General features: G+C 44.7%; 1 long non-coding RNA gene across 1 annotated transcript; it reads right to left on the bottom strand.

The window, feature by feature from the left end:
* Positions 1 to 2,531: 2,531 nt before the first annotated feature.
* Positions 2,532 to 56,402, bottom strand: LOC138430822 (uncharacterized). Its single transcript, XR_011253393.1, has 3 exons — positions 56,282 to 56,402; positions 6,450 to 6,547; positions 2,532 to 3,588 (listed from the first exon to the last, which is right to left on the bottom strand). It is a non-coding gene; the product is annotated as an uncharacterized lncRNA (long non-coding RNA).
* Between the last annotated feature and the right edge of the window lie 14,936 nt (positions 56,403 to 71,338).

Raw genomic sequence — 71,338 nt, forward strand, 5'->3', positions numbered from 1 at the left:
AGACATAAATCTAGACATAACCACTGAAACTCACAAATGCTTGCGCAACCTGTTTTACTCACAAACATTCCTGTAGTTCCATTTAATTAATAATCCTAACTGAGGAAAGTTCGTAAATTATAAAGTGCTTCTTACCCGAACCTTATCAAAAATGATGGTGAGAGGTAGATAAGCTACCTGTTACCATCCAGTTTTCACCGACGATAAAACTGAGCTAAAGGTTCTCCCATGGAGAAGGCGATGGCACCCCACTCCAGTACTCTTGCCTGGAAAATCCCATGGACAGAGGAGCCTGGTAGGCTGCAGTCCATGGGGTCACGAAGAGTCGGACACGACTGAGCGACTTCCCTTTCACTTTTCGCTTTCATGCATTGGAGAAAGAAATGGCAACCCACTCCAGTGTTCTTGCCTGGAGAATCCCAGGGACGGGGGAGCCTGGTGAGCTGCCGTCTATGGGGTCCCACAGAGTTGGACACGACTGAAGTGACTTAGCAGCAGCAGCAAAGGTTCTCCCAAAGACACACAGTAAATAGCAGCGTTGGACTTAAACTCGGTTCTAAGCTGGAAGCTCTTTGACTCTGCCACCCAAGCTTCCGTGACACATAACACACCCTTATCTCCCAAATCAGCAAACTGACACTTGTGAGCTACCAAAAAGGAGGCTTGGAATCAACTGATTGGTGAGAGTCAAATAGGATGGAAAAGCTGAAAGTCAAATAGAGGAGGCTCCCTCCCCCATCAAACAAGTACACACAGCCACTCAATTTATCCTTCTTACTTCCCAGCTTGTATCCGGGATATTCTTTTCTCCCAGGACACCATCCCTGGTATCTCCCTAACTAAAATCAAAGCCCAGCTCAAGTCCCATCTCGGCTGAGGAGCTCCCCTCTCCCCAGCACCCCCACCCGACACATACACGCAGGCACACACACATACACACACAATCTTTCTCCTCTCTCTCATGTCCATCGAAGAGTTGGGTTGCACCTGAGGTTCACAGTTGTTTTCTGCATTACAAGTATGAGCACAAAGTCTCTGTGCTCAGCCAGTCATGGGGTTGAGTGACTCCTGTCTCCACCTTGCTAGCTGTATGACACTGGAGAAGTTGCTTACCATCTCTGGGTCTTTCTCCTTGCTATCAAACAGGGATAATGACAAGATAAACCTCATACTTATGAGAGCTAAATGAAAACACGTGCCTGACACCCAGCCAAAGCCCAATAAATGTGACCTAGGAGCACAGTTTGATTTTTCCAGCAAACGGCAGCTCATGGAGTTTTGGACATATTCCTTTTGGGACCCACCTCAAGTGTCCAGCACAGGGCTGGGGACAACCGTGTCATCCTCTGGCTAGTAAAGAAGAGTGCCAGCTCAGCTACCAGCCATCTGTGGGCGCTCACCTGTTTAGCCTCAGTTCTCTGATCTGTGGGGCTCAGCGTCTTTCCTGACCCAGGGCACAGAGGGGGTGACAAGCTACACTCTCAACAGCACAGATGGTCCCCAACCTATGACAGTTCAACGTACAATTTTTCAACTTTACGATGGTGTGAAGGCGAGACGCATTCGGTAGGAGCCGTAATTCCAGTTTTGCATTTTGAGCTTGTCCCAGGCCTGCGATCTGGGCACGATGCTCTGGTGGTGCTGGGCAGGGCACGCAGCCACAGCTCCCCGCCAGCCCCGCAGACATAGGGGAGATAGTTGATGTGATCACCGCCGTACCCATACAACCTTTGGCTGTTCTCCATCTTCAGTACAGTGTTCCATCAATCACAGGAGAGATTCAACCCGTGATGATAAAATAAGCTTGATGTTGGATGATTTTGCCCCACCCTAGGCTAACAAATGGAGAAGGCGATGGCACCCCACTCCAGTACTCTTGCCTGGAAACTCCCATGGACGGAGGAGCCTGGTAGGCTGCAGTCCATGGGGTCGCAGAGTCAGACACAACTGAGCAACTTCACTCTCACTTTTCACTTTCATGCATTGGAGAAGGAAATGGCAACCCACTCCAGTGTTCTTGCCTGGAGAATCCCAGGGATGGGGGAGCCTAGTGGGCTGCCATCAATGGGGTCACACAGAGTCGGACACAACTGAAGCAACTTAGCAGCAGCAAGCTAACGGAAATGTTAGCCTTGAGGCAGGCTGGACTCACATAGGATGTCCAGTAGGTTTTTGCATTTTTGCCTTACAGTATTTTCAACTTATGATGAGTTTATTGGGACATGACTCTGTCATGAGCTGAAGAAGGGGAGGGGACTAGCTAAGTGCACCAGGGGTCATTTGGACCTGGGTCTGGACCCTGGCTCCACCTTGAGCAAGTGGAACTTCCTCTCTGAGCTTCATCAATAAAGTGAGGGTGACGAGACCAAGTTCCCAGCAGTGTTACCACAACTCACAGAGCTCCCAGCACATAGTGAACAAACATGCAATAAAATCACGGAGGTGGACGTTGTCGCCATTTCCATTACTATTATCACTTATTAATCCCCAGAGTGAAGGACGAAGGAGATATAGAGAATTCAAGCCACAGCTGCTGGAACAGAAATGATTTAGGAAACCATAATTCAAAAAGATACATGCACCCCAGTGTTCATTACAGCACTATTCACGATAGCCAGGACATGGAGGCAACCTGGATAAGCATCAGTGGAGGAATGGGTAAAGACGCAGTACGTACATACAATGGAATATTAGGGTGTTAGTCATTCAGTCGTGTCCGACTCTTTGTGACCCCATCGACTGTAGCCCACCAGGCTTCTCTGTCCATGGAATTCTCTAGGCAAGAATACTGGAGTGGGTAGCCATTCCCTTCTCCTAGGGACCTTCCCAACCCAGAGATCGAACCCGGATTTCCTGATTCTTTACCACCTGAGCTAAAAGCAGTCTTCAGTTCAGTTCAGTCGCTCAGTCATGTCCGACTCTTTGCAATCCCATGAACCACAGCACGCCAGGCCTCCCTGTCCATCACCAACTCCCAGAGTCCACCCAAACCCATGTCCATTAAGTCGGTGATGCCATCCAACCATCCCATCCTCTGTCTTCCCCTTTTCCTCCCTCCCCCAATCTTTCCCAGCATCAGGGTCTTTTCAAATGAGTCAGCTCTTCACATCAAGTGGCCAAAGTACTGGAGTTTCAGCTTCAACATCAGCCCCTCCAGTGAATATCCAGGACTGATCTCCTTTAGGATGGACTGGTTGGATCTCCTTGCAGTCCAAGGGACTCTCAAGAGTCTTCTCCAATACCACAGTTCAAAAGCATCAATTTTTCAGCGCTCAGCTTTCTTCACAGTCCAACTCTCACATCCATACATGACCATTGGAAAAACAATAGCCTTGACTAGACGGACCTTTGTTGGCAAAGTAATGTCTCTGCTTTTGAATATGCTATCTAGGTTGGTCATAACTTTCCTTCCAAGGAGCAAGTGTCTTTTAGTTTCACGGCTGCAGTCACCATCTGCAGTGATCTTGGAGCCCAGATATGCATCAGCAGAAGAATGGATAAAGAAGATATGGTGCATATACACAAGGCAATATTACTCAACCACAAAAAAGGAATGAAGTAATGCCATTTGCAGAGATGTGGATGAACCTAGAATAAAGTAAGTCAGAGAAAGACAAATAACACATGATATCACTTATACGTAGAAACGTAAAAGGAGTACAAATGAACTTATCTACAAAACAGAAATGGAGTTACAGATGTGGAAAACAAACCTATGTTGACCAGAAGGTGGAGAAAGTGAAAGTGAAGTCGCTCAGTCATGTCCAACTCTACGAGACTCCTCCATCCATGGAGTTTTCCAGGCAAGAGAACTGGAGTGGGTTGCCATTTCCTTCTCCAGGGGATCTTCCCAACCCAGGGATCGAACCTATGTCTCCTGCATTGCAAGCAGATGCTTTTATCACCTGAGCCACCAGGGAAGCTGAAGGTAAAGGAGGAGATAAATTGAGAGATTTGGATTGACATGTACACATTACTATATACAAAATAGATAACTAAAAGGAACTTGCTATATAGCACAGGAAACTCTACTCAGTCCTCTGTAATGACCTGTGTGGGAAAAGAATCTAAAAAAGAGTGGATATATGTATATGTATAACTGATTCACTTTGCTGGATACCTGAAACTAACCCAACAGTGAAAATCAACTGTACTTCAATAAAAGTTTTTTTAAAAAGAAATAATTTAGGAGAATTGCTTCTGACAAAGTGGGTGTAAAAATTTGAGAATTCATGAATTTCATGAACCCCAGATCACGTTTGTCTCTAATACTCAGCGTCAGTGGATCAAGCTTCATGCCTTTCCCGGACCCCCCAATCCCCAAAAGGTACCGAAAGAAGTTAAACACACACTTGTCCTCTGCTGTGTGTTAATCAGAAGACCCTTGGCACCACCCAGGCTTTACCCCAGCTTGTCCAGTCAAGGCCCCCAGGGCAGGCAAGGCACACACACCCAGGATGGCACCTGCAAAGCCTGGTCCCCGCGGGGCTGAGGTCACAGGCTCCTCGCCCCTGAGGGCACCCCCCCCATCTGCCCAAGGGCCATCACTAAAGAGTGGCACGGCCGGCAGCAGAGTGTCCTGGGCTTGTCAAGGACCGCGGTGACCCTCTGGACAGGGCCTCAGATAAGGAGGAAGGACAAGAAGAATCTCTTGGGGACCAAGAGGGGAGTCAGGCCTGAAACCCTCCTCCCAGCAACGGGCACCCCAACTCCCAGAGCAGCTCTGGTCCCCTCTAGCCTCCCCTGTGGTCGCTGTAGCCAGCTTCAGCCTGGCCACGTGCCAGCCCTCAAGCATCACCTTTACGTCGAGGACTAGACAGCTTTCAGGGTGATGACCATCCTGCCAGTTTTGCTAATAAACACCTGTCACAGGCATGAGTACCAATGACAGCTCCCAGCCAGTGGCAATAAGGGGACACTGCGTTAGTGACATGTTTCAAAGGTCAGAAGTGCGTTTTGAAGCAACCAAGGGGAAGGTGGGGTGGGAGGCACCAACCACCTTGCCATCAAAGCTGGGGGCCCCGTGACTTGCACTAACGTTCTCCCGGGACCTCCCTGGAACGAAAGGAACTCGGGGAGTTTTCTCCCTCACCCTGGAGCAGAGGAAGCATGGACAGAGGATGCTTTGTCCCAAGCAGCCCTGCTCACCTCTGCTGGGAAACTGGGCTCTCTCTGTGCTGCGGGAGGGGTTGGGGTGGGGTGTTGATGCCGAAACCGTAGCTCCTTCCCTTGACTGAGAACTGAGCCTGAATCCCTGCATGAGGCCAGATTCACCATCCTCTCTGTTCAGCCCAGGACCAGCTCACCTCTGCCCCTCTGCTGGGACAAACCTTCTGCTCTTGGGCTCTCCCTGTTCAATCTCGCTGCTCTCGCAAGCCTTTTCACCCTCGCTGCAGCGTCCTCCCCTTCCACCCACAGGGAACCTACCTGGCTCCACCTGGGGACTTTGAGACGGCTTGTCCCTTCTGGAGAACCGGAGGGATTTGAAGCGAAGACTTACCTAAAGCAGGACTCATCACCTGCAGGCAAGCCTAGGACTTCTCAGTGGGAGGAAGTGAGGGCAACGTTAGTAAGCGCCAGCTTCCACAGAAGCAGCAAGGCATGACCACTTGACTTCTAGTCATTAAACAGTCAGGAAAGATGCAGGAAGGCTCTGTTTGGTGCCAGACACTGAGCTAGGTTTGAGAGGCAAAAAAAACATAGCCCCCCAGACAGGAACTAACAGAGAGTTGGGTAGATAAGGTATGTGTACAGATCTCTGCTGGTAAGGAAAAAAGTGAAAGATGCTGAAAGAGAGGGGCAGGTAAACAGCCATGGGAACAAAACCATCGCCCACAGGGAGAATGAGGGAGGGCTTCCTGGAGGGGGTGGTATTGGAATCCTGAAGGATGAGAAGATTCGGATGGGAGGTGACGGGGGCACACATGTTCCATGGAAAGAACAGAAAATACAGGGACTCAGGAGAGGAAAAGCGTGACAGAGTGTTCCCAACGACAGCACACCCTGGATGGGCCAGGCATTGACCTAAAAGTCGGGAGGAATGTGTACAAAGATAGCTGCTCCATTTCAAGAAAATGGAACAGGTGTCCCAGAGGGAAAAAAAAACCCGACGCTGATTTTTAAGGGGTCTGTGCATGTGATACATGGTGGGTGGTGTTATTATTGTAAAAAGATGTCAGGAATAAACCGCAGGCCCCACCACAGATGCCACAGCCAGATGGGAAGACTGGCAGGATTTTGACCTCACTTATTCTCTGTGTCCCAGGTTCCCCCCAAAACCCTGCCAGGGGGCCTAGATACAAAGTGCTTCCATCAGCAAAATAAAGATGGAGGGACGATGGCAAAGCATCACCCAGAGCTTTAAGGACCACCCTTTGCCTCCCACCAAGGCAGGTTTATGACTCGACCACATTTTCTATTTCCCTTCCTCCTGCAGACCTGCAACTCACCTCAGGAGGCCACTTGGTGGGGGCACTTCCCTCATGGTCCAGTGTGATTAAGGTGGTGCAGGTGCAGTCCCTGGTTGGGGAGCTAAGACCCCACACGCCTTGCAGCCGAAAAACCAGAACATAAACAATAGAAGCAAGAGTGAAACAAATTCAATAAAGACTTCAAAAATGGTTCACATAAAAATTGTTCTTTTAAAAAAAAAAAAAAGGAGGCCAATTGGGGAAAACTGAGGCCCCAGACATAGAGCTTAGCTCAGAGCAAAAACCAGAGGTGCTTATCACAGTAACAGGTAGGATTTACCACCCTAGCCTGGCACTAGATGCACGCTACAGCTATTAAGTCCTGCAGTCCTCCTTATTATTAATATAATCTCCACTTGATAGATGGAGAAGGCGATGGCACCCCACTCCAGTACTCTTGCCTGGAAAATCCCATGGACAGAGGAGCCTGGTAGGCTGCAGTCCATGGGGTCACTAAGAGTCGGACACGACTGAGCGACTTCACTTTCCCTTTTCACTTTCATGCATTGGAGAAGGAAATGGCAACCCACTCCAGTATTCTTGCCTGGAGAATCTCAGGGATGGGGGAGCCTGGTGAGCTGCCGTCTATGGGGTCGCACAGAGTCGGACACGATTGAAGCGACTTAGCAGCAGCAGCAGCCACTTTATAGATAGAAAAACTCAGAGAAATTGAAGGAATTGCCCAAAGTCACACAGCTAGTTACAGGGCAGGGGCAACTCTCAGACTCGCCCATTTTGATCCAAAGGCAGTTTTAAACTGTTATGCACACAGGCACACTAAGTCATTTCAGTCATGTCCAACTCTTTGCGACCTTCTGGACTGTAGCCCACCAGGCTCCTCTGTCCATGGGATTCTCCAGGCAAGACTACTGGAGTGGGCTGCCACGCCTCTTCCAGGGCATCTTCCTGACCCAGGGATCGAACCCGGCGCTCCTACGTCTCCTGCATTGCAAACAGATTCTTTACTGCTGGGCCACTGTGGAACCCCTTAAACTGCTGGGCCCAGATGCAAACAGTCTTAAGGTCCAGGATCAGACTTGGGGTAGAGTGGGAGGGACAGAGCTCCTGGGGAGCCTGCAGGAGCAGTTGGAGAGCCCCCACTCTTCTGAGATCACCCCCTTTCCTTGCCCAAGAGGGAGAGACGTTCCCAAGGGCTGGCAGGGAGGAAGGCCCCAGGGTTTAACCCTGTACTGATCTGAAGACAGATTCCCACGTGGGGAGGGCAATAAGGAAGAGAAATTAGAGACATAGAACTTCCCTGCCACCTAAGGCAGGTAACGGGGAGGGAACGAGGCCGGCAGCCGTGTATCCCTCGATCCATATTTCACGGGAAAGATGATAACAATTGGACATGTCACTCCCCAAAACCAGAAACTCAAAGCAATTTTAGATGAACTTTCAGAATGATGAAAGAAATGGCCGTGTTCGTGTTATACACCAAATAAATCACACCAAAATGATAGTTGTAATTCCCAAAAGTACACAGAGAATTGATTTTACTATGACACTTATCATGATGAACGGGTTCACCCCTGCAAGGGCCCATCTGAAGTGGCTCCAGCTTAACCCTTGCCCTGCCAGATCCAGCTCATCTGCTCCCTGAGCCTGGGCTGGGGGCAAAGCTGCTTCCTGCAGCCAGGCTTCAGCCTGGCTCCACCGCAGACCCCGCCGTCGTGGGTCACCAGTAGCTTTCAAAGCCCTGAGCAAACCCGGGGACAGCAGATGTCTGAGGCTGGCCAAGCTCATGTCTGAACTAGGAAACAGTCTGTTGTGTCTGAGTCTGAATGAAGGAAGGGAAGAACTGATGTTTTTCATGGTGACCTGCTTATTCTTCACAATTACCAGTGCACTGGGGGTCAGGACTCACTCCCTTTATCAGATGAATTAATTGAGGCTCAGAGAGGCCAATTTACCCAGAGACTTGAATAAAGGTTTTAGTGACTCCCAACTGGTTAAATTAAAAGATGCTTGCTCCTTGAAAGAAAAGCTATGACCAACCTAGACAGCATATTCAAAAGCAGAGACGTTACTTTGCCAACAAAGGTCCGTCTAGTCAAGGCTATGGTTTTTCCAATAGTCATGTATGGATGTGAGAGTTGGACTTTAAAGAAAGCTGAGCACCGAAGAATTGATGCTTTTGAACTGTGGTGTTGGAGCAGACTCTTGAGAGTCCCTTGGACTGCAAGGAGATCCAACCAGTTCATCATAAAGGAAATCAGTCCTGAATATTCATTGGAGGGACTGATGGTGAAGCTGAAACTCCAATACGTTGGCCACCTGATGCGAAGAGCTGACTTATTAGAAAAGACCCTGAGGCTGGGAAAGATTGAAGGCAGGAGGAGAAGGGGACAACAGAGGATGAGATGGTTGGATGGCATCACCAACTCGATGGACATGAGTTTGAGCAAGCTCCGGGAGTTGGTGATGAACAGGGAGGCCTGGCGTGCTGCAGTCCTTGAGGTCGCAAAGAGTTGGATGTGACTAAGTGACTGAACTGAACTGGTTTCTCTTCCCAACACATCCTGCTGGCAATTGCACAAAAATGTTTCCCCAATTTCATTCATTCTTTCAGAGCTCAGCAGTATCTTTCTATTCATCATCATCACTTTTTGGTTGGCCTGGGTCCTTGTGGCTGCACGGGCTTTTTCTCTAGGTGTGGTGCTCAGGCTTCTCCCGGCGGTGGCTCCTCTTGTGGCGTGCAGGCTCTAGGGTGCTTGCGCTTCAGCAGTTGTGGTTTCCCTGGGCTCTAGAGCACAGACTCAATAGTTGTGGCACATGGGCTTAGTTGTTCCATGGAACATGGGATCTTCCCGGATCAGGGATCGAACCCATGTCTCCTGCATTGGCAGGCAGACTCTTCACCACTGAGCCACCAGGGAATCCCTCAGCAGGTATTGTTGAGCATCTATAGAGGCCAGATGCTGAGATGGGGATACAGTTGAGAATAAGCCTCTGTTTCTGCCTCACGGGCCACACGTAACACAGATGCATGAAGCTGCATGCATTACAGCAGTGGTGCAGCGCTTTAGGGGGCATGCACAGTGCTGGGGTCATTGTTCAGTCGCTGAGTCACGCCTGACCCTCTGCAACGACGTGGGCTGCAGCACGCCGGGACTCCAGCATGCATAAGGCTGTCCCACCTTAAAAGGGGGCTGCCTGGGTCAGCAGGGCCGCAGGAGGCTTCCCTGAGGAGGTGGGAGCCCAAGGATCGGATGGTGCCAACCAGGCAGAAGGATGACTGCATAAGGGGGACCAGGGTCTGGAGGCAGGTGTGGCCAGAACGGAGGAGGAGGGAAGGGAAGCAGCTCTCCGAGGAGAGCAGAGAGAAGGGACGGCTAAAGCAGCAAGTCAAGGCACATTTCTCTGTCCACAGGAAGCCATGGAAAGCCATGGCAAGGATTAAGCAGAGAGGTCAGGATTTGATCAGATTTGTGTTTCAAAAGTTCGCTTCATGAAGTATGTCAAAAAGAGAAAAGCAAATATCGTCTAGTAATGCATATGTGTAGAATCTATAAAAATGTTATAGGTTACTTTAATTGCAAAGCAGAAATAGAGACACAGACATAGAGAACAAGTATATGGATGCCAAGGGGAAAGGGGGATGGGGTGAGACGTACTGGGAGATTGGGATTGATGTATATACACTACTGTGTCTAAAATAATGAGAGCCCACTTTACAGCACAGGCAGCTCTACTCAGTGCACTGTGGTGAGCTGAATGGGAAGGAAGTCCAGAGAAGACGAGATATACGTACACATACAGCTGACTCACCTTGCTGTACAGCAGAAACACATTGTAACACAACGTGTTACAATCACTCTTCAGTGAAAATTAATTTTAAAAAAGCTTACTCCAGTGTCGATTCGAGGACGAGGCTGAGCTTAGGTGCTGTGGACGCTGAGTTTGTTTTCAGATTGGTGCCCAAGAAGGCATCAAGCATAATGTATCCTTACAGGAATATTTGCATATCAGAATTAAACTGCTCACCATCAAAGGCTGCTATCAGACTTCAAGAACAAAGACTAGACAGAACAAGTTCTATAAAATAAGCCAAAAAAAATCAACTCAGGACAAAAATCAAAGAGCGTTTCTGGAAATAAAAATAGATGACTTTTCAGAGTTAATGTCATAAACAGCAGCCTTAGCTCTGTACTGCCGTGTGTTTCTATGCTTCTAACTTCAGTGCGGAGATGTCTTCAGCCATTTTGTTTGTCAAGGGTTTTTTCTAGTTTGATTTGGTTTGAGTGGGGGGCATTTTTCGCTTGTTTTCTAAATGCAGCCAGTTCGGTCGCAGTTTTGCCTCTTACTAGCTTTGTGATCTTGAGCAAAAGCCTTGACTTTGAACTTTAACTTTCCTCTGACTCTACAATATTATGATCCTATGACATATAGAGCCTCTATAAGTGACAGACATCTATATCAGATAGTGAATGCTTATCAAAGTCAAGCTCTCAAAATTTACCATCAGATACGCTTCAGAGAACAAATAACAGGAAAGATTTCTAGCCCCCAAGCCCCTAAAAACCTGTCCTCTGGGCTCCAGAAGTTTGATCAGAGCAGAAGACATTTTAAAGTATTTAAACTGATAATCCAAGGAGCGGTGGCTCCACGGGCGCAGGAGGGCCAAGAGGAGATACTCCATGCTGAAGGTCAGGAGGGGCGGCCATGAGGAGATATCCCTCATCCAAGGTAAGGAGCAGTGGCTGCACTTTGCTGGAGCAGCCATGAAGAGATACCCCACATCCAAGGTGAGACAAACCCAAGTAAGACGGTAGATGTACAAGAGGGCATCAGAGGGCAGACACACTGAAACCATACTCACAGAAAACTAGCCAATCTGATCACATGGACCACAGCATTGTCTGACTCAGTGAAACTAAGCCATGCCATGTGGGGCCACCCAGGACGGGTGAGTCATGGTGGAGAGGTCTGACAGAATGTGGTCCATTGGAGAAGGGAATGGCAAACCACTTCACTTTTCTTGCCTTGAGAACCCCATGAACAGTATGAAAAGGCAAAATGATAGGATACTGAAAGAGGAACTCCCTGGGTCAGTACGTGCCCAATATGCTACTGGAGATCAGAGGAGAAATAACTCCAGAAAGAATGAAGGGATGGACCCAAAGCAAAAACAATACTCAGTTGTGGATGTGACTGGTGATAGAAGCAAGGTCCGATGCTGTAAAGAGCAATATTGCATAGGAACCTGGAATGTCAGGTCCATGAATCAAGGCAAATTGGAAGTGGTCAAACAAGAGATGGCAAGAGTGAACGTCGACATTCTAGGAATCAGTGAACTAAAATGGACTGGAATGGGTGAATTTAACTCAGATGACCATTATATCTACTACTGTGGGCAGGAATCCCTCAGAAGAAATGGAGTAGCCCTCATGGTCAACAAAAGAGTCCGAAATGCAGTACTTGGATGCAATCTCAAAAATGACAGAATGATCTCTGTTCATTTCCAAGGCAAACCATTCAATATCACAGTAATCCAAGCCTATGCCCAACCAGTAACGCTGAAGAAGCTGAAATTGAACAGTTCTATGAAGACCTACAAGACCTTTTAGAACTAACACCCAAAAAAGATGTCCTTTTCATTACAGGGGACTGGAATGCAAAAGTAGGAAGTCAAGAAACACCTGGAGTAACAGGCAAATTTGGCCTTGGAATGAGGAAGGAAGCAGGGCAAAGGCTAATAGAGTTTTGCCAAGAGAACGCACTGGTCATAGCAAACACCCTCTTCCAACAACACAAGAGAAGACTCTACACAGGGACATCACCAGATGGTCAACACCAAAATCAGACTGATATATTCTTTGCAGCCAAAGATGGAGAAGCTCTATACAGTCAGCAAAAACAAGACCAGGAGCTGACTGTGGCTCACATCATGAACTCCTTGTTGCCAAATTCAGACTTAAATTGAAGAAAGTGGGGAAAACCACTAGACCATTCAGGTATGACCTAAATCAAATCCCTTATGATTATACAGTGGAAGTGAGAAATAGATTTAAGGGACTAGATCTGATAGACAGAGTGCCTGATGAACTATGGACAGAGGTTCATGACATTGTATAGGAGACAGGGATCAAGACCATCCCCATGGAAAAGAAATGCAAAAAAGCAAAATGGCTGTCTGGGGAGGCCTTACAAAAAGCTGTGAAAAGAAGAGAAGTGAAAAGCAAAGGAGAAAAGGAAAGATATAAGCATCTGAATGCCGAGTTCCGAAGAATAGCAAGAAGAGATAAGAAAGCCTTCCTCAGCGATCAATGCAAAGAAATACAGAAAAACAACAGAATGGGAAAGACTAAAGATCTCTAGTCTTTAGAGACCTCTAAATTAGAGATACCAAGAGAACATTTCATGCAAAGATGGGCACAATAAAGGACAGAAATGGTATGAACCTAACAGAAGCAGAAGATATTAAGAAGAGGTGGTAACAATACACAGAAACTGTACAAAAAAGAGCTCCATGACCCAGATAATCCCGATGGTGTGATCACTCACCTAGAGCCAGACATCCTGGAATGTGAAGTCAAGTGGGTCTTAGAAAGCATCACTACGAACAAAGCTAGTGGAGGTGATGGAATTCCAGTTGAGCTATTTCAAATCCTGAAAGATGATGCTGTGAAAGTGCTACACTCAATATGCCAACAAATTTGGAAAACTCAGCAGTGGCCACAGGACTGGAAAAGGTCAGTTGTCATTTCAATCCCAAAGAAAGGCAACGCCAAAGAATGCTCAAACTACCGCACGATTGCACTCATCTCATACACTAGTAAAGTAATGCTCAAAATTCTCCAAGCCAGGCTTCAGCAATACGTGAACTGTGAACTTCCAGATGTTCAAGCTGGATTTAGATAAGGCAGAGGAACCAGAGATCAAATTGACAACATCCGTTGGATCATCAAAAAAGCAAGAGAGTTCCAGAAAAACATCTATTTCTGCTTTATTGACTATGCCAAAGCCTTTGACTGTGCGGATCATAAGAAACTGTGGAAAATTCTTCAAGAGATGGGAATACCAGACCACCTGACCTGCCTCTTGAGAAACCTATATGCAAGTCAGGAAGCAATAGTTAAAACTGGACATGGAACAACAGACTGGTTCCAAATAGGAAAAGGAGTACATCAAGGCTGTATATCGTTACCCTGCTTATTTAACTTATATGCAGAGTACATCATGAGAAACGCTGGGCTGGAAGAAGCACAAGCTGGAATCAAGATTGCCAGGAGAAATATCAATAACCTCAGATATGCAGATGACACCACCCTTATGGTATAAAATGAAGAGGAACTAAAAAGCCTCTTGATGAAAGTGAAAGAGGAGAGTGAAAAAGTTGGCTTAAAGCTCAACATTCAGAAAACGAAGATCATGGCATCTGGTCCCATCACTTCATGGGAAATAGATGGGGAAACAGTGGAAACAGTGTCAGACTTTATTTTGGGGGGCTCCAAAATCACTGCAGATGGTGATTGCAGCCATGAAATTAAAAGACACTTACTCCTTGGAAGGAAAGTTATGACCAACCTAGATAGCATATTAAAAAGCCAGAGACATTACTTTGCCAACAAAGTTCCGTCTAGTCAAGGCTATGGTTTTTCCAGTGGTCATGTAGGGATGTGAGAGTTGGACTGTGAAGAAGGCTGAGCGCTGAAGAATTGATGCTTTTGAACTGTGATGTTGGAGAAGATTTTTGAGAGTTCCTTGGACTGCAAGGAGGTCCAACTACTCCATCCTAAAGGAGATCAGTCCTGGGTGTTCATTGGAAGGACTGTTGCTAAGCTGAAACTCCAATACTTTGGCCACCTCATGCGAAGAGTTGACTCATTGGAAAAGGCTCTGATGCTGGGAGGGATTGGGGGCAGGAGGAGAAGGGGACGACAGAGGATGAGATGGCTGAATGGCATCACTGACTCGATGGACATGAGTTTGAGTGAACTCCAGGAGTTGGTGATGGACAGGGAGGCCTGGCATGCTGTGATTCATGGGGTCCCAAAGAGTCAGACACGACTGAGCGACTGAACTGAACTGAAATGGATAATCATGACAAGGTGCCCCACGGTTCCAAGATTAGGCATAATGGGGACAGTAATCAGAATCCAGTCATCCTAAAATCATTAAAAGATCAAAAAGCAGAACTCAAGTAATTTCCTTCCAGTAAGTTTCTTGTCTCTTGAGTTCTCCAAGTTACAAGGTAAACACTTAATGAATTAAACTAGAGAGATGTTTTAGTGATACCATTCCCCTGCCCAAACAACTTTGTAGGATAACAATTAACAGTGACCACGGTATAACTTAACAAAACCTGGATACAAGCTCCTACCAGATGCCTTTAAACCAGTAATTTTCAAACTTAAGTAGTCAAGGATGAGAGCACATTTAAAAGGAAGAAAAAAAAAATCTCAGCAATCCCCATGGGGTTGACTTAAGTTATTTTATAGTATATAAATGTGATACATACAAACACTAACCAAGGAATAAATTCTATGCTTCTAGCTCTCTTTTTTTTTTAATTGGAGGATAATTGTTTTACAGTGTTGTTTTGGTTTCTGCTGTACAACATGAATCAGCCATAAATGTGTGCATATATGTATATATATGCTGTGCTGTGCTTAGTCACTCAGTCGTGTCCTACTCTTTACGACTCCATGGACTGTAACTCTCCAGGCTCCTCTGTCCATGGGGATTCTCCAGGCAAGAATACTGGAGTGGACTGCCATTCCCTCCTCCAGGGAATCTTCCCAACCCAGGGATCAAACCCAGGTCTCCTGCATTGCAGGGGGATTCTTTACCATCTGAGCCACCAGGGAAGCCCAAGAACACTGGAGTGGGTAGCCTATCCCTTCTCTAGGGGGACTTCCTGACCCAGGAATCAAACAGAGGTCTCCTACATTCCACATGATTTCTTTACCAGCTGAGCTACCAGGAAAGCCTTGAGCTTCCTCCCATTCCCCCCACCTCACCCCTCTCAGTTCAGTTCAGTTCAATTCAGTCGCTCAGTCATGTCCAACTCTTTGCAACCCCATGAATCGTAGCACACCAGGCCTCCCTGTCCATCACCAACTCCCGGAGTTCACTCAGACTCACGTCCATCGAGTCCGTGATGCCATCCAGCCATCTCATCCTCTGTCGTCCCCTTCTCCTCCTGCCCCCAATCCCTCCCAGCATCAGAGTCTTTTCCAATGAGTCAACCCTTCGCATGAGGTGGCCAAAGTACTGGAGTTTCAGCTTCAGCATCATTCCCTCCAAAGAAATCCCAGGGCTGACCTCCTTCAGAATGGACTGGTTGGATGTCCTTGCAGTCCAAGGGACTCTCAAGAGTCTTCTCCAACACCACAGTTCAAAAACACCAATTCTTCAGCACTCAGCCTTCTTCACAGTCCAACTCTCACATCCCTACATGACCACTGGAAAAACCATAGCCTTGACTAGACGGACCTTTGTTGGCAAAGTAATGTCTCTGCTTTTAAATATGCTGTCTAGGTTGGTCATAACTTTCCTTCCAAGGAGTAAGCGTCTTTTAATCATCATAAATCCCCAGGCTGGCTCCCTATGTTATATTATGCTTCTAGCTATTATGTACATATAAAACAAAAACAAATTTATAGAATAAATACAATTAAAACTACCAAACCAATAAAACTCAAATTAACAACATTAACTTACTATGATGGATAATGGTGCCTTGCAGCAGCTAGGTCTTGTGCTGGGCTGGCCAGCAGAAAGCTATCATTATTTTGGCCTTCACCTCCGTGGTCAGCTTGATTCTTTGTACTTTAACATGATGGACCATCATTTAATCCAGAGGTCATCAAACATTTTCTATAAAAGGCCAGATTGTAAATACTTTCTTCTTTGCAAGCCATACGGGCTCTGTCACAAACTACTAACTCTATCACTGCAGCATGAAATCAGCCGTAGACAATGGTTAATGGATGGACCTGGCTGTGTTCCAATAAAACTTTATTTACGAAAACAGGTGCCGGGCAGGATTTGGCCTGAGGGCCAGAGTTTGCTGACTCCTGATTTCATCCATCATCTTTATTAGGTCATCATTTGGCCTTTTGCCTTTTAACAACGAATTTCACTCTTAACTATTGATTTATTGTTTTTATGGACCAGTCAATCCAATAATTCATTCCAAAATTCAACCTTGAAAAAAAAATAAACAGAACATATTTCTTGTCAATTTACAACTTAACCACTAGTAGAATTGATATGAAAAAAGGCAGGATCTGAGAAACACACTTTCTAAAGGGGGTACATTTTGGTTCTGGGTGTCTGTGGTCCCCTGGACTATGTGTCAGTTCTGCCCCTTTATTTCTTTTCTCTATTTGAGCTACAGATTGGACATCCAATAGTGCTATCCTCCTATCTTCACTGGACCTGAAAGTGAAAGTCCCTCAGTCGTGCCTGACTCTTTGTGACCCCGTGGACTATACAGTCCATGGGATTCTCCAAGCCAGAATACTGGAGTGAGTAGCCTTTCCTTTCTCCAGGGGATCTTCCCAAACCCAGGGATCGAACCCAGGTCTCCCACATTACAGGCAGATTCTTTACCAGCTGAGCCACAAGGGAAGCCCAAGAATACTGGAGTGGGTCGCCTATCCCTTCTCCAGCAGATCTTCCCAACCCAGGAATCAAACCAGGGTCTCCTGCATTGTGGGTGGATTCTCGACCAACTGAGCTACCAGGGATGCCCTGGACATGAATATATCAATAAGATTGTCAGTCTCTGCTGATTTATCTTTATTTTATCATCTGGTCTTTCAAACAAACAAAAAATCAACAATCACTGAGCAATTAAAAATGTCGGGCACCATTCTGAGCACTTGAGATCTTAAGTGGGAAAAACAGACCCAAGAACTCAGCCTTCACAGATCTTACATTCAGACTAGGGTGTGAGCAGCCTACAGCAAAAATTAGTTGAAGGCTTCCCTGGTGGCTTGAAGAATCCACCTGCCAATGCAGGAGACATGGGTTTGATCCCTGGTCTGAGAAGATCCCACATGCGATGAAGTAGCTAAGCCTGTTCGCCACGACTATGAAGCCTGTGCTCTAGAGTCGGGGAGCCACAACCACTGAGCCCACGTGCCACAACTACCGAAGTGTGCACACAGCAGAGACCGTGCTCCGCAACAAGAGAAGTCACCGCAGTGAGTGACGTGCACAGCTAGGGAGTAGCCCCCGCTCGCCGCAACCAGAGCAAGTCCACACAGCAGTGAAGACCCAGCACAGACAAAACTAAAATAAATGAGTAAAACTGTTTAATCAGCCTATTAATGTATCACCGGTGCTGTTTGAATGAAGACCTATGTTCCGTAACTAAAGAGACCAGCAGCTTCATCTCAAAAAGTGACTCCCAGTTATGAAAGCATCCCAAAGAGAAGCGTTCTGTGTTTACCCACTATGAGAATTCAGCAACGGCAGACAGAGGTTTGTTTTGTTTTGCCTCTAGGACGGGTCATCCGAACAGGACCCAGGCTGTGCTTGCCAGCCGGTCAGGAGCCCCCACGCTGCCGCAGGTGGGGCTCCTTAGGTATCACGTGGACAAAGCACACAGGCTTCAGAACTGTAACCAGGGGGCGGGCACTGCTGGGGACTCATGGGTGACCTTGCCTGTGCTGGCGTTGCTGGTTAGGTGGTCTCACCCCCTTTGCAGCCCCTCACAGATGGCCTGGAGGTGACGGAAGTGGACTGTGAAAGCCCTCAGCCAGGTCTTGGCTCCACCACCGGCGGCCATGGACAAGTCAGCCCCCGAGTTTGCATCTCAGGTTTCCTCGTCTGTCATTCTGAAATGACGAAAGTGTCTTTTCTGTCTCCCTCACAGTTCTTAAGAAAACCAAATGAGATAAACTATGAAAGAATTCTGAATATTAATCAGCTGAGAGCTAGCTGACCCCAGAAAAAAAGTTAGAGGGCCCCGGAGAGGGGAGATTTGTATTGATAAGTAACAAGGCCTCAGCCCCTCCGGCCCCCTGGGCCCTCTTATGTGCACTGGGTCCATCCTTTTGTTCGGCCCTGTGCACAGGTGATTTATAAAGGCAATGTAGCTAGGTTATTACTATTATTATTATTAGGATATCAATGTGTTGGAAGAACTACTAAAGTCTGCATTTCTAGAATGCTCACATAGTTAAATCCTCGTTACAAAGGAGGGACCCTTATCTCTACTCACCTTCATCTTAACTTCATGAACATAATTAGCTAGCAAGCGTAAAGATTTTTTTTTTCTTCTTTTGCTTTTTCTGGTGAAACCTTTTCCAGGCTGACAGTATGTATTATTCCTATTATCTTTTACTTTCATCAGTTTCAAAAAACTATCCCCCAAGCCCCATTTCTATTGCATTTTCCTCCAGACTTGGAGAAGAAAGCAAAGCAAAATAAAATTCTCTGGCCTGCAGACTGTATTTCTGCAGGGTGGTGGAGAAGAATACGAATGAATATTCGGATTTGCTGAATATGAGGGGGGTGGGGGTAGATTTCTTTCCTAAGAGCTCCAAATTGTCTGTACAAACACCCTCCCTCATCCTATCCACGCCCTACAGTGTGAAAGCACAGAATCAGAACAAAAAAGCATCATCACTTACGAAGCCCTGATTGTGTGGATCGCTCTGTCCTTCAGACATTAATATCAACCCAAGTGTTTAGTGAATTTCTACTGGAGGAAATCATTCTACAGTCTTCACCCATCTAAACACAGACTTACACGCTTCTCTTTTTCTGCATCTCTCTCTCTTCAACTGTCTCTTTCTGCCCTGTATCCTCTGACCACAGGACCAGTTGTCCTCTCTCAAAGGCTACCAAAAATCATAACCCATAAGCACCCAAGGCAATAACCTGAGATTTGCAAAGCAAAGCCTAATAATAATGTGAGTCCCATCACACACTCCCCACCTCCCAGCCAGAGGCACCCCACTCCCAGGAGGCAAACAGCACAAGCCAGACTACCCCCAAAAAAACCAGCCCCCAAGATGACAACATTTTCAATTCACAGTCTGATTTTTTTTTTTAATATGAGTGTTGTGTGCTTTTCCCTTTGTCCAAAGAGCACAAGCCTTTCATTTTGCCTTTTATTTGTCTTGCTGCCGGTACTGTGAAAATGTATTGGCTTTTCAGTTAGTGATTACACATCATCACATACCCAATTTATAACACCATGCCCCAAAGAACAGATGTAATAAAGCGAGGGCAGGAAGTAGCAACCTTATAAAACAGAGCTGCCGACTCAAAGGTCTTTGCGTGTGTGCAGGACAGAAAACAGGGCCGACACGAGGCCCAGGAACTTGTATTTTGAGAATGATTGCAGATGTTACAGACACAGCTCCAGTGGGTGGGTGGGATGGGGAAAAAAGACGATAAAAGACACAGACATGGAGAACAGACTTGTAGTTGCCACGGGGGAGAAGGGCTTTGGTGGGAGTTTGGGGTTAGCAGAGGCCAATGATTACATTTGGAATTGATGGACCACAGGTCCTACTGTACAGCACAGCGAAATCTACTCAATAAAGCCATAACGGAAAAGAATATGAAAAAAGAGTGTAGATATATGTATAACTAAGTCAGTTTGCTGTATAGCAGAAATTAACACAGCAAATTTCAAACAAAGTAAGTGTGAGACCAAATCTCCTGGCCCAGTGGATTCTATAGTCAACCCAGCACAGCTCCAAGGCCAGTCCCTGAAATCAAGGAAACTTTGGCGGGGAGGTCGGTGTACTCTCTCATAGCTTGGAATTCTATTCTGCTGTTTGAAGAAGCTTCCTGGGCCTAGGCCTTTTGAGGGTCACTTACTAGTATCCTCTACCCTGGGCCTTCCTCAGAGACCCCCCCAGCCTGCAGAAAGGCTTTAGGCGAAGGACCCAGGAAAGATGTCCTTGGCTCCATGACCATGTGAACAGAAAGCATATCAGTTGTCTCTGATTTTACAGCTAATGGGATGTCCAGCTCTATGTAATGTGTATGTGTGTCTGGAGTAAATTAGGAAACAACTCTTTCATCAAAGGAAGGGCCCTTTGTTGGAGGGGGAAGTCAGAAACTGTGTTCCCTCCAATCAGGGCTAACAGGCCTCACCTTGGCCCCATCCACCGGTTCCGCGTCCCCTCCCCTAGGTGGCCTCCAGGTCAGAGGTGGAGCCCCCTCCTCCTCCAGGCTCTGACTTGTTTGACAGGCACTTAGCCCTCAAGCCCAAAGGCCCAGTTCCTTGATAGCCAACTGGGCACATGTCTGCCTGGACACAAGGTCAGAAGGGACTGTGACAAAGACACCCTCCAGACCTGCAAACACTCAGGTCCTTTCCTTCTGTGTTTTCTCCAGAGTGACCTCCCTCAGCTTTGATCTCAGCCGGGGGTGGGGAGGGACCATTTCCCAGCCCCTGGGCCGCCCTGAGCTTTGGCTTCCCTGCCTCCACTTCCACCACCGCGCCCGCCAGGACTCCTCATCCCTCTTCCTTCCTTCACTTCCCAGGAGACCAGGGGGCACCTTACAGTCTTCTCTCCAACCCAGGGCCCTCTACACTCAGCCACAGAGTAACACACATTCATACAGACACACCCACTCACACACACACACACACACACTCATAAATACACACTCCCATTCCCATGTTAACACTCACACATGCTCACGGCTCACTCACATACGCACATTCACACACTCACACACACTCTTACACACAATCACACATAGTCACACAGCTTCCCTTGTGGCTCAGATGGTAAAGAATCCACCTACTATGCGGGAGACCTGGGTTCAATCCCTGGGTTGGGAAGATCCCCTGGAGAAGAGCACGACAACCCACTCCAGCATCCTTGCCTGGAGAATCTCCATGGGCAGAGGGGCCTGGTGGGCTACAGTCCATGGCTCACAAAGAATTGGACACCACTGTGTAACTAAGCACAGCAACATACACGTAGAGAATCCTCTTCCAACCTCTCCATCCCCACTGGTCTCAGAATCTAAACCCTGCAACACACTTTCTACCCTTCATTATTGTCTCATCATTTTGTTTTTGTTGATCACACGTAACACCCCTAACTCTGCCTCAAAACTGCACAAGGATAGGACAGAAGCATGAGTATTTAGAGCTCTGTAAACTTTCAGAAGCACTGAACTGAGCGAGATCCCGGAGATCATCAAGCTCGAAGTTCCCCATTCCAAACTAAACCCAGTGAAGGATGGAAGCACACACACATGCCCACACACACGCATGCACACACTCACACTCACATGCACTGAGTGATTGATGCATTAATCTGCAGGATCGCGACAACAGTGTATGAACTCCGGCATCATGCTTGCTCCCCTGTCCTTGACATTCCGGTGGGGGACTGGGACCAGGGCCCTGCCACTGGACACTCCGCCCTGGCCTTAGCTCCCTCATCCCCAGGTAGGAATAGGGGTATCCCTGGAAGTCCCAGTCAGAATTCTGGCCTGGCTTCAAATGGAGCTGGGCTCCAAGACTGTCTCCACCACCTACTCCTTGTGACCATCAGCAAGTTCTTCCCAGGCTGGTTTCTTCAGCGTAAAGTGAAAACAATAATGGAATCTGTTCCATTAAGCTGCTGTAAGCGTTGAAGGAGATAAAGCAAGAAAAGCATTTGGCACAAAGCCCGGCACATAGTAAAGCCCATTACCTGATTATTCCAATTATTATCATCAGGGTTAAAAATGAAAAGGAAGGGTAGTTCCCTGTCCTGGACCTGCCTTCGCTCACCTGTGAATATTACTTTATGGTTCTAAGCCCGTTTCCTTGCTTTGTTTGCCGTTGATTAGGCTGCAGTCCATGCTAAGGGTCAGACACGACTGAGCGACTTCCCTTTCACTTTTCACTTTCATGCATTGGAGAAGGAAATGGCAACCCACTCCAGTATTGTTGCCCGGAGAATCCCAGGGATGGGGGAGCCTGGTGGGCTGCCGTCTACGGGGTCGCACAGAGTTGGACACGACTGAAGTGACTTAGCAGCAGTTTTCTCTTTGGCAAAATGAAAATGATTAAACCTGCCTTACTGGGCTATTGCGAAAGTTAAGTAAAATTCCAGCCAGGCAACACCATTCACCTGTGTGCACCCCTAGCAGATAGGAAGCCCTTGAGTCAAGGTGGTCATTGTCATCATCTCTAAGGCTGTGGCTTCTGAAGTCCCCGCCAGCTCTTGCCACCTTGTCCCTGTTGGCTGGCTCTTCCCTGCCGCACGTCCCACCCAGCCAGGCTCTTTGAAGACCAAAAAAAAACCTCAAGAATGCCCTCCTCAGCCAAGGTTACTAGGGATGAGCTTTCACTCTAAGATCTTAAAGTACTTTAAAGCTCTTTGCCGCTCACTTCTCCCTTGTTTTTCATAAACCGTATCCCAGCTTAGTTCTCTGATTGTTGCACTGGAGTCTCATCCTCTGTCACACCCTGGAGAAATGGAGCCACTCTGCTCTTCACATGTCCTGAAGGCTGTGTCCAACATGAGCCAGCCAGGGAAGGGTCTTCCAAGAAGTGTATCATTGCAAATGCTCCAAATCCCTTTGTCCTTGGAGAACAGGGGTTTGGGGATTTAGGACCAAGGATTAATGTTTGGACTCAACAGACATAGAGAACAGATTTGTGGTTGCCAGGGGGAGGGAAGGTGGAGAAGGGATGGGGTGGGAGTTTGGGATTAGCAGACGCAAATTATTATCTATAGAATGGATGAACAACAAGGTTCTACTGTATAGCACAGGGAACTATAAAGCTATACTCAGTATCCTGTGACAAACCATAATGGAAAAGAAGGTATGTATGTGTATAGCTGAATCACTTTGCTGCACAGTAGAAATCAACACAACATTGTAAATCAACTGTTGGAGAAGACTCTTGAGAGTCCCTTGGACTGCAAGGAGATCCCACTAGTCCATTCTGAAGGAGATCAGCCCTGGGATTTCTTTGGAAGGAATGATGCTAAAGCTGAAACTCCAGTACTTTGGCCACCTCATGCGAAGAGCTGACTCATTGGAAAAGAGTCTGATGCTGGGAGAGATTGTGGGCAGGAGGAAAAGGGGACGACAGAGGATGAGATGGCTGGATGGCATCACCGACTCGATGGACGTGAGTCTGAGTGAACTCCGGGAGTTGGTGATGGACAGGGAGGCCTGGCGTGCTGCGATTCATGGAGTCGCAAAGAGTTGGACACGACTGAGCAACTGAACTGAGCTGAACTGATACTTCAATAAAGCAAATTTTTTAAAAAAATGAATGTTTGAAGAAAACTCCACAATGGGCTCATGTCACACTTGGAACGCCTGAGTAAACCATTTATTCACTTGATTTTAGTTTCAAACTATTTTTCTGATTATAGAAGTAATCATAGATGTAGAAAACAAACTTATGGTTACCGGGGCGGGGAGAGGGGGGGCAGGTAAAAGTGGAAGAGACACATTGGGAGACGGGGATCGACATATACACACTACTATAAATAAAGCAGATAACTAATAAGAAATTACTGTATAGCACAGGGAACTCACTCAATACCCTGTAATGACTTATATGGGAAAAGAATCTAAAACAGAGTGGATATATGTACATGTATAACTGATTCACTGTGCTGAGCAGCAGAGACTAACACAACATTGTAAATCAACTATACTCCAATGGGGGGAAAAAAAAAACTGAGTAATCATAGAAAACACAGGAAGGCAAATATGTATGTATATACAAGTTACATAATATATAAAACTACCGTTACCAGTTTTCTCATGTTTATTTCAGCATCCTTGAGATTAACCTGTATAAAACGTTTTACATCTGTTTTCCGGTTAATGTTACATATTATTATACAATTAATTTCCCATAGCATTAAAAACCTCTTTAATGACATCATCTTTAATGACTCCATAAACACACCTTCATGTGGAGACCACTAATTTATTTAACCATTCTCTGACCCTTGGCGATTGAGGTTGTAACCACTTTTTAATCCTAACAACCTTTGAAACTCCCTGAGGTTCACAGCTCCACACTAGAGGTGAGGAATCTGCACCCATGGGTCACAGGTGCCTCTGCCCCCACCTTCCCCATCCACCTAGGGGAGGACCCACCCATGCTAGGGTCCTACTTTAATTACAGGATAAAGACCAGAAAGCCACCTCTGCTCATGCATCCAGAATTCACATTTTAGTGGCTAAAGAGCAGCATGGTTATCCTCACAGACATAATTCTAGTCAATAAGATACGTGATCTAAATTGTAGGGAAATCAATTTTTACTAGAATTCTATAAGGTTTATTGAACGAAATGCAACCCATAAATCTTTTTTCTTTTCTTTTTCCCTTACCTTTGATCTGGTCTATCTTAGTCCAAACGCTTTTAATTGCAAGAATCAGAAACCCACTCCAAGGAGCTCAAGTGAAAGGTTAGGGTTATTGCAAGGAAACACGGAGATCCTGAGGGAAACCAGGAAGTGTTAAATCGGGCCTGAAGCGGGGCAGAAAACAGGGATTTTCTCTCCCTGTCTCCACGCACACGTGATTGCTCTGCTTTACTCTTTCCCCTTCTCCCTCCCGACTGGCTTCTCTGAGTCTCCACTTCTTATATGTTCAACAAGTACATAGACCCCAAAAAGGCTCCCTTTGACCCCAACTCAATAGGGAATGTCCAGCACATGTGCCCAGAATCAGCCAGAAAAAATCCTTCTGACGCCTGGTTCAGAATCCCCCGAAGAGGGAATCTTATTGGCTTAGGAAGACACATAAGCCATTAATAGCTCCCTGGCCAGCCCACAGTCAGGCTATTCCTGGCTCCCATGTCCACCCCTGGCTCAATCACCTGTGATGAGGAAGCATGTTCTCACAGGGCCTCCTCACCCAGCAAGGCCATGGGAAGACAGACGTTTCCCTGGAAAGGGAGTTTGGGCCAACAAGGAGCCCCTGTGTTTAATTCCTAGACTAAGGGCTATAAACCCAGTCAGAGGTTTTCTTTCCACCGAGGTTCTAGAAACACAGTCTTAGGAAAGTGCCAATTAATGCTAGCTCTTCATAACCGGGAAAATAAACACATGGTTCCTGGGAGCTGTGAGCCCTGTACACCCTTAAATGGAGCCCCTGATTCCAGTCAGGAGCCTAGAGCCTCCAGCAGGTTCTTCAGAGCAGTTGTCGTATGGAGGTAAATCCGCCAGCTCGGGACTGCTCTCTGGCATTGTGGGATTGGGTTGAGGTTGTCCTGGCAGGTGGGCAGCTGTTTGGAGTCTTCCCCAGCTCACCTGCCCCTGGGTCGTCGATCTGCAGGAAGCAGAGGGTGTAACCGAAGGACACCAGACATCACACTCCAAACAAAGGCTTTCCAAGTGCAAGGCTAACATAAGAAGGCACTCGCAATAAGGTAAACATTGATATATTAAGCTACATTAAAATTAGAAGCTTCAGTTCATAATAAGATGAAGAGAGCGAAAAGGCAAGCCGCAAAGAAGATACGTGCAATAAAGATATACAATAATAGAGTGCGACTGAAATAGAGTAAGAGCTTCTACAATGTTTTAATGCAATAGAAAAAAGACCAAAAGATTTCAACAAGTACTTTGCAAAAGAGGCTATTGAAATGGTTTATAAAGGTTCAAAAATGTGCTGAACCTCAGTAGCTACTGCTGCTGCTGCTGCTAAGTCGCTTCAGTCGTGTTTTGACTCTGCGCGACCCCATAGACGGCAGCCCACCAGGCTCTCCCATCCCTGGGATTCTCCAGGCAAGAACACTGGGGTGGGTTGCCATTTCCTTCTCCAATTTATGAAAGTGAAAAGTGAAAGTGAAGTCGCTCAGTGTGTCCAACTCTTAGCGACCTCATGGACTGCAGCCCACCAGGCTCCTTCGTCCATGGGATTTTCCAAGCAAGAGTACTGGAGTGGGTTGCCATTGCCTTCTCTGCAGTAGCTACTAGGGAAATGCAAGTGAAAAACCAAAATGAGATATTGCTTTACCTTCATCAGAATAACAAAATGAAAAACAATGCCAATACCAAGTGTTAGAGAAGATGGGGAGAAACAGAAAGTCACACACTTCTGTCTGGGAGCGGAAATGGACTTGTCTGTTTTGTAAACCTATTTGCAGGTATCTGATCAAATCGAACTCCAGACACACTGTAGCGATGCAGAAATTCCACCCCTGGGCCTATGCCAAACAGAAATGCAGGCAACCATAACATTATGTAGGAGTGCCGAAAACTAGAAGCCACCCGAATCTTCATCAACAGTAGAATGGAAATGTTGAGGTATAGTCACACTTTGGAAATTATATAATGGTGCAAATAAATAAATGAATTACCAAGACCTGCAACAACATGGGTGAATCTCACAAGCAAAAAAGCCACTGCACATACTCCATGATTTCATTGACATGAAATTCAAAAACAAGCAACACCATGCCAAATGATCCAGCAACCCCACTCCTAGGCATTTATGCGGACAAAACTATAATTCAAAAAGATACAGGCAACCTTATATTTAGAGAAGGCAATGGCACCCCACTCCAGTACTCTTGCCTGGAAAATCACATGGACGGAGGAGCCTGGTGGGCTGCAGCCCATGGGGTCGCTTATATTTACAGCAGCACTATTCACAACAGCCAAGACATGGAAGCGGCCTAAATGCCCATTGAAAGATGAATGGAAAAAGAATAGGTGGCATATATACAATGCAATGTTGCTGTTTAGTCGCTGAGTCAATTCAGATTCTTCAGCAAATCCACGGACTTAGCCCGCCAGGCTCCTCTGTCCCTGGGACTTCTCAGGCAAGAATATTGGAATGGGTTGCCATTTCCTTCTCCAGGGGATCTTCCCAACCCAGGGATCAAACTCCAGGAGTCTCCTGTTTGGCAGGCAGATTCTTTATCACTGAGCCACCAGGGGAACCCTATACAGGGGAATACTATGTAGCAAAAAAAGAATGAAATAATGCCATTTGCAGCAACTTAGATGGACCTAGAGAGCATCACGCTAAGTGAAGACAGAAAGAGAAAGATAAGTACCAGATGACATCACTTATATGTGGAATCTAAAATAGGGCATAAATGAACCTGTCCACTTATCTACAAAACAGAAGTAGACTCACAGACAGAGAGAAGGCTTCTGGTTGCCAAGGAAGAGAGGGGGTGGGGGAGGAAAGGGTTGGGAGTTTGGGGTTAGTGGATGCAAACTACTGTATACAGAACAGATAAGCAACAAGTCCTACTGTATAGCATGGAGAATTCTATTCATTACCCTACTATGAAGAACCATAAGGGAAAAGAATATGAAAAAGAATATATGTGTGCATAACTGAATCATTTTGCTGCTACGGCAGAAGTTCACACAACATTGTATATCAACTATACTTATATTAAAAAAAAAAAAGACAACACAGGTCTAGGGTGTTCGGAGATAGGACTGTGGTCATTTGGAGGGAGGAAGGTGGAGTGTGGCAAGGAGAGGGCAGAAGGGATTCCAAGGTTCTGGTAACATTATAGCCCTTCATGTGGGTGGGGCTTATATGAGTGCATTTACTTTGGGGTAGTTCATCAAGCTGTCCTCATGATACAGGCAGCTTGCTGAATGCACATTAAACACAGATTTTAAAATATTCATGTTCTACAAAGGTTATTAGTATACAATGTGATATATGCAACTATCCCCAAATATTGTTCTATTCCATTACACATATGACTCTTGAGGGTTAAGGGATTTCCTTCAAAGTCTCACATGTAGCTGGTGGTGGGTCAACTCAGCTTAGGTTGTAAGACTCCAAGGCTGGTACTCTTTCTACTCTAGTCTGAGACTTCTATTTATATACTGAAGCATCAGCCATAATCCCTACTCCTGGCAAATAGGCCTGCAGGTCAGAGAAAGAGAAAGCAATTGATATTCAAGACTTTTGAGGAGCCATGAACTAACTCCAATGTTATGACATCCATCTAGTGGGCATTAGCCAAACTCAGCACTCCATTCTTCTGCCTATAAAAGCCATTCCTGCAGGAACACCTCATCAAGGAGGCACCAAACTAAGGTGGCCCCCTACTTCCACCGGTATTTCCAGATAGCTGTTGTGCTATGATGTCATGTCTGATACTGCAGCTTTGGTAGGAATGCTGGGCTGCTCTTCCCGAGACCATTGTGGCTTTAAGGATCTATTTGGTTCAAACAAAAATAAAGGGAAAAAAAGGAGAGGAAATGTAAAATTGGACTAAATTAACAGAAGACAGAGTGTCAGCTCACTGGATTGCACCTGGACCGGGGGCACCTCTTGGGATTGCGAGTGTCTTGTGGGAAGAAAACAGCTCTGTCCCAGGAAGAGATGAACATCACAGAATTCATCACATTTGAAAGCAACTTTGAAGTTCAGCTTTTGAGAGCAGAAAATAATACAGATAACTCTTGGAGAGCATTTTATAGGTTCCAAAGGCTTTTCATATTTCCTGGTTGATTTCCAGGCAATCATTTCAGATAAGATGGTATTATCTCCTTGCAGAGACAAAGAAATCAAAACTCAGGCCATCTGCAGAGTTGGCCTCCCGTGATTGGTCTTCAGGTTGGCAGCATCCAAACTCCAAGCTCATTCCACCCTCCCACACTATAAACCACATCCCATTCCAAAGGGACATCAGAAATTTGTCCTCACTAACTCTCAAGAAGCCCTGGAACCAGAGACCAGCAAGGTTCCAAGAAACTCAACTAAAAGAGTGTTAGCCCAAGACCCTGGTTGGTTCTAGGCTGAATGTCTATGGATTTTCACAGACACAACCTTGTGCCCATAACAAACTGTATCTGTATAGAGTAGCCCCCAGCCAGTCCTCCAAGTCTGCAAGGTTGAACCACTTCAGAAGCCTTATCAGTCGTGTCCGACTCTTTCCAACACCATGGACTGCAGCACACCAGGCTTCCCTGTCCATCACCAACTCCCGGAGCTTGCTCAAACTCATGTCCATCGAGTCGGTGATGTCATCCAACCGTCTCATCCTCTGTCATCCCCTTCTCTTTCTGCCTTCAATCTTTCCCAGCATCAAGGTCTTTTCCAATGAGTCAGTTCTTTGCATCAGGTGGCCAAAGTTTTGGAGCTTCAGCATCAGTCCTTCCAATAAATACTCAGGACTGATTTCCTTTAGGATTGACTAGGTGGATCTCCTGGCAGTCCAAGGGACTCTCAAGAGTCTCCTCCAACACCACAGTTCAAAAGCATTAATTCTTCAGCACTCAACTTTCTTTATGGTCCAACTCTCACATCCATAAATGACTACTGGAAAAACCATAGCTTTGACTAGATGGACCTTTGTTGGCAAAGTAATATCTCTGCTTTTTAATCTGCTGTCTAGTTAACGGAGAGCATTTGGAATCAGCATAAAGGGTACAACCTAAACATCCTGAGTTATTTCCCTCCAGAGATGAAAGATCACCCTTGTTGTGCCAATATCTGCAGTCAACAGAGGACCCACTTGCTCCCAGGCTGACCTCCTCAAAGCCATGGAACATATTAGCTGGATGGCATGTCTCAGGGGATGAACAGTGAGCCACACACAACCAGCAGGTCCAAAAAAGCAACAAGAAGGTCCCACAAATCCCCTGTGTTTTCTCAGAGCACTCAGAGCCCAGCCACCAGCTTCCCAGCAAAGGGCTCACCAGTAAGAGCCTCAGAATAGAATATTCTCTGCCCATATTTTTCCCAGAAGCAGAAGTAAAGCCATAGGAGCCCATCAAGAGGCCCCTTACCTCCTAGCATCATCCACCCTCCTGAGGCAGCAGCCACAGGACGAGGGGACCACCCACTATTTATTGTACTGTGCATGTGTATATGTGCTTGCTAAGTTACTTCAGTCGTGTCCGACTCTTTGTGACCCTATGGACTGTAGCCCACCAGGCTCCTCCATCCATGGGATTCTCCAGGCACCAGTACTGAAGTGGGTTGCCATGCCCTCCTCCAGGGGATCTTCCTGACCCATGGGTCAAACCTCCATCTCTTATATCTCCTGCATTGGCAGGTGGGTTCTTTACCACTAACACAACCTGGGAAGCCCAAACGATGCATGGTCCAATTTAAAAATCAATTGCTTGGACTTCCTTGGTGATCCAGTGCCTGCCCATGCAGGGGACAGGGGTTCGATCGCTGGTCCGGGAAGATTCCACATGCCTCTGGGCAACAAAGGCCATGCGCCTAAAGTACCGAGCCCATGGTCTTGAGCCTGGGCTCCGCAACAAGAGAAGCCACAACCAAGAGAAGTGCCCACTCACCGCAACTAGAAGAAGCTGGGCACAGCAACCAAGACCTAGTACAGCCAAAAATAAACAAATAATTATTAACTTTTTTAAAAAAAATCCATATCCCAAAAAAAGTCTTAAAAAAAACAGCAGTTGCTTTTAAACAGCGAGCTTTCCTGTTCATAGTCTGGTCCTCAACAACAACCAGAGTGAAGGAGGCTGGTGTTTACACAAACAAGGAAGCAGAAAGGACCGATCTCTGTGTTAGAAATCTGGCTGCTCTAAACCACTTCCTGTTCTCAGCAGCACCTCTCTTTGCACACGTGTTCTGACTGTCCCATGACAAACCCTCCTGGCTGGGTGAGTTCGAGCGCGACCCAGGATGGTTTCAACACTGCTACTGCAGAGCTGCTGCTTCTACTTTAAAAAGCATGCCCGGGGAGCCCCTTCAAAGGGCACGGCCTGTTGGTTGGAGGCAGCTGCAGGCCAGGAGCCAAACCCCTGGTAGTCTCACACCACCTCTCGCCCTCCTCACGTTTCCTGAAGTTCTACTGATCACACCAGGGAGGCTCCAGCTCTTCCTGAAAGCACCATGAGCCCACGCAGCGGCCACCGGCACGCCATGGGCTTGGCGCAAAGGGCCACACTGAACCAGTGAGCCCACTCCCGTGGTCAGAGAGGACTGGGCCAGGCTGGCTTTCCAAGAAACCAGCCCAGAGAGCTTGGGTTCCCACCCTGAAAGTCCCTCCCTGGAGCAAGACGACCATGAGCTGGTCATTTCCCTGCCTGCTGCCACCTCTGCCATCAGGGAGAAGAAAAATCTGGGCCTGGAAGAGGAGCTGCTCAGGGCCGGAGCCCAGTGCTGGAGGGCAGGCACCCAGACATCCATCAAGAGCAAGTGTGGCCAGTTATTAACCATCTGCAAATGGAGGTGGCATCAGGCGCCTTAGGGGTTATGGAGGATCAGCCTCAGAGGAAAACCCAGAAATACCACATTGCCTGTGCGGAATACACCCCAAACCCCAGCCCTACGCAGAGGGTTGGCCTAAACCATACCAGGCACAACACAGTTCCCTCTGCTGAGACAAGCATGTATCATGATCAAGGGATTCCCAACAGAACCCCCTCTCCGAGGCTATTTGGAAATTCTCGGGCTGTCATAGTGCCTAGGGCAGGCGGAGGGCGGGCGGAGGGCCGGGGGGGGCGGTGGGGGGGGGCGGCGGGCCGCTAAGGGCCCTTAAAGGGCAAGAGTGGGAATGCTAAGCCTCCAGCAATGCAGGAGGTGATCCTGCACTGAAACGCATCTTTGCTGAGAAAACACGACACCTGCCGCCCCTCCCCTTAATTCTCAGCCTGAGTCTGTCTTGTCTCCCTTGGGGAAATTTCAGTCTCACGTAGCACCATGCATGGGGACTCAGGAGCATCCACAGGGAGGCTGTTTCCTCGGGCGGGGTGCTGGTTGGCACAGGAAGACGGGTGGATCTTGTCACAAGTATGGGCTCAAGTGAGGATTCCAGGGTGAAGTCCTGACTGTATGACCACTGTCGGTTCCCCATCTGTACGTGTGGTTACAAGAATTCAGTGAGATCGTATGTGTATAGAGCTGTTCTCCGTGTTGCTGTGTTCAGTCACTCAGTCATGTCTGAACTCTTAGTGACCCCGTGGACTGTAGCCCACCAGGCTCCTCTGTCCCTGGGATTCTCCAGGCAAGAATACTGGAGAGGGTATTGGGCCATGCCCATCTCCAGGGGATCTTCCCATCCCAGGGATCAAACCTGAGTCTCTTATGCCTCCTGCATTGCGGGCGGATTCTTTACCAGCTGAGCTCTCATGACTTCTGCTACTTAGGAACTGTCAGCCCAGGAATCTGGATCTCAGTCGTTCAGTGGCCGACATAGTGGGATAGCATAGTATGAAGACCAACTAGGGGGGACTTCCCGGGTGACTCAGTGGTCAAGACTTTGCCTTCCAGTGCAGGAGGTGTGGGTTCAATCCCTGGTTGGGGAACGACGATTCCACATGCCTCGTGGTCAAAAAACCAAAACAAAACAGACGCGGTATTGTAACAAATTCAATAAAGACTTTAAAAAAGGTCCACCTCAAAAAAAAAAAAGCTTAAAAATAAAAGACCAATTGGGTTGTAGAAATGGAGCTTCAAACCCCAAACCTACTCTTGCCCATGAGGTCATAGGCCAATCAGTTGAGCTCTCAAAGCCCCATCCTTTCACAGATAAAGACATTATGGTGTTTTGTTCACAGAGTGATTGTGAAGATTAACAGATATTAGGAAGTGAAAATGATTTGACCACTGGACAGAGAGGCACAAATATAACGTGTTCCATCCTTATAGATGGAGAAGGAAATGGAAACCCACTCCAGTATTCTCAGCTGGGGAATCCCATGAACAAAGGAGCTTGGCAGGCTACAGTCCATGGGATTGCAAGAGTCAGACACGACTTAGTGACTAAAACACCATCCACAAAGAACCACCTAAAGCTAAAATATCCATCCCTATGCTGGTATTTTCTCCCTCACTTAAGATGATATCATTTCCTCTGTGATTAAAAGTAATCAATGCAATGACACATAGAAAGATGTTCAACCTCACTGATAATAAAAGACGAATATTAAAATATCAAGAGCCCATTTTTCAGAAAGCATGTTGGCAAAGATTCAAAAGGCAGATGACACTCAGTGTTGGCAAGGGAAACAGCCTTCTTACATATAAACATTGTGGGTGGAAATATTAATTGATACAATATTTCTAGAAGACAATATGGTGAGACCTACCAAAAAATATAAATATATATGCATACATACATATATATAAAGGAAATAGTACTTACCAAAAAACTGTAAAAAAAAAAAAAAGTTTACTTCCACATTCCTCACAATGGATAAAAATTAGGAGTAGCCTAAAAGTTATTTCACTGGAGATTGGTTAGATAAATAAAAATACAACCATATATTGAAATACAAACAATCATTACAAAGCATAAGATACAGTCCTATTTTGTCTCATAGGAAGAAGTTTGTATTAAATTATTGAATGGCAAACAGCAAATTATTGGACAGTAGAGGGCTCAGCAATAAAGAATCCACCTGTCAATGCAGGAGACAAGGGTTCAATCCCTGAGTCAGGAAGGTCCCATGGAAAAGGAAATGTCTACCCACTCTCATATTCTTGCCTGGAAAATCCCATGGACTGAGGAGCAGGCTACAGTCCATGGGGTCACAAAAAGACTCAGATACAACTGAGTAACTAAACAACCACCATTATACAACCCCACAGTTGCGAGTAAAAAGATACAAATATTTTATAGCTACATTTCAAAAGTCTAAAATAAAATACTCCAGACTAGGTTACCTCTGAGGAATAGATCATGGGTGAAGGAGAGAAAAAAATTCTGTTTACATCCAGAGGTGCATTATATTCAGAAAATACATTCCACCTGAATGCCAGGTGATCAGTTGCTTAAATTCAGCCACAGAGGAAGCCAAAGCCTATACATACTTTTATGTTAAAGCTTTATTATTGTGATTTCGTATTAAAACTATAGCAAAATTTTGAGGGCTGAAATAAAGTGCAGACATAGTTTTTCTTGACCATCAGCTTAAATGGATGTTCCTTAACCCTTGCACTACCAGTGCGTGTCACTTTCAACCAAGGTAGGTGGCAAGCAACACATTTTGAGGGAAGCCTCATTTTTCTCCAACAGTTTATTCTTTTCATATTTTCCATTACATCTGAATCAAGGATCATTTATCATTAATGTTGCATGTGATTTTGGAGGACTTCCTCTTGAAACGTGGGCATGGTAAAGCTGACATCCTATCTTTTATTTGTCTTCGCCTGATGTGAAGAACTCTCAGATGAGGCTTTTTCCTTGAAAGACTCATGGCCTGAATAGAATTAAGCATTTTAAAAAATTCAAAAATAGTTCTAAAGGTTCAAAAACAAATAATTCTGAAGGTTCAAAAAAGGTTCTTGATTGTTTAATGTCATGAATGCTATTACAACAAATAATTCTCTAAAATGAGACTTAATGCCACAAGCTGATTGTCATAGTTGATTCAGGCTGCTGTGACAAATTACTGCAGACTTAAACAAGCATTTATTTCACATGGTTCCAGAGGCCAGAAGTCCAAGATCAAGGTACCAGCAGATTAGATATCTGGTCAGAATTCTCTTCTTGCTTTGCAGGCAACAGTTTTTATTTTGTTTTAAGAAATCTTTAGATTTATTCTTTTTAGTTATAAAAATAATAGATGCATACTATAAAAAAGCTTGGAGAATAAAGAAAAGTGAGGGAAATAGCATTACTTATAACTCAGAGACAATCCCTTCCAGCCTTGCCTGTTTGTTTATAATGCATAAAAGAGATTCAACAACTTAGTGCACTCTGACTTTTCACTGAACAGTATAACACAGGCATTTCTTAGGAGAGAACTATAAACTGCTGACCTTTTGCTACTTGCAGCAAAAACTCTTTTAGAAAATGTCAGAAATGCCACGTGCTTGTTTTTGGAGCCAGAGTCCAGAAAGTAGTGAGACCATCCCCATTATCAGTAGGCCAGAGGGCAGGGAAACTCTGGAGGACAGCCTGGTGGCAGTGGCAGAGAAAGCAGGATGCCAGCACCTTTGAGCACCTGGGGCTGAAAGGCCCTGGCGGGAAGTGGACCCCTGCAAACCCTAGCCCCTCACTCCCAGAGACCTTCCACCTTACATGCACCCCGTTTTTCCCACCCAGATCCTCATCAGCCAGGTTCAATCCCTCATCCCTGACTTCAAGAGCCTCCATGCATGTTCTGAAGCACCTGTAATCCTCCTGCTGACCAAGATGGGAGTGGCTGCTGGCAGAAGTGAAGGAAAGCCCTGAATCCCTGTAGCAGGGGAAAAGGTGTTCTCAAGTACAAACTTAGAAGATGCATTTTCCTAGAACACTCACTCACATGCTGGATCAGTTACTGTGGGCATCTGGCTAGGTGACATAAAGATGCTCCCATAAGGCATGAGTGTCCCCACCCCAAGACTATTTGAGGACACAAACTGACAGCCATCCTCTTGTACACATACAGCAGAAAGAGAGCTGGCTCTCTGGTTTTCTTCTTACCAAGGCACTAATCCCATCATGAGGACACCACCCTCGTCACCTCATCTAAATCTCCTTGCCTCCCAAAGACCCTACCTCCAAATACCATCACATTGGGGGTTTGGCTTCAAAATATAAATTGGTGGGGGACACACTGAGTCCATAGCATTAATTTACTTTTTCATCTTATAATTTTTTAGGTTTTCATAATGTTTTTGGTTCCCCAAAGGAGCTGACAATATCATGGTTTTCCCAAAGCAGCCTAGCTAGCAGATTCTCTCCTATCATTCATATTAAGTCTCTCATTTCACTATGAGCTATTCCCTCATTTAACTGTTTGCAAGTTCATAATTTTGTGCATAAAATTAATAACTTTCACACATAGTAGTGCAGCATTTCCCTCTCACAATAATAAATGCACATATTCACTTCCTCTGATTGATAAGATTCCAACATATACAGCACAAAGGAGATTCCCAAGCAAAGTTACATCTAGGAGGCTTGCCTCTATTTCAAAACAGCTATTAATAAGTCTGAATGCCACGCTTTATTCCTATCACTGCTGTCATTATGATTGGCTATGAAGCAATCACACAACCGTTGATTACACACAGTTTCAGCAACATAGAGATAATGTTGAAGTCAGTCTCAACTACCTGTCCCTCCAAAGGCCAAGCCCAAAACTGAGCTAAATATCAGATTTCAGCAGAATACTGAGGCCAGAGTTGGCCTTCGGTTCATCTTGAACTTATTCTTCTCTACATTGTTTGATTGTTTTTTAATGAGAAGCATGCATTTGTTTCATGATTGAACAGCTATTTTTATTAAAATCACACACACACACAAACTTAAAAAAAAAATTTAGATGGGTGGGAATATTGCATTGAACCTCTAAGTGGTTCCCAAGCTTTTTGAATAGCAGTTGTTGTTTGATTGTTATCTGATACTGGAGCCTGCATCTGAGAGCTTCCAGTGCCCTCAGGGATCACTGTGACCCACCATGCCTCTTACTCAAGAGTTCCTGACGGAGCTGGCTCTTTCCCAGCATCAGACTCCCCTCCCTGCACTCCATGCTCTAAAGCCTGGCAAAGGCAGTGGCTCAAACACAAATCTAACTACCTCCAGTTCCCATGCACAGCTTGCTAGGACTTCTTTCACTGACAGGATAAAGCCTAATCCTTGGGGTGACATTTAGCATCTTCCAAAGGATGTCCCCTACCTCTTCACCCATCCTTCCCCTGCAAACCATGCTCCTGGCAACCTGGACTCTGCCCCTCTCTTCCCTTCACCTCAAGTTCTCTTCCTGGTGAACCTGAACTTGCCCTTCAAGGTCCAGTGTCAACACTGCCCCCTCCATGAAATCCTCTTCCCCTACATCCCCAGCAGAATTTGTTTGTCATGCTGTCGATGCAGACCAAGAAGCCCCCTCCCCAATCTGCAAATTCCTGAAAATAGTTACTACATCATTGTCACCCCAAGTCCCGTGCACATAGCGAACACATCCTTCCAGCAAACAGAAGGACCTTAGCAAATGGTGAAAGAAAGAATGAACGGATGAATATAGATAATTAGTCCCAATATTTTGTGTGTATTTTACGCCCACTCCTTGATATTCGAGGGAATGTTCTGCATAGATTGCAAAACCAAAGCTAGTAATGACTGGACCGTTGGATTTCAAGCCCCATTCTCTGGAGACCCCACGTTCACAGCAGAGGCTGCGGGCAGCTCTGCGGTCCAGGAGAAGTCCCCCGTCAGTTGGTACAGGTCAGACCCTCACTGGTCTTCACAGGCAGGATCCCAGGGAAGACATATACGTAGTATTCTCTTTCATATTCTTTTCCATTATAGGTTATTACAAGATACTGGATATAGCTTCCTGTGCTATACAGTAGGTCCTTGCAGGTTATCCATTTTACATATATAGTAGTGTGTATCTGCTCATCCCAAACTCCTAATTTATCCCTCCCTTTCCTTCTTCCCCTTGGTAACCATAAGTTTGATTCCTAGGTATGTGAGTCTGTTTCTGCTTTGCAAGCAAGTTCATTCGCATCATTGTTTAGATTCCACATATGAGTGATATCATGACATTTGTCTTTCTCTGACTTACTTCGCTTAGTATGATAATCCCTGGGTCCATCCATGTTCTATGTGAAAAGTGAAAGTAAGGGTCACTCGGTCGTGTCTGACTCTTTGCGACCCCATGGACTGTACAGTTCGTGGGATTCTCCAGGCCAGAGTACTGGCGTGGGCAGCCTTTCCCTTCTCCAGGGGATCTTCCCAACTCAGGGACTGAACTCAGGTCTCCCGCACTGCAAGCAGATTCTTTACCAGCTGAGTCACAGGGAAGCCCAAGAATACTGAAGTGGGTAGCCTATCCCTTCTCCAGCAGATAGTCCCAACCCAGGAATCAAACCGGTGCCTCCCGCATTGCAGGCAGATTCTTTACCGAGTTATCAGTGAAGCCAATACTGCTGTAAATGACATTAATTCATCTGTTTTGTGGCTGAGTAATGTTCCGTTTTATATATGATATGTGTATCATGTTTTCTTTATCCATTCATCTTTCAATGGACATTTAGGTTTATTCCATGTCTTGTCTATTATAAATAGTGCTGCTATGAACATTGCGGTTCATGTATCTTTTCCAATTAAAGTTTTCTTCTTTTCCAGATATATGCCCAGGAGTGGGTTTACTGGGTCATATGGTAACTCTATTTTTAGTTTTTAAAGGAATCTCCATATTGTTCTCCATAATGGGTAGACTAGTTTATTCCCACCAAAAGTGTAGGAGGGTTCCCTTTTCTCCACAAACCCTCTCCAGGGTTTATCATTTGTATACTTTTCTTTTTTTTTTTTTTTTTAATTTTAAACGCGGAGACCGGAACTTCCGCCGCGCCGGGCCACTGCCTCCACAAAAGTGCCGCCGCCTTTAGCGCTCGGCCTGCCGGGAGATGGAGTATACAGCGGTGGGTCACGGCGACTCCACTCCCGGCGTACCCTGCGCCCATTTGTATACCTTTCATTATGGCTATTCTGACCAGTGTGAGGTGGAACCTCATTGTGGTTTCGATTTGCATTTCTCCAATACTGAGCAATGCTGAGCATCTTTTCATGGACTTGTTAGCCATCTATATGTCTTCTTTGGAGAAAAGTCTATTTAGATCTTCTGCCCATTTTTTTTTATTGGATTTGTTTGTCTTTATTGAGTTGCATGAGCTGTCTGTATATTTCAGAAATTATGTCCTTGTGGGTCCACTTTTGCCTGCTTTTACACCTCATACAAGTTGAATCCTAGGATATGTGTCCTTTTGTGTCTGTCTCCTTTCATTTAACCTCATGCCCAAAGTTTCACCCATACTACTGTGCTTTCTTTAGTTGTTAAAACAGCCAAATAAAATACCAGGGAAGAAAAGAATTTAGGAAGCACGTGTAGTATTACTAGCTGTGTCTTCGGCAGTCTGTAGACTGTAAGCTCCCTGAGAGTAAATATGATGTCTTACTCATTTTTTGCTATTTTCAACCCTTGAAAGTATGCCTAGCTTGGGGGAGAATGGATACATGTATATGTATGGCTGAGTCCCTTCACTATTCACCTGAAACAGCATTGTTAATTGCCTATACCCCAATACAAAATAAAGTTTTTTTAAAAAAATTATGCCTAGCTCGTAATTGGGCCTTGACAATTTTTGGTTGAATTGGAAATTGTTATATTGCATAGACCATCTGGCCTTTTATGTCCTTTTTTTCCCTCTACAGCCTCATTGCCCCTCTAGCCCCATCTCCGCAACACCAGCCTGCCTGGGTAGACTCTGCCCTTTGTCTTTCTTCTCTGGGCCGTGCACAGGCTCTGTCCCTGTTTTCAACTCTGTTATTCCCTCTCCAGATGCTAAAATGACTCACTGGGGTGGAGAGAAGGAAGCTGGGAAGAAGTGGGGCTGAGTGGGGATCAAAGCTGTAGACAGAAAACTGTCGGGAGAGGATCCTGGCTGGGCCAGGAGAAGAGCTGGAAGCAGCCTAAATGCGGTGGTCAGACAGGAGACAGAGGCAGGCGCTGTGGGGGCTCCCCCCACCCTGCCTGGGCTCCAGACACCAGCTCTGTGGAGCCCCTCGGTCTGGGTCTGAGCCTCACCACCTTCCCTCCTGGACATGCATTGCAGCCAAGTTCAGAGCTCACCCCAGCTGTCGGGACACACTGTCACTCCAGCTGTTACTGAGCAATGGATTCCTGTTGCCAAGATATGGATTTGGTTTTAATAACAGTTAGTGCAAACACTGTAAATTTACTGCTGCGAGAGAGAGTTTTTGAAAACGTCCACTCTGGCTATAATTTTTCAGCCGCGCCAGCTGTTTGCGCTCAGCTCATACCTGACATGGTGCTTTGAAATAGCAATCACTGTATTTATAAGAAGGCGAGGACCCATAAATATGTCACAAGTGGAATATACAACGCCATATTTCACCATTTTCTATTTTAAAATTGTGAGTTATGGCTGCAGAAATGCACGCCCATTAAAGGTGATATGATGTATTTTCTGCCCTGTTCAGGAGTCCATCCATCATCGAGACAATAAAGAAAACCGCACTTACTTTTTTCCTGTCGTCTGTAATTTATGATCCCCAAAAAGCTGTAACCTTTTGGCAGGCTTTGCAGAAACCACTGCACTGTTAGCAACTAAATAACCTTTTATAAGGTTTTAAATGTGTTGCTACAGTCTCAATGCACTTGCTGTATTGATCCAGAAGATCTTGAGGAGGGGGAGAAAAAGGGAGTGGGAGGAATGGAGGAAGATGATCTATAACCAGATCGATAAAGGCATATAGATTGTTGAAAGATGCTTCTAATGATTTTTGCCAGCCATCATCTTTCAGCATGCCACGCCCTATCTCTTAGGCTTCGGTCTTGGCTAGAATTGATTGACCTTGCTTTTTCCTCCCTCTCCTCCCTCATTCCAGCTGAGCAGCCAGACAAGGGAGAAGCAGAATGCATTGGCCTCCACAGGCTATTTGCAGGAAAGCTCTGAGAATCGCAGGGCTGGAAGGGGTCATCAAGGCTATTTCAGGGCCCAGATGAGGAAACTGAGGCCAGCCAAGCAGCCATGACGCGCACAAGGTCACGTGGCATTGGAGGAGCAGAGCTTTAAGGTGGATTTCTGGTTTTCTGTCCACCCTTTCCCCAAATCTTCCATCCGCTGGAGGTCTCCTGTTTGCCCCAAGGAAGAGGTTGTGCCTAGAACAGGTGAACGCATTTCTGTTGAGCTCTGCAAAGCCAATAAATCTGCCTGACGGTGAGGTGGAGCGCGAAGACAGCGAGCTTGGGAATCAGACAGAACCGAGTTGAATCCAGACCCCACCTCTCACTTCCATGGGCAGTCACCAGCCTATCTAGGTCTCTGCTACGCCTCCTGCAAGATGGCAATATAATCCACCTAAAGGTGGTGGGAAAGATTGGATCTGATGTCTGGACAACACTGAGCTCAATGCCTGTAAGTGACAAGGGAACAGTGAAAGTGACTGAGTCCCTGTCCTGCCCTGTTCAGCCCTCCTCCCATCACCAGGATTTTCGTGGCTCTCCTCCCGCCCTCTTTGGCCCACCTTATTCTCCAGGACAACAGCAATGGAAACCCTCCCAAAAGAGCCAGCTAAGGGAGAAAGTTGGACGCCGTTTTCAACTGCAAAATCTGTGGTGCAGAGGCATTACCTTAATTGTCAACGATGAAAGCAGCGGAGGTGAAAATGATTACTTTCCTCTCCTGAACACAAATGGAGCCAGGCTCCTGGAGCTCCGAGACCACGCCTGGTCAGTTCCCTCTAGAGGGACCCACAGGAGGCCATGGGTAATGGAGCTTTTCACACTATATTCTTGGTAGGGAACATTTGCTGGGGGGAAAAAAGTCCTTGTGAAGCAACTGGACTGTGGTGCAGTGGATGTGTCTCAGGGGACCCTCTTTCCAGACAGCCCTGCATTCTCAAAAGCAATGCTTTCAGCTCCAGGAACACACTGCTTGGGAGCAGAAGTGGACAAATGACCTGCAGGACAAATCCGGCCATGGCCTGAGTCTGTAAATAAATTCCATTAGAACACAGCCACACCCATGCGATTATGTATTGTCAAAGGCTGCCGTCAACTACAACTGCAGACATGAATACAGAGGTCCCTCAGGGTCCAACAGGCGTTGGGTCCAGGGTCCCCACTCATGTCCCTTATATAAAATGATGTAGCATTTGCATGGAACCTACACAATCCTCTCATAGACTTTAAATCATCTCTAGATTACTTATAACACTTGATGTGATGTAAATGCTATGTAAATAGATGCCTGTGTGTGGCAAATTCAAGTTTTGCTTTTTAGAACTCTCTGGAACCTTTTTTCCAAGTATTTTCCATCTCCAAAGATGCTGAACCCAATGGATAAGGAGGGCCAACTGTAGTTTCGATGGAAACCAGAAGACCCACCAAGTCTAAGGCAGTTACCAGGGTAGTAACCAGGGACTACTGCCTGGTAGTCCAGCAGTTAAGCCCCCAGGCTTCCACTGCAGGGGATGTAGGTTCCATCCCTGGTCAGGAAGCTAGGATCCCGCAAACCTCGTGGCAAGGCCAAAAAAAGAAAGAACATTTACAAAATAAAACAGCTGCTAGCTCTTTCCCCAAAAATTTGCAAACCCCTGCTCTAAAGTCCACCCAGCTGTGCCACAAGCCAGAGGGGCATCCCAGCAGCAGGTGGTCTATAAATATGTGTGTGGTGATTTATAGTTTACAAAGTACTCTCAGGAACGTGATCTTAAGTGAACCTCCCAAGCAAGGAGATGGGAGATTCTGATTATTCCTGTGTTACAGAGAACTTCACTGAGACTCAGAGTCCAAGCACTTGCCTCTCCAGATAGTCCAAGGCGAAGCTAAGCCCTGAAGGCAGGCAGAGTGTCCTGAGAGGCCCAGCCTCCCCACCACCCCATCCAAACCAGGAAACCTCATGTCCTTTGTGTGCCCTTCCCACACCCCTCTGGTGCCCCAGCCAACCAGCTGGCGACCTGGGATGTCACTTAGCTGCTCTGGTTCTTAGTTTCCTTGCATCCAAAATGAAGTCATGAAAACACTCACTTTGAGGAATGCTAAGGGGCTTTTCCCCTGGAGAAGGAAATGGCAACCCACTCCAGTATTCTTGCCTGGAGAATCCCATGGACAGAGGAGCCTGGCGGGCTACATTCCATGGGGTCTCAAAGAGTCAGACACGACTGAAGTGACTTAGCACAAAGGGCTCTTCCATGTTGCAAGTACCCTACAAAGCATTTCCTGGAGGAGGCAGGACCCACTTCCTTGGCCCAGTCTGAACCACCTGTGGACAGGCCATAAGAGAAGCTAGTGAGGCAGACCGGAGGGTAGGAAGGAGAAGCCTTCCTCTGTGGACTGGGCACCCTAAAGCCCACATGGGCCCCTGGACCCCACAGGCCATGTCAGAGGATGGAGACAGTAACAGTGGGCCCAGAGAGGCTGCCCGCACACTCAGGACTCCACCCTGGCTCTGGACAGAGCTCATCCCCAAGGCTGGAAAAGCCCAGGCTGCCCTTCTGTGGAGGAAGGGTGAGTCAGGGTGGGGAATAACAGGGATAAGAGAGGTCACCCCTTTGTCACATGCCCTGCCATCTCTCTGTGTCCAAGTCTCTCTCTCTCTCTCTCTCTCTCTTCCTGCTCTCTCCCAGAGCACCTCCCCCAAATCATTATTAACATTGTAAATAAAAAGCGAGAGGCAAGTTATTAAATGTAAAATATGCGGAGTTCCTCCCAGAACTCTCCGGGCAGTTCATAAACGTGACGGCTTAATTTTGCCGCCGATCCAGGCAGCTGATGAAGCATCGCCGGCTCCTGGGCTAATTGAAGCTGTTAACGAAGAGGAGGAGAGATGATCGCAGGCGCCCCCATCCTGCCCGCGGGGAGCAGCGGGGCTGCCCGGGGGCCGGAACCACGGTCCGCATCTCCACCCTGTCTCAGCGGCCACCGCGCCGGGCCCCCACCCCCGGAATCCTCCTGAGCGAGCTTGCTCCCTGTATCCACAGCTCTGCAGCTCAGCCGAGCTCCCAGAGCCTGCATCTGGAGTCACTTTAAAAGCCACAAGAGGTCCCCAAGTCTCCCCACGGAGAAAAGTGGTTTCAAACACAGATTGGGGTAGAGTCTGCACAGGGTTAGTCTTCCCATAATCTGAAGAATTCTGGCTCTCAGCGACCCTGGCCCTCAAACCTCAGGCGGAGTGGAAGCAACCCAGATGTCCATCAATGGACGAATGGACAAACAAGCGCTGGCATGTTTATACAAAGGAATATCATTCCGGCACAGGAAACAAAATAAAGCACTGCCACCTGCCACAACGTGGATAATCCTTGAACATATTATGCTGAGTGAAATAAGGCAGGCACAAAGGTTACTTATGGTATGGCTCCATTCTATGACATATCCAGAATAGGTAATTCAGAGAGACAGAAAGTAAATGGGTGAGCAGGGCCTGGGGAAGGGGAAGACGGGAAGTGGCTGCTTCTTGGGGCAGGTTTCATTTGGGGTGGTAGAAACATTTGGGAGTAGATAGGAATGGTAGTCACACAACACTGTGAATTACTAAATGCTACAGAATCGTTCACCTTATATGTATGTGTGCATGCGTGCTCAGTCATGTCCGACTCTTTGCAACCCCATGGGCTGTAGCCCACCAGGTTCCTCTGTCCATGGGATTCTCCAGGCAAGAAGACTGGAGTGGATTGCCATTTCCTTCTCCAGGGGCTCTTCCCAACCTAGGGATTGAACTCGTGTTTCCTGCATTGGCAGGCAGCTTCTTTACCCCTGACCCACCTGGGAATCCCTATGTTTATCTGTATTTTACCTCAATGAGGCCGATTTTAACTTCACACTCATCCAACTGGTTCCTCTTCAAGGGCTTGATCAAGACTCCTTGATCTGAGCACTTGGTCAAGCCCTAACTCCAAGTTCCTGGCTCCTGTATGACAAGGGGTGACCATAGGCCTCCAGCCTCTTCTTCAACCAACCCAAGTATCAAAAACAACTGCTCACCTTTTACCCCTGTTGAGGTTTGTGGGCCAGAACAAGAGAGCCTGTGGTAGGGACAGCTCAGTATAGAAGAGATAACTAAGCCTTTGAAGTTAGGAGAACTTTACTGCAGTCCTGATTCTGCCATGGTATAGATGTGAGATCTTGGATGGATTCCCTTAAATTCTCAGATCCTCAGTTTCCTCATCTGTCACACAGGGATGGCCACATCAGCCTTGCTTTCTTCATAGATTTGTTATAAGCCTCAAAGGAGACACTTTGTGTTATTATTATTATTATTGGTACCTGTTTAAAAACTCACTGACTCGATGGACATGAGTTTGAGTGAGCTCTGGGAGCTGATGATGGACAGGGAAGCCTGGTGTGCTGTAGTCCATGGAGTTGCAAAGAGTCAGACACAACTGAGCGACTGAACTGAACTGAACTTTAAAAACTAGTGTATTGCACTCAACATCACTAGTCAACAGAAATGCAAGTCAAAACCACAATGAAATATCACTTCACACCTGTCAGAATGGCTATCATTAAAAAGAATACAAATAACAAATGTTAGTAAGGATCTCAAGAAAAATAAACCCTTGTACCCTGATGTTGGGAATGTAAATTGGTGCAGTCACTATGGAAAACCGTATGGAGGTTCCTCAAAAAATGAAAATTAGAACTATCATATGATCCAGCAATCCCACTTCTGGATATATATTTGAAGAAAAGAAAATTCCCAATTGAAAAGATACACGCTCCCAGTGTTCATAGCAGCATTATTTACACTAGTCACGATATGGAAGCAAGTTGTGTCCACCAATGAATGAATGATAAAGAAGATATGGTATAGGGAATTCCCTGGATATTCAGTGGTTAGGATACAGTACTTTCACTGCTGGGGCCCAGCTTTGATCTTTGGTCAGGAAACTAAGATCCTGCAAGCTGTGAGGCCAAAAAAAAAAAAGAAAAGAAAAAGTTATAGTGTGTGTATGTACACCTACAATAGAGTATTACTCAGCCATAAAAATGAATGAGATTTTGCATCTGCAATATAGATGGACCTAGAATGTATTGCTTAGTGAAATAAGCCAGAGAAAGACAAATGCTGTATGTTATCACATACACACAAAATCTAAAAAAATAAATGAATGAATACAACAGAACAGAAACATTCACAGATACAAAGAACAAACTAGTGGTTACCAGTGGAGAGGAGAATGAGGGGAGGGGCATGATAGGGTATGAGATTAAGAGGTACAAACCACTATGTATAAAATAAATAAGCTACAAGGATATATTGTAACAGCATAGGAAAGTATAGCCAATATTTTATAACTTTACTTTGGGTATAATCTATAAATATTGAATCACTATGGTATACACTTGAAACTAATACAATATTGTAAATCAGCTATACCTCAATAAAAAAAAATAAAGTGTATTAACCAACAAGTATTTATTAAGCAACTGCTCCATTCCTAACTGTGTGCCAAGCTGTGTGCAGGAAGCAGGGGAAGGGAATCAGACGGAGACCAGGCATAAGAGATCATCCCTGCCCTCCAGGTTAGAAAGGCCAAACCAATACAAATGAAGCCACTGGAAAGCAAAGAGCAGCTTTGTACAGTCAGTACTGATATGCTGCTGGAGGAAACACCGTGAGTTCCTAACACTGAGAGCCCAGGGCCCCAGGTTCTAGGCATGATCTGTGGCCAAGTCAGTGAACCATTTGAAAGGCACCTAAATATTTTATTTTTAATATTTTGACTTTCGTTTTCTTGCTTTCCTTTTCTTGGTCACACGACTCAGCTTGTGGGATCTTATTTCCCCAACCAAGGATGAAACCCACATCCCCCAGCAGAGGAAGCCCAGAGTCTTAACCACTGAACTGCCAGGGAAGTCCCTGGTTCTCTGACTTTCAAGAGAAAAAGTTCACTTTAAGTTCCTCAGAGATCCTTCCTGGCTTTAAAAATCTGATACTAAGCAAAATTAAAACACAAACCAGGAAAATTATTTGTCATAGATATGTTAGAAGATGGATATTCTTAACATGTAAAGGGGCTTTGAAAATTCGATAGGAAAAAGATGAATATCCCAAAGGGAAAAAAATAGGTAAACAACACAGGTTTTTGTACAAAAACTTCACTACTAATTATAATAAAGAAAAATTGGAAATATTCTAAATCCAAAGCAAAGTAGAAAATTTTTTATTTTCACCATGGCACAATCACATTATATAGCCATTGATAATCCATTTTTTGTAATATTCAATGACAAAGTGTTTGTAATAAAAGAGGAAAAAAGAATGAAAACTTTCAGAATTCCAGTTTTATGTCTTGTTTATCCAGAAAAAAAAGACACTATATGCATTCAAAAGTTAACAGTAGTTATCTCTGAGTATAGGTTAATAAATTTATTTCTCTTTTATTCTTTTATGTTTTTCTGAATTTCTATAATGAGCACATTATTTTCTAATTTAGAAAAAATATGTATAATCTATGATGCAACAGAACAGCAAATTCAGGGTTTTACATTCAGCTCCATTAAAATTTCATTCTAGCACCAAAGTGATAAAACCTTCACTAAAATAAATTTTTGAACGTTATTAAAAATGGCCTTTATTATTTTGCAACTGTTTCTCTACAACAGCATCTGTCTCACTCAGTGGTTGATTAGCCTACCTAAATTCTCAACTAGTCATAAAATGTCTTGAGGACAGGAATCTAGTCAAATTTATTCCTGGCACCAAATACCATAATAGATGTTCAGGAGATGTTGGTTGAAACAAAGGCAAGAATTGAGAGCTCATAAATCTGAAAGAAATTGACCAAGGGGCAATAGAAAGTGAGGTGGAGGGCCTTGAAGGATGGCTTGTTGTTGATTCAGTTGCTAAGTCGTTTCTGACTCTTTCGCGACTCCATGGACTGTAGGCCTCCAGGTACCTCTGTTCATGGGATTTCCCAGGCAAGAATACCAGAGTGGACTGTCTTTAAATTCATCCATCTGTACAGTGAATGTGCCGGGTCCATAGGGCTGTGCTGACACTGAAGATCCTGAGTTAGATGGGATCCAGAGCCTTGAAGCTTAGGGATAGAGGAAGACATACCAAAAGCTGGTGGCGACAGAATAACAGAACTGAAACAGAGCACAAAGGAAGAAGCTGTTCATCCTTCTGATGCTGGAAGGCAGGAAGAGAAGCAGGGAGAAGGTGCAGGACCGCGAGGACAGTCTTAGAGGGACGCAGAGAGGGAAGGCAGTGATTGGAACCAAGGCTGGGATTCAGGGGAGAGAGGTGGGCTTGGAAAACAACACTCAAGGACATCAAGGGACTCTGCATCCTCCCCCATCATCCACATGCACACAAAGCTCACATGTGGGGAGCCAGGGTGCTCGGAATAGGCCCGCCTTTTCAGGAGGGCTCATCCTACACCTAGACCCAGTGGGTGTCCCAGCAGCTGAGCCATTGCACTCTCCCTGTGACCAAGGTCTTGAGCCTCAGCATCCAGCTCTGCAGGGGTCCTGTCTCCCCATAAGTCAGCTGGGGTACCTGCCCAGCTCTATGTTGTTCAGTTGCTCAGTTGCGTCTGACTCTTTGCCACCCCATAGTTGCAGCTTGCCAAGCTTCTCTGTCCTTTACCATCTCCCAGAGCTTGCTCAAACTCATGTCCATTGAGTCGGTGATGCCTTCCAACTATCTTGTCCTCTATCGCCTTCTTCTCCTCCTGCCTTCAATCCTTCCCAGCACCAGGGTCTTTTCCAATGAACTGGCTCTTCACATCAGGTAGCCAAAGTATTGGAGCTTCAGCTTCAGCATGAGTCCTTCCAATGAATATTCAGGGTTGATTTCTTTTAGGATGGACTGGTTTGATCTCCTTGCAGTCCAAGGGACTCTCAAGAGTCTTCTCCAGCACCGCAGTTTGAAAGCATCAGTTCTTCAGCGCTCAGTCTTCTTTATGGTCCAACTCTCACATCTATACATGACTAGTGGAAAAACCATAGCTTTTTTTACTATACAGCTCTATGTGGGATATTATTTTAACCTTGAGAAGAGGCAGTTCTGAAACTGGGGAGCCCATAACCATGCCATCTGCATCACAATTCCATCACCTCGTGGTTATAAAGTACGAGTCTCTTTTCTTGCATGACTGCCCGGAGTGACCCTCCCCAATAAGCTGGTGAACGTTTCCCAGGGAATGCCCAGAAAACACACACAGTGTACAGCATACAGGGAAGCGTTTGTTGTTTTTTATTTCCATCCAGGAAATGCCAGGATTTCCCTCGGGGTCGTCGTTGCCTGCTCTGATCTGGAATGCATTATTTGAACGCGGGCAAATGTAAATTAACGTCGTCTTCAAACTGAGTTTCTCAGCTAAGTAACAAAACGTTGACATCAGTCTGAAAGTCAAATTAGGCTCTGCGTGATGTGGTGTGACCTGAGGTGTTGACACCCTGGCCGGGTGCCTTTCGAGTTTCAGGAAAGCTCGTGATTGGGAACAGAGCTCATGACTTCAGCTGGTTCCCAGAACGCCCCTGGACAGCGAAGAACCCCTGGTGAGCAAATCCGGGATGTTGCTTCAGCCTTTTCCAGGAAATGCGCACAATACGTTCATCCTTCACCCCGTTACCGGGTCCCTACGATGCATCTGACGCTGTGATGGGTACTCAGGGGCAGCGGGTGACCTCCAGCAGACGTAGACCCAGCCAACAAAATCTCCCCCGGACCACCGCCTCTAGTTCCCACCCCAGAGCTCTCCTCCCTTTCCTGTCAGGTTGGTTTTACCTCGTGCTTTTCTTTCCTCACCTTCCAATCACCCCTCCGTCCACTGCAGGCCCCCTCTGGCCCCACCTCTCTGTGGAAACCTCTTCTACTGAGGACACTAGAAGTTTCCTCACTGTCCACCCAAGGATGGGGCGCATTCCTCCCATGCATGCGTGCAAGTGTGCTAAGTCACTTCAGTCATGTCTGACTCTTTGCAACGCTATGGATGGTCTCCCACCAGGCTTCTCTGCCCATGGGATTCTCCAGGCAGGAATACTGGAGTGGGTTGCATGCTCTTCTCCAAGGGATCTTCCCAACCCAGGGATTGAACCCACATCTCCTAGGATTGAACCCCATCCTGCATTTCAGGCAGGTTCTTAACCACTAGTGGCACCTGGGAAGCCCTCCTTCCCCCCAACTTCTTTCCAATGTTCACACACAAAGTTGATGCATCACTCCTTTCTGAAATTCTCCTCCCTCTTGACTGTCACTATTTCCTTATGGTTTTCACAAACATTTCTGACAGATAATTCTCCTTAGAGCCCTCAAAAATAGATAACGGATGAGAACCCACTGTACAGCACAGGGAACTCTATTCAGTTCTCTGTGGTGACCTAAATGGAAAAGAAATCCAAAAAGAGGGGATATATGTATACATATAGCTGTACACTTTGCTGTACAGCAGAAACTAGCAGAAAATTGTAAAGCAACTGTGCTCTAATAAAAACTTAAAAAAAAAAAAAGATCATGTCATCTGGGAAAAAAGTGCTCCCAGCCCTCCCTATTTCCTACAACTACAGAATCCAAGCTTCTTGGCATGAAAGATGTCTTGGGATTTAGGCCCTGACAGCCTCTCCAGATTCACCTCCCCACCACTCACTGCCTCTCCCCACACCTAATGCCACAGCAACTCAAAACCATGTGTGAGATCCCTTGAAGACCATGCTACCTCCCATGTGTGCTGTGTGAATGCTCTTCCCTGGAATATCTTTCTCCAGCCCACCTGGTCATCCACCTGGCAAGCCTGGACGCTTCTTCAGAAACTGGTCAATTGTCACTCTCTTGGTGAGGTCTTCTCTGATCAGCTCAGTCCTAGTTATTCCAAAAAGAGCCATCTACCCCTCCTCTGGACTACCCTTACTGTCTACACTCAGCTCCACTGTCACACGGACCACACTGTCTTCTCAGGGTGCCCTAGGGCACAGTTCAGACCTTGGCAGAGCATCCCTTCTGAGCTGCTGGCAGCCATCTGGGAGGAGCTGATCCACATGGATCACTTTGCCCTCTTTTCAACTCAGGAACACCACAACCAGGAAAGAGATCTGATCGCTGGGCACTCAGGTGGCGTTTCCAGGCTCTGCATGGAGGCTGAATTAAGGACAGAGCAGAGGGCTGCACCAGAGCTCGTCTAGAGGGGGCTCAGGGTCCTCTCAGTCCAGCCCCAGCCTCTTTGAGCAGCACAAGAGGGGACCACAAGGTCCAGGAAAAAGACAGGAATGCCCAGGAAGTGAGTTAGTGAGTTGGCGTGGAGTAAGCCCCAGCCCTGCAGTATCTGAGCGAGAGTGGTGAGTGTGGGTCACAGATTTCTCTGATGGGGTGTCACAGGCCTGTCCACAAGAGGGAAGGCTGAACCTCCTGTTGGCTGAGTTATACCGGAGGGCCCATGGTTTTTTTCTTAGTGACAATTTTGGTGTTTTGTTTTGTTTTGTTTTACACTGCCATGAGATAAAGAGAACAGCTTCTGTTTCGCAGTTTTCACGGTAATATCATGTGCATTTGAGAGTCGGGGCATCTGTCCTGCTGCTGTAATTTTTTTCCCATCTGGAAAGATGGAGCGGCGGGTGTTCACGCTCCCTGCAACCGTGGCCTTCCCAATGTTGTGGTTTGGCCGCTTGCTCTCTCACACACCTCCTAGCCCACTGAGGGCAATAAATCATTCCCTTGGGGTGGGTACCATTAAAAACAAAAGGCCCCTGGGTACAGAAGAATAGACCCCCTTGCCTTGGCCCTGCTAACACATCTTCTTCCAAACCTCCTTGAGAAGGAGAACCTTGAGTTCTGAGAAGAGGCCTGGCTGACTCAAGACACGAAGAAGGGCTTTCTGAAAATGTCACAAGAAGTGGGGGTGGGTGGAAGAGAAACGCAGGAGTCCAGTGCATAATGGTGTGTTTTAAACCACATGCCTTTTTCCAGACTGGGTTATTAAACTAATTCAGAACTTATGCTCACACTTAAAAGATCTCTCTCATATTTTATGAACACGATGATCTCAGAGTAATTTGCACTGGAAATGTGTCATATTAAATCAGGGGCACTAATAAACTTTATGACTTAAACTCCACATGGATCAGACGTGGCAGATAAACCATCCTACTTTTGCACTCACGTTCATGCCATTGAAATATGGCTCCTCCTATAGGAAACCATAAATAAGCTTGATAACATTCCTTCTGCCCCACCGTAAACGCACCCATCGGTTGGAGGCATCACCTGTCTGTCCTGCTCCTCCACTCCAAAGCGTGTGATGCTGGTGGAACGGGTTGACCAGGCAGAGATATTTCTTTGGGATTTTAAAGCAATTTGACTCCCATGGCCTTATGAGCTTCCATTCACACTGGCACGGCCTTTGTGCTGGACTGTGTATAACTGCTCAGGAGTGTTTTACAGGTACAAGTGTTGTATAAAAACTCCTGGATGGTGAGTTATGATATCTGAGCACTTCTGGTTCTGCTTCTGGCTGGCTCTGTGATCTGAGCACAAGTCAGACAGGATGGTCTAACAGAAAGAGTCCAGGCATGTGAATCAAAGGTTTATTTCCACTTAACAGATGTGTTTTTTTGAAAACTTCATGTGATCCAGGCCCTGTGCAAGTCCCTAGAAATAGAAGAGTGAATAAGATTCTATTAGAACCCCAGCAAAATTATTTGGGAAGCTAAATTAAATTATCCGGGCTTCCCTGGTGGCTCAGAGTTAAATAATCTGCCTGCCAATAGAAGAGATGTAAGAGACGCAGGCTCCACCCCTGGGTCAGGAAGATCCCCTGGAGAAGGACATGGCAAACCACTCCCATATTTTTTCCTGGGAAATCCCATGGACAGAGGAGCCTGGTGGGCTGCAGTCCATGGAGTGGCAAGAGTTAGACATGACATGACTTAGCAACTAAACAACAACAAACTACTATAGAATACATAAAGATCTGTACAAATTTATATAAATACTTTGCAATTTTGTTTGTTTTAAATTTTATTGAAATACAGTTAATAGTTTTAGGTGTACAGCAAAATGATTTTGTTATACATAATAAATATGGCACCCCACTCCAGTACTCCTGCCTGGAAAATCCCATGGACGGAGGAGCCTGGAAGGCTGCACATGACTGATCGACTTCACTTTCACTTTTCACTTTCATGCATTGGAGAAGGAAATGACAACCCACTCCAGTGTTCTTGCCTGGAGAATCCCAGGGATGGGGGAGCCTAGTGGGCTGCCGTGTATGGGGTCACACAGAGTCGGACATGACTGAAGTGACTTAGCAGCAGCAATAAATATATATTCTTTTTTAGATTCTTTTTCATGAGTTTTTAAACTCATATAAATAAGTGTCTGAGACTAGCCAAGAAAATTCAGAAGAATGAGGAGGGACTCATCTCACTAGATATTTAAATACAAAATCAATATATTCAAAGTGGCGTGGTACTGCCAAGCTTTCACACAAACTTCCAGCCAACAAACCTGAGGGTGTGGGAGTCAGGGTGAAAAGAAGGGAAGTGACTGGAAGCCTGTATTGGGAACACATGGACGTCCCAGGACTCTGCACCAAGGTGAATAGCCAAGCATCTGCCTTCCCTACTACTCAAGGAAGCTAACAGTCTTTCTCCGAAAAAAATTAAACTAAGGAGATTACAAATTCACATCAAAGGACAAGAGCTAGACAAATGGTGAAAATAAGAAAATTCTATGAAAGTCGACTCTTTATATATGAAGGACCGTCCACCCATTCCTGCTCTATTTCAAAAGTGCAGGCAGCCAAGTACAACCTCACACACATCAACAGAATTCTGAGGCAAGAGACTGGATGGTACTTCTCTGGTAAGGAAAAAAAAAAAAGACTTCTACATACTGACAATAAAAGAATGCTGTAGAAAAGGTCACTGGCAACCCAATCCTCCTCCCCCTCATCACAAACAACTCCAATTAAACAGGGACAGAGAGCTAAGGATCATCAGACCCCTAAGGAAATCCTTTCAGCAGAAGATGCAACAGAAAGGAAAATAATTTGGAAGGAAAATAGACAAGGCAATAATATTCTCAGAAAGAAAAGATTATTTTTCATCCATAAAGCAGAAGCAAGATGTTATTAAAAAGGTATTAGTGCTATTAATGCACAGCTTGAAAGTAGGAAAGAGCTCTTAAAATTAAAACTGATCATCAAAATAACATTATTCAAAAGGATTAAAATTATAAAGTAAAGAAGTCTCCCATAAATTATAACTAAATGGCAATAAAGTAGAAAATAGAATCAGAAAAGATACAAATACTTGTAAATCCAAAGAATAAGAATCCAAATAATAAGAATTTCATAGAATAGAAGGGAAAATTCATGGGAAAGAAATTATGAATGGAAAAATTAAATAAAATTTCCTAGAACTAGAGAACATGAGAATTATCTGAGCGACTAGCATAGTGAATGAAAAAAAATCCACATCTAAGAACACCACTGTGAAATTTCAAACATTAACAATAAAGAGATAATCCATTAAAAGTCCATGGGTCAAGGTGGGGTTGGAGGGAGCAGATGCATATAAAGAATGGGTTGAATTTCTCAAAAGAAATCCCAGATGTCAAATGATAGTGGATCAATGTCTTAAAAGTTATGAAAGGAATGCAAAAATCCATTGCATTACCATACACTATCATAAACAATCTAAAAAAGAAATGAAAACAGTTCCATTTACAATAACATTAAACATAATAAAATACTTAGGAATAAGCTTAACCAGAAGGCAAAATGCTTGTACACTAAACGCTACAAAACATTACTAAAAACAATTAGAGAAGACACAGAATTGGGCAGATATGCCTGTTTGTAGACAGTATTGGTAAGATGTCAATACTACTCAGAGCCATCTACAGATTTAGGACAGTCTATTGAAATCCCAAAAATGTTTCTGCAGAAATGGAAAACTTCATCTTATAGTCATGTAGAATCTTAGGGGAACTTGAAAAGCCAAAACAATCTTGTAAAAGGATAACAAAGTTGGAGGAGGTCTCACACATCCTGATTTCAACACATACAACAAAGCTATGATAGTCAAAACAGTGTGGCACTAACATAAAGACAGAAAAATAGACCAGTGGAATAGAACAGAGAGCGCAGAAATAAACCCTAGCATATGGGAAAATGATTTACAACAAAGATGCCAAGACCACTCAACAGTTTTCAGCAAATATTGCTGGGAACATAGCCACGTGCAAGAAAATGAAGTTGGACCCTTACGTTACACCATATAGCAAAACTAATTCAAATAGATGAAAGACCTATGTGAAAAAACTAAAAATATAAAACTCTTAGAAGAAAACACAGAGGGAAAACTTCATGACACTGGATTTGGCAATGATTTCTTGGCTATAACATCAGAAACACAGGCAACAAAAGAAAAAATTGAGAAGTTGGACTTTATCAAAATTAAATTTTTGTGAATCAAAGAACACAATCAACAGAGTGAAAAGAAAACCTATGGAAATATTTGCAAGTCATACATCTGACAAAGGATTGATATTCAGAATATATGAAAAATTTCTACAAGTCAACAACAAAGAAACCAACACTCCAATTAAAAAGTTGGCAAAGGACTTGAATAGACACTTCTCCAAAGAAGATATACAAACGGCGAATAAGCATTTGAAAAGATGTTCAATATCATTAGAGAAATGCAAATCAAAACCCCAATGAGAAACCACTTCACACTCATTAGGATGGCCTGTATAAAATAAATTTTTAAAAAGCAGAAAATAAAAAAGTGTTGGCAAGGACGTAGAGAAATTAGAACCTTTGTGCATTGCTGATGGGAACGTGAAATGGTGCAGCTGCTATTTGAAAAAAAAAAAAAGATGGCAATTTGGCAATTCCTCAAAAAATTCAATAGAATTACAATGTGATATAGTAATTCCACTTCTAGAGATACACTCAAAGGAAGTGAAGGCAGGGGCCCAAAGAGATATTTGTGCACCCATGTTCACAGCAGCATTATTCACTACAGCTAAAAGGTGGAAATGACCCAACTGTCTATCAGCAGATGAACAGATAAACAAAATGTGGTATAGCCATATAACAAAATCCTATCTATAAATTCTGCAATAAAAAGGAATGAAGTATTGTTACCTGCAAAAATATGGATGAATCTCAAAAAATATATGTTAAAGAAGCCAACAGAAAAGAATAAATATTATATGATCTCATTTGTAAGACAGTTCTAAAGAGGGTAAATCTCTGGAAACAGAAGGTAGTTGAGTGGTTGCCCGGGACTAAGGCCGGGAGTCGAGATGCGCTTTAAATGGGTGCCAAGAGACTCTGGGGTATGCCCCACAGTGTGATGCTGGGGTGAGAGAAATGTTCTAGAACTGGATTGTCATGAAGGTTGCACAATAAATTTACTAAACTCACCAAAGTGTACACTTAACAAGCGGTGAATTATACCTCAATAAATCTATTTTATATATTTATAAAAAACAAAAACTGGTGTCATCACTCCTCCCCACACTTACCGTATTACCCAAAGAGCTTTGTTCTGAAATCCTGAAAGTGAACAGGGGACACCGGCAAAATGAAAAAGATGAAATTGTCCGCTGAAGCACTTCCTGACACCGGGAGAAAGACTCGCAGTCTTCACAAGCTGCTTGGTCACAGTCAACGGAGACGGAGAAGCGAGGTGGGACCAGAGTTCCTCTTCCTGCAAAGGGAAAATCACAGGCAGCAATGCCTTGTGAAACTGACAGGCAGTGTGTCCCAACGTCCCATTGGAGCATCAGAACCCTGGAAAGAGGGACTGTGTTTCTCCCCAGTCTCCAAGACGGAGGGAAGAGTTATTACTATCAGGTGTTTGGAGGAAAGGAGCAGGGCTGGATCTGTGTGTGTGTGTGTGTGTGTGTGTGTGTGTGTGTGTACATGCATGCACCGGTACACAGTTAAACCCCTACACAGACACAGACTCATTTGTAAGCACAATATAAAATACAAAGTTTCATCATCAGAATCATATCACAATTATTTTACACACTTTTGATTATAGGGAAATGATAAGGCAGTACACTCAAACACTACTCTTGGTTGGTTGCCCATTTTTAAGTAGGAAATGAAAAAGCTTTAAAAAAAATAATCTCTTTTTACACAGGTTGGTCCTCATACAAATTGGCAGGCAGCATCTGCAAAAAGAAAGTCTCTATCTGGAAAGGTAAATGCTTAATTCAAGCTTCTGTGTAGTGAAATTACTTCTAAACAAGATTTTAAATGATAAAAGCAGTTTAGGGAGTTCTGTGGGGTTTTTTTGGCCACACCTTGCATAGCGTGGCGGGGGGTGGGGTAGTCCCCTGGCCAGGGAATGAACTCATGGCCCCTGTAATGGAAGCTTAGAGTCCTAACCACTGGACTACTAGGGAATTCCCAGATAAAATCAGTCTACAGTGTTAATTTCAAAATGCACACTGTTCTTGAAAGAATGGACTAGAAAACAAGGAAACAAAAACAGTTGCATTGGGTTCAAAAGAAAACCTTTGCTAGCTTCATTAGGTTGGGAGACAATGTCCTTTATCATCACAGAGCCAGCTGTACGGCCGTTACTATCATTGTCATGGTCTCCAGTGTGTGTAAGAAGGTGAGGAAGACCATGAAGGCAAAAAGTAACTCTGGACAGAGGGAAAAAACCTAAATAACACAGATCTCCAGAGATCATTCTTTTGCTTGAATTTCCAGCGTGGCTGGTTCTGTAATCAGATTAGCCAAATATTTATAGAATTTCTACTTTCCCATTAGCTTTACAGACATAACAAACAACATGATTCGTTTGTGTGGAGAAGTTCATTGAGGTCAAAGGTAGGAACTGCATTTGACTCTGCCACTTACAAGCTGTCCACTTACACGTGTGCCAGCTTAAGCATGTTTAAGGATCCTTACTACCCTCAGGATTGTCTTGAGAATTGAATGATGCAATGGCTGGTAAAGCAGTAGCCATCAAGAGCCCACCCAATCAGTGGTGGATCTTTTTCCAGCCCATTCACAACCCTGCCCATGCACGTGCACATACTCACACACAAAACAAGTTTACTCTGAGAAGCCTTGTTGACATTTCCCATGGAAAAATACAAAAGAAAATCATTTTCAAGAAAAGAAAAACTCAAACAGCACACAAGATGAAGACTGTAAAGGAATTCCTGCTCCCATGGAAGAAGGACTTGTGCCTGGAAACAGCAGAGACACCTATCCCCTGCCTTCTCCTATACCTGACAGGAATAGGGTAAGAGGACTCCAGAGCGCCCAAACCTGGCTAGGAATGTTCCAGGTGAAAGGCAGAGCTGGGTGGACCCGGCTGATTACGGGGTCAAGACTGCGTGTTCAAGCCGCGTCAGGAGATTGACCCCGGCAGCCATCTTCTTTTTGACCCTGACCTCCTCACGGCGCTCCCATCACCCTCACCACAACTCAGGAACATGGAACAAGGCACCAGGCAACTCATTGTCGAGTCTGACCAGCAGCTTCCTCTCAGAGCTCGGAAACAGAACTTCCTCACTCCAGATGTGCTGTTCCCACCACTGTGGCCAGCCCAGCATGACTTGGAAGACGAGGGGCCACCTCCTCCCACAGGGCGGCTACATGGGAGGATCTGCCTGCTCTTGAACGTCGTGAACTGCCCAGTCGTCTACCACAAATCTGACTAATCCCAGGATACATTTCATCCCACACTGGGCTCCTTTATTTTATAACCCGCGTGGATTTCAAATCTGTTATTTCCTAAAGCATTCGTTTCGACACATAAGGTCTGCAGGACCCATTTCTTAGGCTGACCAAACTCATCCTAGTTGGCCCGGGACCTCTGTGGCTTGGACACTGACACCCCTGTATCCCACAAAACCTCTCAATTTGGGGCAAACCAGGACAGTTGGTCAATGTTAATGATAAGGTTCATCATCCTCTGCTGACATTTACGTGGTTAGACCAACAAGATGAAAAGCACGGAAAAGAATGCCTAAGTAGCAATGGTAATTCTGGAAAGTTCTAGTAGGGTCCAAAGCCATACTCGGCAAGATGGACATAGGCATTGAATGTGGCCAAACCAGGTCCCCGTGGCGTTCATGGCAACCTCAGTGTGGAAAGGGGTGGCTGCAAGTCAGCCCCCTCTTTTCTGAGCTCCTTGGAATAGTCTCTCCCATAAATATTTCAAATGACTTGCCAAAGGAGAAAATGGACTCAGGCAGTGGTTCTCAAATCACAGTGCACTTAAGAATAACCTGAAAGGATTTCTCTGGTGATCCAGTGGTTAAGACTCCACACTTTCACTGCAGGGGACATGGTTCGAATCCCTGGTTGGGGAACTGCCACATAATGGGGCCAAATTTTTAAGAAATAATCATAATAACCTGAAGAACACATTAAAAATATGCCTTTCTGGCTAGTAAAAAGAATGAAAAAAAATCCAAACGTGAAAGAATGAAAGCTCAGACTGTTTTAATATGAAAATGAGAAAGGAAAATGATCCATGTCATATACCAAGTTCAAAAATCGCACACAATGTGAAAAAATAGTAGAAAACAAAGGTATTCAAGTTAGTAAGCCTGAAGAAAACTAGAAATAGGATACTGACTGCTTGAGGTTGGACAATTTGACGGATGCCATTTTAGGGTGGATTACCTCACAATTCTGTGACATTCAATTTCAGTTCTTTTCAGCCCTATGAAACAAGAAACACAGATTCTGGTTCCAGCTGGATTATGCTGCTTCAGAGAACTGTAAAGCAGCAAGAAAAGACTTTCTTCTATATTCTGTAATCTGCTGGGAGTCTTTGCTACCCTCTTCTAATGAAAGTAAAAGTTACTTAATAACAATCAAAAAATACGCCTTTGTCAGTCCTATTCCCTAGGCGCCAGCATAGAAAGTTTAGCTTGAGGGTGTCCAAAAAGCAGTCTTTTTAACAAGAACCCCAAGGGATTCTGATGCATGTAGAGTGTTGAGTATACTGTTCAAGGGTCTGGAGCGGGAGAGAAGCTGTGCGAATTACTTGCCCTCTCATAATAAGTAAGGCCAAACCATGCAACAAGGATCTCTTGGCATCAGGACTGCTATTATCCCAAAAGTGCTTTCTTGTAAATCTTGAGGTTGTCAGATTATCTAAAGCAAAGCACATCTGAGTCAACCCAGATAACTATGGTCTACACGCACACACATGCTATGCCATGTATGGACCCATATAGCTCTAATGTATATATAGTTAACAGCATAAATCAGATCACAGCTGTTAAAGTGGCACTAAGAAACAGGCACTCAATAAGCCTTTATTCATGGGATGTTTAATGCTGTTGTTGCTCAGTTGCCAAGCCGTGTTTGACTCTTTGAGACCCCATGAACTGCAGCATGCCAGGCTTCCCTCTCCCTCACCATCTCCCGGAGTTTGCTCAAGTTCATGTCCATTTCAGTGAGATGCCATCCAACCATCTCATCCTCTTCTGCCTTCTTCTCCTTCTGTATTAACATGTACGAACACATCAGGAGTCCAGTTCTGAACACATTAAACATGAGATGGCATGACAGTGAAAGTGAAAGTCACTCAGTCGTGTCCACCTCTTTTCGATCCCATAAACTGTATCGTCCATGGAATTCTCCAGGCCAGAATACTGGAGTAGGTAGCCAGTTCCCTTCTCCAGGGGATCTTCCCAACCCAGGGATTGAACCCAGGTCTTCCACATTGCAGGCAGATTCTTTACCAGCTGAGCCACCAGGGAAGCCTGACAACCAAATAGAGGTGATACTGGGCAACTGAATACAAGAGCCAACCACTCTGGGATTTGGTCAGAAGTCAGATTGGGGGTAGAGATACAGATAATAGGGAGTGAGCCACCTAAAGCCTCCAGGTCTTCAGGAAAACATAAGCTACACAAGCTACAGAGGCTGAGGCTCAAATGCCAAGTCAAGGTCAGAAAGCCCACAAGCAGGAGCCAGGCTCCCTACGTGAAATTAGGAACTGGTAGAACCTGGGCTATCTATCCACCAACAGAAGCCAGACTGTCCACTCTTCACTCAGGCTACAGCTCAAAGGCCAAGTGTGGAAGTCCTTTGCCTCTTGAGCATAAAAACTCTAATTCATTACAGTACACAAACACATGGAGGAAAGCACAGGATTGTACCATGGGCACTCCACAACCCAAGGCATCAACAAGAAAAAAGACTCCCACAGACAACATTCCCAAGGGAAGATACACTGAGGCCACAATCACAGGCTACACATGGAAGGCCGAAAGTATGCCAGGCAATTGACATTACCCCCATCCCTCCAACCCTCATCCAAGGAGAAGGAATAAATCATACCTGCAGAGCTAGAGATATTAAGACAATCTGAAAGCGACTTTGAAATCGGTTCAGTGGGAAACAGAAAATCATTTCAGAGTTTTAAGAAAAAGCTGGGCTTGCCGAAAGGGGTATTTTAGAATGATTAGGGTGGCGATGACAAAAAGAATTAAATGGAGAAGGGTGAGATTGGAGGCAACAAGAATAGACCTCACACTATCCACCTACAAGTAATGTCTTCTCTTCTTCTGAACGTTTCTAAAATTTAACCTGCACATTTCTAATAATGTCATTAATTTATTTTTATTTATTTATGGCTGTGCCGGGCCTTCATTGCTGCACAGGATTTTTCTCTAGCTGCAGCTAGCAGGGGCTACTCTCCGGTTGCCGTGTGCAGGCTTCTCCTTGCAGTGGCCTCTCTTGTGGTGGAGAATGGGCTTTAGTGCACATGGGCTCAGTAGTTGCAGTTCCCAGGTTCTAGAGCACACGCTTAATAGTTGTAATACGTAGGCTTAGCTGCTCCATGCCATGTGAGATCTTCCCGGACCAAGGATCGAACCTGTGTCCCTACATTGGCAGGTGGATTCTTTATCACTGGGCCACCAGGAAAAACTCATCTGCACTTCTTTTAGGACCTTATGACCTCACCACTTTATTCCATGTTTTATAGCTACTTCCCCATATATAAGCCATAGAAAGGAATTTGCCGAACTCAAGGCTCACTCCACATATATACACATATATATCTTTCTGTATTCCCCACAGCACCTAACAGTGTGCTGGTCACATGGGAGATGTTTCATAAAAATGTTTCATGAATAAATGATCCAACACATGAACAAGCATGACGTTAGAAAATGATTGATCAGAACCTTGCTCCGTGGACCCCTGCCATGAACCAGAGCACAAAACCAAACTTGAATTGGTCCATCATTAGTTCATCTCCCTAGTACCAGGTAGGTTCCCTAAACTGGTTCTCTTCTTAGTCTATGCAGATATCAGCTGTCAACGATTTAAAAACCAGTTGGATTCAGTGACAAGCTTAAGCCCCATCCCATCGATGAAAATCTTCTGCCATGTGTGGATTTCCCCTGTATGAATGGTGGCATAACCTGTCTTCCTCTTCAACTTGATTGTCAGTTTGTAGACATTTGACTCTGTTATAGCAGGCTTTGCCCTAAATCTGATTCTCCCCATTCCTAATCAGTTAGAGCCCTTCTCCTTCCCTCTTTGTAAGGGACCAAGCCAATTGCCCAGGACCACAAGCTTACCAGATCGAATAGCAGGGCAGCGGAGATTGCCTGCCCCTGAGAGGTCCTAGAGCCTTGCTCATGGCTGAAGCTTTCCTGCATAATAATGGTGACAGTAATGATGAGTGACTGCAATAATACAGAGCTACCTTATATTGAACACCTAATATTGCCAGGCATGGGACATCTTTGGTGGTCCAGTGGCTAAGACTTCGTGTTCCCAGTGAAGGGGGCGCAGGTTCAATCCCTGGTCAGAGAACTAGTTCCCACTTGCCAAAACTAAGAGCTTACATGCCACAACTAAAGTGGTGCAATGAAGATAGAGGATCCCATATGCCACACCTAAGACCCAGCACAGCCAATAAGTAAATAAATTTTTTTTAATTATTTCCAGGCATTACACCAGTCATCTATAATATGCGTGTGCACTAAGTCGCTTCAGTTGTGTCTTCGTGAGCCCATGGATTGTACCCCACCAGGCTCCTCTGTCCATGGAATTGTCCAGGCAAGAATACTGGACTGGTCTGTCATTCCCTTCTCCAGGGGATCTTCCCAACCCAGGGATCAAACCCAAGTCTCCTGAAATGACAGGTGGCATCTTTACCACTAGCACCACTTGGGAAATCCCTATCTTTAACATAATTTGGCATACAATTCTCACAAGAATCCAATTTAAAAGGTACCAGCATGCCCATTTTAGAGATGAGAGAATCAAAAAAGGAAGCTAAATAAGTCATCGCTGTAAACATCTAGTAGGGTTCAAATCCAGATCAGTGTGAAAGTTCTCTGCACTCTTTCTATCCCCCCACCCGGCCTCCACACTCCCAGGTTCCAACAAAACACCCAGCGTCTCCCTCAGACACTTTGAAAAACTGTCTCAAGGACTTTAGATGATACACATGAACTTTGGAGCTGGAATTGCTTCCCAGGAGACTAGAAGCATGCTCAGACACCAGCCTCCTAAGTTTTTATTCCAGTTTCGTTCATGGCCTCTTGAAGAGACTGACTAAATAAACCTGGTTCCATCAAGTGGCCTCCATCTTACCCTGCAGAGAATGAGCTCATCTGCCCAGCTCGTGATTTCCGCGCCCTCAAATTGAAGCCAACTACCCACCCACGTGGCCAACGCAACTGCAAATAAACAGTTTTGAAATTTTACTGGGCTTATTTGGGGATACAGAGTAAGACCATCATGGAGAAATAGTATTCATAGCACATTTTGGTACTTACATCACTGAAAGGGTCCATTGCCAGCGTGGTCAAAACACACTGCGCAGGCTGGCTCTCTAGCTCAAAATCACTGCAGAATTAATTATTTTAAAGGGCTTCAAGAAACTTAAAGTGAATGCTTTTTTTAATGATTCTACAAACCACATGACCTTCAATGAGCCAACAGAAGAAACAAACTGTGATCCAGTCACACTGTGAACTATCAGAAATTAGTGAAAACAGATGAATTATATTACAGCTACTTGCAACAACACAGATGAATCTTAGAAACATAATAACCAGGCAAGAGATACGATCAACTGACTCAAAACCAAGAAGAAAAATACATAAATAAATAAACAGAAAAAACAATGGTGCAGATATTAGTTATCTAATGGGAAAATTTTAACAGTTATTATTTATGCATTCCACAAAAAAAAGGAAGAGAAAGAACAGAGAATATTACCCAAGAACTGGAATCTGTTCAGGAAAGAGTCAAATGGAAACACATTTGAAATGAAAACAGGAAAATTACTGACATTAAGAACTCAATAGGGACTTCCCTGACGGTCCAGTGGTTAAAACTTTGCCTTCCATTGCAGGGAGCACAGGTTTGATCCCTGGTTGAGGAGCTAAGATCTCACACGCCTCATGGCCAAAAAATAGAGACAGAAAATAACGAAACATAAGACAGAAGCAATATTGTAACAAATTGGGCCAAAAAATAAACAAGAAAGAAAAGAGTTGAATAGAGAGAATTCCCTGGTGGTCTAGTGGTTAGGACTCAGCACTTTCAGTGCCAGGACCCTGGTTCAATCCCTGGTCAGGGAACTAATATCCCACATGTCTTGGGCTTTCCAGGTGGCAGTACTGAGAACGAACTTGCCTGCCAATGCAGGAGACGTAAGCGAAAGCGAAAACGAAGTTGCTCAGTCGTGTCCAGTTCTTTGCGACCCCATGGACTGTAGCCTACCAGGCTCCTTCAGGGATTCTCCAGGCATGAATACTGGAGTGGGTTGCCATTTCCTACTCCAGGGGATCTTCCCAACCCAGGGGTCGAACCCCGGTCTCCCGCAAAGACGTAAGAAACGCTTTCAATCCCTGGGTCAGGAAGATCCCCTAGAGGCCATGGCAAAATCCACCCCAGTATTCTTGCCTGGAGAATCCAATGGACAGAGGAGCCTGGCTGGCTACTGTCCAGAGGCTCTCACAGAATCAGACACGACTGAAGTGGCTTAGCACAAAGAGTGTATTATGCTAATTGAAGTATTGATAAGTCAGACTGAAAAAGACAGGTGCAGTGTGATTTCACTCAAACACTAAACAAACAAAAATTATTCAACATGAACAAATCAAGCATAAACAAACACATATAAACAGAGAACAGAGTATCGGTGACTAGAGGGGCAGGGGGAGGGAAGGTGAAATGAACAAAGTGGATCACCTGAATGGGGACAGATGGAAACTGAATTTTGGTGGTGAGCACACTCACATGTACAGAATTAGACATATAACACTGAACACGCGAGACTTCTATAATATTATAAACCAATGCTACCTCAATTTTTAAATTTTAATTTAAAAATGTTTTAATCTGCCATGTTAATCAGCTATATCCCAATATAAAATAAGTGTTTAATGTTTTAATCTGAAAAAAAAAGGGAAAAAAAGATTTTCTGCAAACTCCAAGCAAGATAAATACAGAGACTATTCCTAGATAATCACAGGAAAATTACTGAAAACCAAAGACAAAGATCTTAAAAGTAGCCAGAGGGAGGGGAAAAATCCACATTTTTTTTCCCAAAAGAGCAACAACAAAGCTGATAGCTAAAAGCAATAGAAAAAAATACGAACTAGAAGACAGTTAAAGGAAATTTTTAAAGTGGTCAAAGAAAGTAATTGCTAACCTAAAATTCTATGCTCAGTGAAAATAATCTTCAGAAGACATACTACAGATATATTCAAGCAATGAAAAACTGAGAGAATTAATTAGTAGTATATGGAACACTAAAAGGATTTTTCAGGCAGAGTAAATAATTCTAGACAGAAATGTAATAATGCACAAAGGAATAAACAACACCAAAAATGTAAAATGGATGGGCAAATCTAAATTAATATTTACTTACCATATAAAACAATAATACTAGTGTTTTGGAGGGTTCAAAATATATAAACAGAATTAAATATATGTTAACAATAGAACAAAAGACAGAAAGGGGGTAATGGAGTTAGAGTGTTGTAAGATTCTTTTATTGTCCAGGATGTGAAACAAATATTCATTTAAGGTAGGTTATAATAAAATAATGGTACATGCTGCAATCTCTAGGGTAATCATTAGAGAATGATAAAAATAATGTACCAATAACAAGCTAATGGAACAGGGAAATTGAATAATTTTTTAATGCATGATTAATCCAAAGGAGGAAAGAAAGGAGAACAAATTTAATAAAAGACACATGGAGCAAATAGGAAGTAAACAGTAAGATCAGTTTAAACCTTAGTATCAATATTTACTTTAAATATACATGGACCAAAGTCTCCAATTAGAAAACAAAAATCATGAGACTGGATAAAAATAAATAAAATCCAGCCATATGCAACACACAAGTAACACATCTTAAAATGTAAAAATACAGGAAGAAAAGTTGTGTGACAGTTTTAAAACCTAGTCACAAATCTTTTTGCACTCCTCTCATTAAGAAGTGGGGGTTTAACTCCCCTGCCTAGTCTGGACAGGCTTGTGACTCCTTCAATCAATAAATAATGGCAGCAATAACACTGCGATTTTTTCAAGGCTAGGTAATAAAAGTCTATGCAAATTTGTCTTTATTCAGTGAAATGCTCACTCTCGGAGCTTTGAGCCACTGTATAAGCAGCCTGACTGCCCAGAGGCTTCCAGGATAGCCCAAGTTACACAGAAAGTCCTCACTGAGCCCAGCCTCCAGTTATCCTGGTCTGAGTACCAGCCAGTAAGTGAAAAAGTCATCAGATAACTCCAGCCCACAATCATTCAGGTGTTCCCAGCCACAACTCCAGACATCGTAGAACAGATATGAGACATCTCTGCTATGCTCTATCCAAACTCCTGACCCAAAAAACCTATGACAGAGACAAAAGAGGTGTTGGTTTGTCCACCAAGTTTTGAGGTGCTCTGTTATAGAGCAATAGATACTTGGAAAAGATTGAAACTAAAAGGATGGATGGAAAAAGATACTCAAAGCAAAGATTAACTAAAGAAAGATGGTGTATCTAGACAAGTATCAGATGAAGTAGAGTTTAAGGCAAGGAGCTTTACTGAATAATATTTCCTAATGAAAAAGGGGTTGATAAAACAGAAAAATATAGCAATTCCAAATTTGTACACATATAATAAGATAGCTTCAAAATATATAAAGCAAAAACTGACAGAATCAAGGAAGAAAATGCACTCCACAATTTGGAGATTTTTCTTATACTTCTACGAGTGCACTTTAAAGGGTAAATATCATTCGGATACATTCTCTGATGACAGTTAAATTGAGCAAGAGACTCAAAACAGAAACTTAAACAGGAAACCCCCAGATGTCCAGAAATTAAGAAATATACTTTTCTAAATAACTCATTGATCAAAGTAAAAAAAAAAAAGTTACAGTAAAATATCGTGTTGAACAAACAACAAAAATTACATCAATAAAAAGAAAAGGCAAACACAGAATGGGAGATATTTGCCATACATAGAGAGATTAGAAAATATTTTGAACTGAATATCAGTGAAGCACCAAAATTAATAGATGCAACTGAAATACAGATCAAGAAAAATAGCTCACTCCACTCACCAAAATGACTAAAAAATTCTTGCTTAAATAACAATACCAAGTACTATCAAGGATATACAGCAACTAGAAGTCAAACAGTCCTGGTGGTACGGTATGTAAATTGGTACAACCACTTGGGAAAATTGCTTGGAAGTATCTATTATAATATGTTCATACTTTATGACACAATAATTACACTCCTCTTACATCTAACAAAAATGAGTACAGACATGTGCCAAAAGACATATGCAGGAAAGTTCATGGACACCTTATTTATAACCACCAAAAAATGGACACAACACAAATGTCTATTAACAGTAGAATGAATGAATAAACTGGGTGGTTTATTCACACAGTGGGATATCCCTCAACCAGTGAAGAAGAATGAGCAACTAACACATACGGATAGATGAACATGGATGAATCTCGCAAATGCAATGCTGGCTGAAAGGAGGCAGACACAAGGATAAAGTAAGTGAAAGTGTGGCTCAGCCGAGTCGTGTGCACCTCTGTCACCCTGTGGACTGTGGCCCGCCAGGCTCCTCCAACCATGGGATTCTCCAGGCAGGAATACTGGAGTGGGTTACCAGTCCCTTCTCCAGGGGATTTTCCCAACCCAGGGATCAAATCTGGGCCTCCCGTATTGCAGGCAGATTCTTTACTGTCTGAGCCACAAGGGAAACCCAGACATAAGAATACATACAACTTCTGGTGACATGATTCAGAACAGTGGTTACCTTATGGTGAAAGAGGGTGAGAAGGGATGTCAGAGAAACTGTTAGAGTATCAGTAACAGGTCATATCTTGAACTAGGTGTAGTTACATAAGTGCATACTTTCTAAAAAATATAATAATCAGGTTAGACACTGAAAGTTTGTGAGGTTTACTGTGATGTATGTTATACTTTTTTTTTTAAGCAACGGGGTAATAAACACGAAATTCAGGATAGTGGTCACTTTTGGAGGACAGACCAGAAAATCGGATAGGAAAGCACACAGATGCTTTAAATTTACATACCGGATGCAAACCTATACCCTTTTGTATGTACCATATATTACATTAAATGTGAACAAAATTATTTTAGTAAAAAAAAAACTACTCAGATATTTAGAATGCATGTGCTGCACTCAGGAAGAATTTGTAAACTAAATTCATATAAATGACCTTCAGAGATATTTAAATACAGGAAGACAGTTGCATTAATTGAATAAGTGTCCTCCGAGCATCACGCTGATTGTCCCTTCAAGAATCCACTTTGTATGAGGCTGAGCAATAATAATGACAGGCATTATTGAGTATACATGCCACTGTCTGTCGAGCACTGTTGTGAATGCTTTACATGCATTTAATTGTCGTATAACCGTATGAGGCCGGTACTGTGATCACCCCAATTTAACAGATGGGGAAACACACACAGGGAGTTCAAGTGATTTGCCCGTGGCCTCACAGCAGGCAAGCGTGAGAGCCAGCCTCGGAAGGCAGGTTTTGAATTGCAGTCTGGTTTCAGAGCGCACTTGGTTAACCTCTGCAGCACTCTGCCTCCTGCGAGAGGCACATCTCCAATTTCTGGGAGTTCTCAACCATACCCAACTCCCAACAAGGCCTGAAATGGAATTCCAGGGTTTTAACACCTGCCTCCTAGAGAAGGGTATAATGATGTATCCTCAGTAACAATGATAATCAACCATGTTGTCATTACCTTCAATAACACCAGCAATAAATAATAAATAAATCCCACACTGTACCATATTACGGAGTGGATGTGAAAGTTGCCATGATGGGACAGTTAACATGTGCCTGCATCCCAGACCTTCACTAAGAAAGGAGGAACCTGGATAAATTATCATTTCTCTCTGAACTTTCTCCTGTCCCTTCTTGGCTTATAGCACCTAACACTTTAAACTATGCACTCAATTTATTTGTGAGGTGTATCTTACCTCTCCTCTGGGAGGACAGAATTAGTTTCTGATTCTTCCTTGCCTTCCTTGTGGTCCACATTACATAGACATAGTACATGCTCAGCAAATATCTATGTGATGAGGGCATCAGTCAGTTCAGTCACTCAGTCGTGTCCAACTCTTTGCAACCCCATGGACTGTAGCACACCAGGCTTCCCTGTCCCTCAGTAGCTCCTGCAGCTTGCTCAGACTCATGTCCATCGAGGCGGTGATACCATCCAACCATCTCATCCTCTTCCAGTCCCCCCCCCCCACCCATCCTCCTGCCTTCAATCTTTCCCAGCATCAGGGTCTTTTCTAATGAGTCAGTTCTTTGCATCAAGTAGACAATATAAAGATGAGTTCAAACACTCCAGTTCTTTTAAAAAGCATGTACATATCCCTTGACCTTGCCCATCAAATTCATTGCTATATTCCTGGGACGTAGAAAAGGACCTGTAAGTTGGTAAATACCACATTTTGGTTGAATGAATGAAAATATGAAAGACAGACAATTCTCCCATACTATAAAGTATCTATATCCAATTTCTCAACTGTGCAAACGGTCTGGCTGACACTTACAATGGGTCAACATGTCTATCAACTCAAAGGAATAAGGAATTTGCTGCTGTACTGCTGGGTCTTGGTGACAGAAGGAAGAGTTTACGGTAGAGTGATGGGCAGCTGCCTTGAGAGAAAACCCTGCCCACTGGTCCAAGCCTGTGGCTGCAGTGGTGGTGGCCTGCCTTTGGGATTTGCAGCGAGCACTTCCTATCATGCAGTCTGGGGTTGACTGTAAATATCTTGAGTATGTTCAAGAATTTTCTTTTCCCCCCATCCAGCTTTATTGAGATGTAACTGACATATGAATGCTAAGTCATTTCAATCATGTCTGACTCTTTGTGACCCTATGGACTGTAGCCTGCTAGGCTCCTCTGTCCATGGGGATTCTCCAGGCAAAAATACTGGAGTGAGTTGCCAGGCCCTCCTCCAAGGGATCTTCCTGACTCAGGGATTGAACCCACCTCTCCTGCGGCTTCTGCATTGCAGGTGGCTTCTTTACCACTGAGCCACTGGGAAGCCCATATACCTTCTATATATACCTATATATCTTATAGCTAATATACCTATATATTTTACAGATATAAATATATAGATACAGATATCGTATCTGCTTTATCCATTTATCCACTGATGGACCCTTAGGTTTCCTTGTCTCAGCTATGGAGAAAAGGGCTGCAGCGAACATGGGAGTTCAGGTATCTGCTGAAGATCCTGTTTTCATTTCCTTTGAATATACACCCAGAAGTAGAGTTGCTGGATCACATGGTAGTTCTATTTTTAACTTTTGAGGAACTTCCATACTGTTTCCATTGTAGCTGCACCAATTGAATTCCCAGTAAGCATGCACAAGGGTTCTCTTTTCTCCACATCCTTGCCAGCACTTACCTCTTGTCTTTTTTATGACAGCCACTCAAAACATGACTTTTCCTTGTGGTTTTGATTTGTACTTCTCTGATGATTAGTGATACCGAGCACCTTTTCATGTACCTGTTGAATATTTGTTTTCTTTGGAAGAATGTCTACTCGATTTCACTGCCCATTTTTTTTAATCAGATTGTTTGAGTTTTTGCTATTGAGTTGTATGAATTATTTTATGCTTTGGATATTAACTCCTTATCAGTGGGTTGCTTTGGATATTAACTCTTTATCTGTGGGTTGTCTTTTCATTTTGTTGATGGTTGCCTTTGCAGTGCAGAAGCTTTTTAGTTTGTAGTTCCCATCTGCTTATTTTTGCTTTTTTGGCTTTGCTTTCCAGGTCAATCCCAGAAAATCATCACCAAGACTAATGTCAAGGAATTTACCACCTAGGCTTTTTCTAGGAGTTTTTCAGCTTCAGGTCTTAAGTTCAACTTTTTTTTTTAAATTATTGAAGTATCGTTGACTTGCAAATTATATTAGTTTCAGGTGAACAATGTAGTTATTCAATATTTTTATAGCTTACACTCCATTTAAAATTATTATAAAATACTGCCTATATTCTCTGTGCTGTACAATATCTCCTTGCAGGTTATTTATTT

The sequence above is a fragment of the Ovis canadensis genome, chromosome 26, assembly GCF_042477335.2.
Source record: "Ovis canadensis isolate MfBH-ARS-UI-01 breed Bighorn chromosome 26, ARS-UI_OviCan_v2, whole genome shotgun sequence".
Lineage (NCBI taxonomy): Eukaryota > Metazoa > Chordata > Mammalia > Artiodactyla > Bovidae > Ovis > Ovis canadensis.